At 46.8% G+C, this 71,702-nt stretch overlaps 2 protein-coding genes across 2 annotated transcripts; one reads left to right on the top strand and one right to left on the bottom strand.

Moving 5' to 3' along the window:
• Nucleotides 1-6,231: 6,231 nt before the first annotated feature.
• On the bottom strand, nt 6,232-10,114 carry LOC149327220 (glycerophosphodiester phosphodiesterase 1-like). The gene has a single exon (XM_089563590.1). It carries the CDS (start codon nt 9,918-9,920, stop codon nt 8,880-8,882), a length of 1,041 nt encoding a protein of 346 aa, XP_089419716.1. The 5' UTR covers nt 9,921-10,114; the 3' UTR covers nt 6,232-8,879.
• A 699-nt stretch (nt 10,115-10,813) lies between these two features.
• On the top strand, nt 10,814-55,246 carry LOC149327221 (uncharacterized). Its single transcript, XM_089562345.1, has 11 exons — nt 10,814-11,061; nt 13,844-13,935; nt 15,972-16,068; nt 21,642-21,790; nt 24,977-25,177; nt 30,771-30,886; nt 33,051-33,222; nt 39,077-39,173; nt 39,844-39,922; nt 42,908-43,135; nt 53,216-55,246. Exons 1-11 carry the CDS (start codon nt 10,933-10,935, stop codon nt 54,109-54,111), a joined length of 2,256 nt encoding a protein of 751 aa, XP_089418471.1. The 5' UTR covers nt 10,814-10,932; the 3' UTR covers nt 54,112-55,246.
• The last annotated feature ends 16,456 nt before the right edge of the window (nt 55,247-71,702 follow it).

Below are 71,702 nucleotides of genomic sequence, written 5' to 3' on the forward strand. Positions count from 1 at the left end.
AGGCAGACATTGTTGGTGGGAATAAATCGTCTATAATCCGGCCTCTGACGTCAGTTTGTTCACTTCCCCAAAACGAGGAGTGAGCATTAAAATCCCCAACTAAAAGATATGGCTCCGGTAGTTGTATTAAAAGTGCTTCTAAATCGTGAAGTCTGACGGTTAGATGAGGTTCAGTGTATATGGAACATAATGTTATGGTTTTAAAATCAAGGACGGTGACCGTGACTGCCTCATATGAAGTTTTTAAGCCAATTTTCTGAGTTGCAGCACCAGCCTGGACCACAATAGCAGCGCCTCCAGAGAGCCTGCTTGAATTCTGTCGGCCACAGCGGAAGACTTGATATTTTTTAAGAATATTTTTTTTCTGTGGTCCTAGATTAGTCTCCTGGAGGCACAGTGCTACCGGGGAGAATGAATTTAAAATATCTGTTATGTCAGTGTAGTTCTTTAAAAAAGTCCACCACAGTTCCAGTGAACTAGAAATGCCATCGTTATAGACTAGTTGGGGATAAGTTAGGTTGGTGGGTCTTTTGGACCAGTTATTGGGACTTTATCCCTTTTTTGGCGCTCGAGAGAGCTTTGCCGCCGCCACAGCGGAGGCGAGGGAGGAGTTGTTCGCCTGCTCAGAGGCGCTGGAGGATCGTGCAGAATGCACGGGTAACTGTGGTTCAGACCTCGCCGTATGAGGCAAGGCCTTAGGGCCCGCTGACCTGGAGGTGGTGGTGGTTAAAACTTTTAATTACTCAAATAGAGTTTGGGAGCCACAGAGTGGCCCCGCTACATGATCGGCGTCCCTAGTCCGGGACACCGCATGACAATGCCCCGTCTCTAGCCCGTTTCACCAGAGCCCTTTGGGACTCAAGCGAGGAGCAGTTGAGAAGGGCAGTCTCCTATGCCTCTCTGGAGGTCCGCGCAGCCTATTTCGTGGGTGGTGGCGCGGCGCTAGCTGCTGCCACCTGGGGCACGGGTGGCCCTGCTCCAGGCTCACTGTGTGTGGACTGAGCATAAGCCGGAAGCCGCTGTGATGCCGTGCCCTGTTGCACCACATCGGTGAAAGTAGGGTGTTGAACCATTGAGAAACGCCTTCGCGCTTCTCTGAAAGTGATGGTTCTAACTTTGAGGGTGATTATCTCCTTTTCTTGTTTCCAAGTTGGACAAGCAGACTGCCCTCACAATTTACACAAAGATGCGGTTCAACTTTACAGTTATCTGTGGGATGGTCGTGTGAGGCACACTTTGCACATGTGACTTGGCCCCGGCAGCTCTGGGAGCCGTGGCCGTACCTTTGGCATTTGAAGCAACGTCTTGGGTTTGGGATGTACGGCCGTAGTTTGATTTTTGAGTACCCTACCTCCACAGAGTCACGGAGAGTGTTTGAGGCGAAGGTCAGGAGAAAATGTTTTGTTTCTATTTCTTTGTCATCTCACGTTATTTTTATTCTGTACACATTTGTGACATGTTGGTCTTTGAGTCCATCTAGTAATTCTTCTTCTGTCATATACTTCAGGTCATTATCAGAGAGGACGCCACGAACAGTGTTCAGTGATCGGTGAGGGCTTATTACTGCATGTCACCGAAGGCTGTGACTTCTGCTAGTTTTTCGCACTGATGGTTGTATAGTACTTCTAGATGTAGGTCTCCATTAAGCTTCTTTATTTTATAACCTTGGCCTATGGTGTCGGTTAAAGTCCTTGAAACAATGAAAGGCGAGATATGTAGTGCGGTTTTTTCAGAGTGTTCACTGTGAATCACGTGGAACCTCGGGAAATTGGTCTTGTTCTTTGAAAAGAACTTGGCTGTTACATCGGTGCGCTCCCGTTTCGGGGGCGATCAGTTGATAGGAAACAGCTAGCCATAAAAAAATGTGTTTTTCGGCCATGGTGGCAGCCGCCCACCACGGAGCCCTACGAGGGGACGGGACAGGAACTTGTCCTGCCCACGCTAGCTGTACACCCTGACTACAACCAAATATGACGAAACCCAGGGTAGTTCGCCACACAAGGATAATCCTAGCCGACAGGAGAAAAGGAAGACCAAGAAGGAAGGAGGAGACAGGAGAGTTGTAAGAAAGGAAATAGGAGGGGAGGACAGGAAAAGGCGACTGCCGATTTCCCCCGGTCGGGTCAGGCCGAGGTGCCGTCTACAGGAAGCTGGGGCCAAAGTGGTGTGTTGCCTCCGCCGAGGGGCCTTAAGGGTCCAAACGCTCGTCATCGGCTCAGCCACCAGGAACCCCTTTTCCCCGGACACGGCGATGCCACGCACGGCTAAGCGCGGATGCTCGGGTCCGTGGTGGCGCACTGCTCACCATCATCCCCCTGCGGGGATGTCCCTGCGGATGCTCGGGAAACCCTGTGGTGTCGCCACTCACCAACATCTGCATGATGCAGACGCCCCCCCCCCCCCCCCCCCCCCCCTGCGGGGAATATTATATCCTGTGTCGTGTTATGTTCACAGAGATCGATATGGTTTCCGCTGTTCGCCATCAACAAAATGCCGTTACCCCCGATCTGTTTGCAGAACCTTCAGTTCCATGAATTCGCCTATTTGACGAATAAAACGTTAGTGACACTGGATGCGCAGATCGTTGGCTATAATGTTTCCGGTATTTAACCAGCACTTCGTGTTGGCCGAGTTGGTTTGTTTCCATGCTTGCAGGCCTCGGAGAAAGAAAGAACGGAACACAAGAACAACGACAGAACGGAGCGCTGAACTTATTTAGAAAAGAGCCGAACACATATTTAAGAGGTACGTATCAGGCCACATGACCAAGGCAACCGAAAAATGGGAAATAAAAAACGCAGACAAAAAAAAACCTGCTGCAGAAAAAAACTGGACAAAAAACGTGCGTGACTGAAGCGAATAAAACGTCATGACCACAAGCCAACTAAAATTTTTAACAACGTAAAGCTCTGATAAGGGATAGAACTGCAGTTCAGGCCCAGACCTACCATCGTACCCACACTATAGCAATGAACTTGGAAAGTTTTTGCAGCAGTCATTTTTTACTTCCCTTTTTTAGGTTGCTTTTCAGAATAAAAGTTGATGTATAGTTCCGCAATCAATCCTGTCATCCACCTTGTGGTTGTGTTCCTTTCTTTCTTGTGCTGGGTCCTGCAAGCTGTTTAATGAAACACTATATATAACGACCTAATTTGCAAATACTCATGGCATAAACACCGTCAGAGCTCAGCTTGATGCACTTCAGTTTTGGCACTTTACTCATGTTACGAATGAAATTATATTCATCTGCTTAGCCTGTAACAGGTAGTCAGGCTTAACCTTTTCTAACTTTAACGAAGTTAATAACGACCTAATTTGCAAAAGTGAAAATTTCATGAAGAGGTGGCTGCTATGGACTCATTTTCATGGTATTATTTTTACTACCTTGACATCCTTTATATATTTATTATGGCCATATCAGTAAAGGGCGACAACTTTCCCTTTTCCATGCAAATACCTACTTTTAAGAGAATTAAAGAATTAAATCAAAGTAATAATGTGGTTTAAAAACTATTTGCTAATCAAAACCAAAATTATCATGTGCAGACTACAGTGTCATTATGATTTTATCTGACTGAAAAAAAAATACAGAAATACAGTAAGTGCACTACAAAGGGATATGTACAAAAGCACCTACAGTGCATAGCAAATGTTCATGGGGTATGGGTGAGTAGAAGAAAAAAAAAATTATACGGCATAGTAACACAAAGTGCTTGTCTGAAACGGCAAGTACGAGGGAACACGCCTGCTACGCCCTCAAGCACCTATACCAGGCAACTGGGTCGCGAGGCTGCAACGCAACAATTTTTTTCTCCCGTGACCTGTATTCAGTACTCTTGTTCACGGAATGTTCCGTTTAAGAACCAGTAGTGATGCACACAGCTGTTAAGAGTAGTGTTAAACCATAAAGTGTTGATCATACTGCTAATTATGAAACAAAATCAAACAATGCAGTACAATGCATTGGTTATACTCCGTTTCATACATAGCTGTCAACGCTGCCAAAGGTACGACAGTAGTCCACTGCAAAAAACAAGCAAAATGTATCCGTCCGCTTCGCGTCGTGGCTGAGTGGTACGAAGCGCGCGCCTGTGTGTTCATTTTACAAAGGGCCAAGGTTCGACTCCCGGCTCAGGTGGTTTTATAATTATTTTTTTTTTATTTTTTTCAATCTTTTTGCAAAATAAAACACCATTATCATTATACTGCAATATCAACCAACATTTACTTTAATTTTAAGTTCATTACTCTTTTCACTTTCGACGCACTACATTACGATGCGGACGAGGAGCGCGAACAGGCGCCGTAGCATTGGCTGCGTTGACAGCTATGTATGAAACGGAGTATAGTGATGGTTATTGAAGTCGGCCGAAGCATGATGAATGACTAGTGTGGGCAAGGGGCACAACAGTCCCACATAATATTGTCAAGTTAACATTCACCAATTACATTGCATACTTTCATCTTATTAGCAGCTAGGAACCATATTTTTTTCTCAGAATCATATAGGTATGTAGCTAATGTAGAATGAACAAAGGGAAGGCAGCCCACTCACACACTCGGAGGATAAGACAGCGCTACATGCAAAGCGTGTGCCACCATGCTTGCAGGTGCAAATGCTGATGGGCCTGAAAGGAGTGAGAGTTGGCACATGCACTGCAGGGATAGATACTTGAGACTCTGTGCACACATTGCTTCCACCAAGCAGCTGGCAGCGACAACAGCGACGTACAAGCTATTGCGATGCACAAGTGAACATGTCTATTATCTCGCAGGCAGTCAGCAGTTTGCCTCTAGAAAGTAGTGTCGAGTCCTTAGACCAAATTCACAAAGCTCCATGTACTCGAGATTACCAGTTTTTGAAGGCTACAAAAGAGTCTTATGTGAAGCCGTTCAGATTTCCTGCACCTTGGCATCAGCAGAGCGTGCCCGCACAGCATGTCATCTGAGGGTGTCGATCGACATGAAAATGACCATTCGAAAAAAGAAATAAGCTGGCATTGCGGTTCGAACCCAGGCCCTCTGAGTGCCAGGCGGGCATGAAACGAATAAGTTTGTTCAAGCGTACTAGAGGGGCATGAAGTGAAGGCGTTGTGGTGTGTACAACGGTAAAGTGCTTTTGGGATGCGTAATGATGCTATACGAGGACGACTTGCAAAAAAAGTTGCCATGTAATCCAAGGGTCACGTGATAAGTGTCATGTGACCACAATGACTTGCAAAAAGAAAGTTTCCGACATTCACAGCAAATGCTTTCACATTTCTACAGTGCAGCAGACTGCATTGCTCTACAATTTTTTAGTGGCTCCTGCTGCTAGAGAAGCCATTCCCTAGTGACTACTTGATCACGGTCACTTTGAGTTAGCTAACGATACAGGCCACTGATTAAAGAGCGCGTAAAGTACAAAAATGGCATGTGATCTACTATTACGTCAAGAACGTAGTTCACACATGCATCAATGAAATCGCAAGGGGCTTCTTTCGACATTTTATGTAGAAATAAAAGTTCTGAAACCCATAAAATAGATGACCGCTGTCTTGTGCACCTCATACAAGCCAGACATTGATACTCGAAATTAAGTTCTGGATGGAGGCCCCTTTTTGAGTGACCTCATAATGCTTTGGATCCACTGTCCATGCTTTGAGACCGGCTCTAAAAGCATGGAGGTGTGTCCGAATTTATGTGCAACGTGTTGTGTGCACCTTTACGTTAGGATTCACAAGCAGTCCTCTATCTCGCATTCATACTTAGTGACTTGAGTAGGAAAAGGTGCAAGATTGATTCATGGGCAAAGCCAGGTTTCATAACCAATTGTGAAGCTTTTGTAGCTAAAAAGCACCTCAAAAAATGTTGCTCAAATCTACTGATCACAAATCTTCATGAACAATGTCAAAACACTGGGGCATTGCTTAAGTCAATATATCAGTCTCCCGATGGAAACGTTGAGTCAAATAAATATGTTTCCTTTAACGAAGCGTATACTTCGCTATATACTCTTGTAAGCAGTCAAGTACTTCATGTTCTCTCAACACACACACACACAAAATTTTTTTAATAAAATAAAATTTGATAGTATAGAATTCAATCTTGTCGTACTCCTTGTGGTTGTGTTCCTTTCGTTATGCTGGGACCTGCAAGCTGTTTAATGAAACAGTTTATTTTTAACTTGTTTGGAAAGAAAAGTAAGCCAACCCAGATGTTGCTCAACTTCCAAACACGAAGAGACATATATTCATTTTCGATTTATTACGTGATATACTGCAGCCGAGTGACCCAAGATGAAGGGCCGTACAATACACACAAATGACTTGCACAACCAAACGAATCATGACAATGCTGTAAAGCGGCATACGACAGCAAATGAAAACAAAACAATTTTGAACAGATCTGCATGATTTGGTATCGACAATCAATGAGCAAGAATATTTAAACATGAGAGCCAAGGAACAAAAAAACATTGGTATAAAAGAGCAAGCTGCTTAGCAGAAATGCGAGCTCCCAAACTCCCAACTTGGCTTTCACTGATATGATTAATGCAAGTTGGTCGAGGTTGAAGAGAACTCCATGGTTGACAGGGCAGCTCGGCACTCTTGGAGGCCATGCAAGGCCCCAGTATTCATCCACAAAAGCCTCAGAGATCACCGGTGTAAAAAATACACCAGCCAGGACTAATCTGGCCATAGTGTAAGCACATCAAGCTGCTCGGAAAGCTGCCAGAAAACAAATATGCAGCGTCAAGAGTCACCTAAGCTTCATTCTCAAGCTAGCTTCACGCTAAGTAGAGAGTATTCACTGTAGAGGGCATCTAACAACAAAGACAGGCTTGCTTATTGATAAGTTTCATTAAAAGCACAATTTGTTGATCAACAACTCCTCATAGGGGCCTGGTATTCAAACTCCATAGGTCTGACTAGGTCAAAACTTGGAGGTTAGCAGAGGATTGCAAAGCCTGCAGGCAGTGAGATAAGTTGCGTACAAGTTAAAAACTGCGAGATAATCAAAAACCATGCTTGATCGTTCGAGTGCTTGGTAAGAAAATAAATAGAACAGATGTACTCAGCAAAAAGAATTAATGGAACAATCCATGAAGAATTAAAAGCTGAAACAAGCATTACATTTCAGCACTAGTGAAGTGAATGGCAATGAACAGCATAGCCTCAGTCTACTGTTTACACCTAGCACTTCCATTCGCTAACCTCCACGAACTGACCACAAGGAATAGCCAGGCTTTGAAGCTTTGTTTCGCGAGCAATGCAATTACAGGGCTCAGACCGGAAGATCAGGTTGTTTGCGATCAAGATTCAGCAATGCTGTGATCATATGTACCAAGCTTTAGCTTGGGTCTAACCGTTGTTTCCCCTATTCAAATATGCGGGGGGTGGCAGAAATTCTGTCATCAGATAAGTCCTTGACTGACTGGAATCTGGGCCCAGCATGGGCATGTTGTATTTCAGAGCAGAAGCTAAGATGGCACGACTGTTGGGAGCAGAATCCAGATTCAGGCTTTCAATTCCAATACAAAAATCATGCACAAGTTGCAAACACTAAAATTTGGTATTTATAGAGTTGTGCAGGTCTAATAAATATGCCAAAAGCACACTTGCCGAGTGGTCAAAATAGATGTCTTAAGTTGCAGCATATGTGAAACTGTTACAGTGATTATGGTTTGTAACTTATGACACAAAATGTGTGTTCACGAACAAACGTGTCCTTTGCACCTGTATAAACATCAACGTAGCCAGAAATGGGCACAGAATAAATTTTTAGTGACACCAAAAAAAAATGTGCATCCTCAATGTCCCTTCAATATGCTGAAATCCTGCAATTACAGACAATATTTTACAGAATATCGAGACCTGCATTGAAATGCCCTCCTCAAACTGTCTTCTGCTTCGTCACAAATGCTGCATGGCTTCTTTTGTAAATATATCTGAACGAGCACCTGAACTTCCCTATTCTTGTGTCCTTGAAACAGGCAATGCATTTCAACCTATGCTCACAAATGCAAGAAGTCTCAATCCGTCAGGGGGCAATTCAGAAAAACCACTTCTCCATTTCATGGATCAATATACGGGTTTTCATTTTAAGTGGTGATGCTGGTGATATTGTCTACATGACAGCACAGTGATGACACATAAGTGGCCTGCTTCAAGCTAATACATTAGAAAACAAATTCAGTCACATGCACACGCCTCATTTCGTAACCGTATTGTCTGGCCTAATTATTACCCAAGGTAGTTCTGTCTTTTTATAACACAGCATACAGGGTCAGCAAACACCCGTGTGGCACTATCACTGTTAATATGATTTGGATGCACAAGCAATATGACTGATAGGTAGAACCATCAAAGGCAGATGTTTACAAACCTCAAGAATACTCTGGAATGGAACTCTTGGACATACACATATCTCATGGGTGACAACCACATCCCAGTACACATTGATGCTTATGCTCCATCACTGACATTTTGCAATAATTACTCTGCACATATGGTCCCATTTATACGGAGGGTATGCACAGTAAATGACTCTCAAATTCCTGAAGACAGCAGTCGTCAAGTGCCTGCAGTGACTTGTACCGCCCAGTGAACAGAAAAAACTTACACGCTACAGAATACACAGCACCTACTGAACTTGCTAAGGTGTCATACATAAGGCAACATCGAAACGTTTTCTAACGGTTCTGGCTATCATACTGTCACTGTGACACAGTGGGCCTTGTTCTTGCATATATATCGCTATCACTTGATCATCACACTATGAACCCAAATCTGAGCAACGATTTCTGATCAGCCTAGCTATCCTACTGAGAAATTAAGCGTGTTAAAAATCCTGGCAGCTCGCAATGTGTGCTCGCTTGCAGTAATGCGAGGGCTGTCTCAGGCGTGGCGGAGGGTGTCGGTGATGATGGGCACTCGTAGCACCTTTCGGAGGAACTCCTTTTCGGCCGGGTGGTTGGGAGTCCAGGCAATCAGGTGCAGGCCCTGGTCACGCCACGAGCGCACGTACTCGGCGCTCAGCGCGTTCTTACACACCAGCACGGCCGAGGCGCCCGTCAGATGCGGCAGGACGCCACCGTGCAAGGCGCGCTCCAGTAACCAGTCGCCGACGCGCGCGATCCAGTGCTTCACGAACGACTTGAAGCGGGGCCGCAGATTCTCCACGTCCTCGTACGCGACGAAGCCCGGCCTCCAGGTCAACGCCGTCACAATGCCCGGGTTCTGACGTCTCAGCGCGTAGATGAACTGCGGGTAGAAGGAGGCGACCAGGGCCCGCCGGTAGAGCTCGGGTCGCTTGCGGAACAACTCGTCGACAAGCGCGACGGCACGGTGGTCGTACTCCTTGACGTCCACGATGAGCCTGAGACCGAGGCGCAGGCACTCTTCGACGCCCTCCTCGAGAGTCGGCACGCGCTCGCCCCGAAAGCGCTCCGCGAACGCGTGCTTGCTGGCGGCGTCCAGCCGACGCAGCGCCTCGAATGTAGTGGCCGCCAGCAAGCCTTCGCCGTCCGTGGTGCGCTCGAGCGTCTCGTCGTGGAAGAGCACGGCGACGCTGTCGTGCGTGAAGGAGAGGTCGAACTCGATGCCCGACGCGTTGTTGCGCTTCGCCTCGCGGATGGCGGCCAGCGTGTTCTCGGGCGCGTCGTGCCCACCGCCGCGGTGCGCGAACACGAGTGGCAGCGGCGGCCCGCCGTCGCCCTGATCGCTGCCCAGGATCACCTCGGCGGCTAGCGCGTCGTCGACGCGAGGCAGGGCGGCACGCTGGATGGCGTAGCAGCCCAGCGCTACGACGATCACGGCTAGGTACAGCGAAGCCATGAGCTGCTGTTGGAACACCCAGGCGGAGAAGGCTGCGCCGAAGGCGCACGCTACGCTGCCGACGACGTTGAGCGGCAGACACCTGACGCCGGCCTCCCGCATCGCAGTGTGCCTCGCAGCGACGGCTGTTTCACGTGCACGTCATCGTCGCCGACTCGGAAACAGCTGACTTCGCGACAGGCGCCGCACGACGCGGGTTGACGTCCGCCGATGCGTCCCTTTCTTTTCCGGTGGCCTCGCCAGCCTCGCTCGCTGCTTCGCCAGCGCGGATCGCCGGCGATGACATCATACAGTATCTGTGTTTAAGTTGAGGAACTATTGGCTAACCCCGTTCCTAAAACAACACAACAATTAACCTGAAATTCAACTCACTAGTATGTACGCCATCTAGGATGCAATAACGCAAATGATTCTTAATTTAAAAATTGTTCTCAATATTGATTTTGAGATAAATGTTCTAGAGCTGAACCACTAGATGACAGGAGAATCGTTTAGCTGCGGAGAGTGCCCTGAATTTTTAGGTTGGTCAAGGGCTGATTTGAGGTGTGCCGGAAGGGCAGAGCTAGTGTAGTGGTGGAAGAACATTTTTTCGGAAGTACAAGACGAAAACAAGAATGAATTTCTTCAATTCAGGCATATGATTACAAAACAGCAATATTTCTCAGTTTTATTTTCACTTTACTTTTGTTGCTTGTGGCTCAAAAGCATAAAAACTTGATTTACTGTGCAGACTATTTTGACCCATGCCAGCCGCTATGAAAACTTTGGCGCAATAAACGCTTCCGATGAGGTTTTATAATTGAAAAAATCAGAAATAATAAAAAAAAATTAGAAAAGTAAGAATAAAGTATAGAAAGAGACAAGTTCTGGTGAGTAAAATATTTTACACAGATGCCTCTGCGCGCAGTCTTACTCTGAGAGATTCGTAAAAGCCCAGAAAGCCGTTGGAACTCGTCCGGCTTGGCTCGAGCGTGGCACGAAACTTGAATCGACTTGAAACGCTCGAAGCATGTCCGCTCGCTCGTTAGTTCGGCGGTTGTTGTGAGGCTCGAACGGACTTGGACCCAGTGAAAAAGCCATCGAGCTGCCGTGTCCAGCGCGGGGAGTGGACGAAATGCCCGACTCGACGCCCCGCGGCCAAGAAAGAGGCGACACCGAGAGGCAGTTGGCGGCTAGCGAGCTACGCCGCTTGGGGCTTCGGGTGCCGTGCCTCAAGACAGCGTCGGTGGCTCCGGCCAAACAGGTTGGGCGCATTCGAATTTCTCTTGCCGAGCGGCGTTACCACTGCATCCACCTGAAATTTGGATGTTTTCTGTTCCGTAACAGTTGCCAAAATATGCTTATCGGCTAGGGCCCAGTATCGCCGTTTAACGAATAGGTCCGTCGTTGCTTAAGCTGAGGTCAGTCGCCTTGCCAGCACCGCAGTGATCTCAGCTTAGCCGTTTGCTTCAGAGTTATCTCTAGGTCACTAAGTCTTGAGGTAAAATCGGTGCTTGTTAACGCCTCGACAGCGTAAGCAATGGTTTGCGGGGAACAAAGCACCTGCCCCACCCATTAAATTCTCGCTTTCCCTTGGTAGCTGATCCTACACGGAGCTATTAACGACCGATATGGGATCCCTTGTCACTGTAACTGCAATGCCTATCATTGATTGCTGGAACATTCTACACATTGCACATTCTTGGCTGTAATTAGACCCTTTGGTTGTAATTAGACCCTTTAGGCCAGATGAAATATTTTTGCGGCCTACTCCCACAAGCCAGTGTTTTCGCAATATTTCTGGTACTCCGAAGCTAGTTGCTCTGCCGCTGTGAATACTGTTAGGTAAGCATAAAATAACTGCTCCCACCTTTTTTATGACACAAGCCAACTCTCGTCAGTGCTCCACAAATCTCTCAAAGTACTGCAAATGTAAACACAGTCTCCAAAATATATCCTTTGAAGACGACATTTCACTGCTTTCCTCTTAATTTTCATCGTCATTTCTGTTTTTGAGGAATGTAACGCTGTTGTCGGGAGGCTGGAATTTTGCCTTACAGTATTTGCTCGGATAACGCTATCACGAGATTGTAGCCAAGCTGTGCTTGTCAGCAGCATTTCAAGTGAACTCTGCACCACTCAGTTGTTCTTCTCTAGCTCCAGCTGAAAAGCTGCCTGTGTATATCAAGCTGTAGAGGGGTTTTCCTAAAGGCTCCTACTTTCTTGCAACCATGGGCAAAGTTTTATGATTGCGAGATGGGTCAGCAGTGCCCTGGTGGCGATATTGCACAATAATGGCGTGCGCAGCACAGCTGACCCATGCGTAAGCATTAGTGAAAGTGACAGCAGGCTCTATATTGTTGGTAAATTAAATTTTCCTGAAGCATTCTCTTGCACTTAATTCAGATGGATTGAACGCATGGCAAGTTGATGCATAACTTGAAACAAAGTGCACGAATGCACACAAGGCAGATAGACACGGAGCGTTGTCCCTTTCTGTGTTTATTTGTCTTGTGTGCCATTTGTACACTTTGTTTCGAGAAATCTATTTCATATTGTATTGCTCTAAGTAGCTCTTGTAGGCACACATTATGTGGCATTGGTAAGATGTGTCTCTCTTGAGAAATATGTTTTTCACTTTTTTTTTTATAAATGGTTATGGTTGCTTTGAATTTCCTGTGGGCGTTTTCTTGCACAATGGTATGTGCCTCCTCCACTTTCTGGTATCACTGCTGACACCTGTATCGCTGCTGATGCTGCTACTGAATAAAATGCGTTCCACAGTTTGTGATGCGCATAAGTTAGGATTTATGTTTTGCATGTTTCTGTTAACCAGATTAACATTGATGTGATTATTCTCATAGGCTTCTTTTCGAAAGCTGCCATATTCACACCTTGTAATCTAAGAACTCGTGTCAGCAGTGTTTAGATGTCAAGCTTGACACCAGAACTTGGGCTTGTGAATGTTTTGCTGAGTTAGCTTTACTAACGCTATGACCTGCGTGCAAGACAATCAAGACTGACACATTCAGCCAAAAAACTTTTAAGAAATGTGTTATCGTCCAGTATATATTAAAACGTGACATTGTAACTGAATAATTTGCATGAAGCTAAAAAACGTTTGAAGTTGAAGTTATTGGTCAAATGTTTAGGGGAATCCCCCAAGGTGGAGTATATTTGTAATAAGGGAGTAATTACTCATTGACAGCCACCCAAGCGCAGCCATACGGCTACAAAGGAAAGCTATACAGCTTTCTCAGAAACTTCGCAGTTAAAGAAAAATTCGTCCTGGTCCGGGGTTCGAACCCGGGACCACCGCTACACCGGAGCAGTCACTCTACCAATTGAGCTAACCGGGACGGCAAGCTTTGGTAGGGCAAGAGCGAATTGATCAATAACTCGAAGTGGGAACAGTGTTGGTCAAATGTATAGGGGAATCCCCCTAGGTGGAGTAGATTTGTAATAAGTTATTGTAAACTAAGCACAAAATATGGGGACAAAAAAACAATCTAGTGTTCAGGCTTGTATGCTTAAAGTTTTCAAGGATTTCTCACCACGTTGTCCAATAGTCGCATTTCTTATACTATAAGTACAGCTATGGTCAATATGGCTAGCAGCGCAATAGGATATGTGGTTGAACGGGAAATATTGAGTCATGTAGTGCTCAGAGGCTATGCATGAAGTGAATTGCTGCTGTGTATTATGGTGCGTTCCATTGCTGTAGAATGAATTGTGGTTAATCGCTAGCAGTCCATTGCAAGCCTCATTGCCTTACGCAGTAGGTTTCACACCTTTTATGCTTTGAGAGATATTGGAACAGTAGGCTGAAGTGATGCTGGAAGGGGGCTATCCACCTTCTTCTGGAAGTCAATTTTCTCTATACGTGGGATGTTTCATGTGGCACTGTGCTAAATATTAATGTCCGCAAGCATTTTGAGTCATCACCAACTTTCTTCCGTTGAGGTTGATTGCACAACTTGGGGAGCTTACAGTACTGCCTTTGGTCAGTGCTGTGTCCAGCCGCTCACATGTGGACTCTTGTGCAGGTGTCACTGAGCGGATGGCCCCTGTTTGGCGTGGACATTGCCGAGCAGCCGCAGCAGGTCTCCCACCTTGTGCCAGGACTGATTGTGCCCTGGTTGGTGTCCCTTCTACAACACCTCTTGCACGTCAGGTGCAACATTTGAGCTGAACTTACGAACTTCAACAGAATCGTTGGCTCCTAATACTGCTGAAGCTGTTAAATATAAGTGAGAAGACAGGTAGCAGTACAGTTGATAGGTCACAATCCGGGCCAGTTCTTCTGCAGGACAGAGGTTTATTAAGGCGAAAGCCTTTAATGCCTCTTATTGTCGTGACCAAGACGTGTTAGCAAATATGTCCACGTTTCGCATGCATGCCTTATATGGGCATATGCCGATCAATAGCCAATTGATACTTAATCGGGTGCATTCGAAAGATATCGAAACATGATTAAAGGGATTTCATGACTATATCATTGTACTTAATGACTAAATGACTAATTGGTAAGTAGTGGTAGTTAAGAAGTGGCATGTACCTTAACTAACAGTCACTTCAAGACATTAAAGGCCACAATTCACACTTCATTTTTGACTGTCCACAGTAAAAATTCTCCTACACTTTTAGAAACCTTAGGTAGGTGCTGGTTGCATTTGAAGTGTGCCTTAGCACTTTCCTTTTCCTGCATTCCCTGAGTGTCAAGTGACTCCAGGAGATGCTAAATGCAGTAGTATGGTATGCTGAGTTGAGGCCTACTCAGGCTATCCATAAAGTGTCAAAAGACAATGCACCTCTCATGAGGTGCACACACATGGAATCGGACACCTCAAACTTGCTGGTTGTCCTAGTGTTCAGGTTCTCCGACAGGCCATGTTTGCACTTTCTTCCTTACACCTAGTTCCCGAACTTTCTTTAGAAAGGGCCCTGCATTTCTTTTTTTTTTGTCCGGACAGTGAGCCTTCAGGCGTTTAGGCTTTCTGATTTGAAGGCAGTCATTACATCTTTTAGCTGCTGGTACCAATTCCTGAAGGGGTACTGCGGCTGCCGTGGTGGCTCAGTGGTTACGGCACTTGGCTGCTGACCCGAAAGACGCGGGTTTGATCCCGGCCACGGCAGTCGCATTTCAATGAAGGCGAAATTCTGGAGGCCGGTGTACTGTGCGGTGTCAGTGCATGTTAAAGAACCCCAGGTGGTCGAAATCTCCGGAGCCCTCCACTACAGCGTCTCTCATAGCCTGAGTCGCTTTTGGGACATTAAACCCCATGAAACCAAACTGCACCCCAAACACTATTACATGTGGGCTTTCAGTAGTGCTGCTGATTCCTGTTTTCACAGCAAGTTTGACTGCTAATGCTCATTAAAGAGCTGTGGGCGTGTTTCACACCAGTCTTCAGTAAGGATGTTTAATGTGTGCATACATATTACTTCATTCATTCTTGGTTGATTGTGTGATGCAGTGCCTGCCATAATGTGCTCAAAGAAACAATGCAAAAGCTTTGCCGGTATTGGTATGCTGCATCCTTGCCACTCAACCAATAGCAGTATGTGCTAAACTGTGCACATCTAAGTGTAGAAGAAGCGCAGAAAAAAGTCTACAACAGCTGTATCTTACCAGTGCTCACCTATGGGGCAGTAATGTGGAGGCTAACAATGAGGGTTCAACTCAAGTTAAGAACAACGCAGTGAGCTATGGAAAGGAAAACGATAGGTGTAACATTAAGAGATCGGAATCGGGTGGAGTGGGTGATGGAACAAATGCGGGTTAATGACATCCTAGTGGAAATCAAGAGGAAGAAGTGGGCTTGGGCAGGGCATTTAGTGTGAAGGCAAGATAACCGCTGGTCCTTAAGGGTAACGGAGTGGATTCCAAGCGAAGGCAAGCGTAGCAGGGGGCGGCAGAAAGTTAGGTGGGCGGACGAGATTAAGAATGTTGCGGGGATACGGTGGCCGCAACAGGCGAAGGACAGGGTTAATTGGGGAGACATGGGAGAGGCCTTTGCCCTGCAGTGGGTGTAGTCAGGCTGATGATGATGAAGTGCAGAAACTTGGAGAAGCGAAATGCTTTCACCCAGTGTGGAATTTAGCTAGTATGGTACTTTACTTCCTTCCTGTCTTGTCTAGTTTACATCAGTAGTTGTCCCTTGCCTTGTCTAGGTTTTTGGACGAGAGCCTGCGTGCGCTGCTGTCGCATGCGTCCACTGAGGGCATCCTTCGGAAGTCGGGTTCCCTGTCACGGCAACGCCTTCTCAGGGTGAGTCATCTACCCACTGCGTGGAAATGCACAAGACTTACACGCTAAACAAAAAAAAAAATTAAAAAAAGAGTAAAGTTGTGTACTCCCTTTTCAATTCCATATGTGTGTATTCGTGTTTAGGGTGTAGGGTTGACATGTAGTAGAATTGTCTCGGAAGGGGCTGTTTCTAGACAAGTACAGATTGTGGCTGCAGCTTGCATTGCACAGCTTTTACCGTTCAAAGCCTTGCATTCTGCATTCTTCTGCTCGGGAGATATTCAGGTTCCACACAACCTATATTTTGACTCCTAAATGCTGCTTGGAGCGGTCTCACTTCGTCAGTGAGAGCCCTCGGTTCACACTTCATCCATAGTGCGGATATGTGATCACTGCACATATTAGTTGCTTGCATCTTCGAAAAACGTAGCGCGAAACACAAGACACAGGTAAGGTGAAGACAGGACACGAGCGCTTCTCACGACTAAATTTTTTATTAGGAAGGATAACAGAATATATACCATAGATATGGAGGCGAAGAGAAAGAAGGAAAAAAACAAAATAACAACTCAAAAAACAAGAACAAGACGAGGAGATAAGAGGCCGGCGATGGAAGCAGGTACATAGCATAGCAACATGAAACACGTGCACAGTTACTTGACAACTGATTGGAGGTACACAATCTCACGCGTGTCTTGTTTCGCGCTACGTTTTTCAAAGATGCAATTGCTCCGACTAGCCCAGTTTAGCTTACTTGTTAGTTGCTTGTTTTGTGTTGTTACTGGCAGTGTGAATTTTATTTTTTGTGTGTTGTAAGTGTGCTGTACCGTATTTACTTGCGTAATAGGCGCACTCGCATAATAGGCGCGCCCCTAGTTAGGGCGCGAAAAATCAGATTTTTTTATTTCCGCGCATAATAGGCGCACCCCGAACTTGGCACTGTGATCAATACTGTATTTACACGATTGCAAGACGACGCCTCGCCACACCTCGCTTCCCAATCTTTATTTTAACAAAGTTTTTGCTGAAGTGACTACTAGTCCCTACTAGTGCTGCTGCCGTCGCAGCTGCTGGGGACCCACAGCACGTACAACGACATCGCGTAGAACAGCCGCACACAGTTTTCAGGGATTCTCACTTTAAACGTCTGTTTCGAAAGCTTCATCTCCAGCCGGAAACGTTCCCGACTTAGGCCCACGAAAACCTCAGCGCTTGGAGTCGCGTACGAAAATTTAGGGACGCCACAGTCGCACCTGCCGCACTTCTCGGCCACGTCGTATTTTCCGACCTGCCGCACGCTTGCCGTGTTCGAGAGCAAACTCCCAGCCGTGTAGCTGTTAAGGTGCTTGCTCGTGGAGCTAAAACAGCAACGCTCCGCGGCAAAGCCATAAACCAGGATGAACAATCGCGCTATCGCTAATCCCGGCACTTGACAGCAACAACAACAAAAAAAACGAGCTGGAGATGCTGATGGCGATATAGATAGCGAAAGCTCGCGGCGGAGGAAAACGATGATGATGATGATGATGAGCATGGCCTTGGGCGCCCTCCGTGGGCGGTCTCTGGAAGCTCCTGTGCACATGTGCGGCCACCGCGATCAAGTGCCCGTTGCGCGCAGCCGGAGCCGATCGCGGAGGCCTCGGCGCGTGCATTCCGAAGGCTATTCCCACGTGTGTCGTGGAAAGTTTCGGTGCGGCCCTTACACGGATCATTTTTTTTTACATTTTCTTCGCGAGAACGGGGTGCGGCCCGTACACGAGTGGGTTTACGTGGTGTGTTCAATTTTGCGAGTCGAAAAATTTCCGGAAATTTTACCCCGCGTAATAGGCGCACCCCAAACTTTGAGCCGGATTTTCTGGAAAAAAAGTGCGCCTATTATGCGAGCAAATACGGTAATTTCAGCTTTTAGTGAAGTAGCAAGTTTAGCTTGCAGGAGAGTAATTTATCTCGTTTTTTTGTTTGGGTTCAGAGATGTGGCGACTTCTGATAAATTTGTTCATTGAAACTTGATAACCGTCTGGTATTACAAGCTCTCTAACATGGCTGCCACACGTAATTGGCCCCAGCACTAAAATGTTTTTTTTTTTAAGTAAAAACGCCTCGTCGTACTGGCCCTGTACTACATACACATTAGTTATTCAATATTTTAGCTAACCACAGTGGTGACCATGCTGCTGATATTGCATGTGCCTTTGATGAATTCAAGCTTTCTTTCCATCTGCAGTGGGTGTGTTTGCTTACCATAACCAAAATTGTTTCTGTTCATGGGCACAATGTATATATTAATGAATGTTCTATGTTGTACGGATGCACATACACTATTTTTTACATTCCTTTTTCGGCAATGTTAATTTGGAGCTTCATGCATTTCGTTACTGGCATTCCTGTTTTGAGCCATTCTGAGCTCACTTGACTGACCTGGTCTCTTAAACTAGTCAGATAAGGTGATACGATAAAATTCAGTGCTCTGGAAATTTCCATGTGTCTCTGGAAAGCGGCATTGAGCATTTATTCATAGGAACTAAAGGAAACATGGATTTCAGGTTGAGATGAAATTTATTTACCTGTTGACCCTAGCGCTTATGTTTGCTTCCAGCTCGTGGAACAAAATTTGAGGGTTGCATTAAGCCAGATCGGTCATTTTGTGGACGGAGTGACCATTTCCAGCTGCTATTTCAGCTGCTGAATGGGTATACGATTGGTTTTCGAGCTGCGTTTGGGACGTGAACGCTGCATTAAGCAGGGTGTAGTTCCTGACCATAAACAGTGTTTGTTTTGGTTTGCTATTACTGCTGTTTAAGCTGTTTAAGTTATAGTTCCACTCAGTATTCTAAAAAAGTGTAGGGGTGCAGAGAAGGGACTCTAAAGAACAGTCAATGTTGATTTAGACAAAATGCCAAAAATCCTCCCAGAGTTGCCATTTAAGGGGGGATGTGGGGATCATATTGCAAAAATCGCAAAAAAAAATTCAAATTTTGGCATCTCGAACACTGTTTCTACGTTGTACTGAAATAATTTGCCCAAAAATAATCTTTAAGTGCTCCAAATAAATATATTTGTCGGCACCTACATATAGACGGTGTGTGCTAGCTTAGAACTTTCAGGCTTGTTTTGTCGAAAGCTTTCTTTTTTTAGCTTAATACCTTGTTTGTGGAAAGCGTAGCACAGCAATGGGTGCATGGATTTTTGCCCCGTTTGTTTTGTTGTGATTACTGAAATGTGGTCTGCGTCAAGGCTGTTTCAGGTTTACCACTTAGGCTTGCATGTTTTTATTACACTGTAATCAGAGCATGATACATTCTAGACATGAAGAGAAGGTGCAGATTGTGTCCTTTAAAAAAAGGAGCAGAGAAATATAAAAAAAATTAAGAGAGTTTGGATTTACACCACGCTTAGTAAATATTAAAAGCATTTAGAGGCCTCTAGCCTGTTTCTTTGTCATGCGAGGCTTTCCAAAAGCAAGCAACGTGGGGACAACACATAAAAAGTGATAAAAGGAAACCTACTGCAGCTGTCATTGTGAAACTTTGTATCTGATTGTTTGGTGCTGTTTTATGCCAGTCTGCCAAATTTCATCACTCTAAGTCGAAAAATAGAAAAGTTCCCTTCGATCCCCTCATTCCCCCTTAATGTTGCTAAAACGCAATGACTCCACGCTTTGTTTGGTTTCACACAAGTCATTCCTCATGTCTTCCTACATACCACAGTGGCTCAGTACCGTTGTTGTTCAGCGGCTGTTCGGAAGATTGTGGGTTCGATACTGGCTGCTGCTGCCATATTTGGATCGGAGCGAAATAGGAAAACGAACAAGTGATTTGCATTGTCGGTGCACGTTAAAGAACCCCAGGTGGTCTAAATCAATCCAGAGCCCTCCACTCCAGCATCCCTCATGGCCTGAGTCACTTCAGGTCACTGTACCCCAAAACTTACTAGTATTCACTTAATGTGTTCCTTTCTCTCAAAATGGTCTAGAGCGAGCATGTGATGTGAGCCGTATATTCTTTTACCATTGGTCAAGGAAGTTCAAGCACAGCACTGTTTTGTGAGCAGTGTGGCAGTTTCTGTTGCTGTTCTACGACCTACCCTGCTGGCTTGTCAGTCAGTTGAATGTGCAGTCGTGCATCTCGTATTTGGCCACAGTGGTCACCATTTCTGTGACATTAGTTCAAGTGCATTGGCTGAAGCTGCAAAAGCATCAACATTTCAGGACTTTGAGTGCATGCCAGAGTAAGTAAGCTTTCCCATACTTGACATGATGGCTTAGTGGCTGCGATGTTTGGGTGCTGAGCCGAAGGAGGCAGGATCAAACCCTAGCAAAAGTGGCCATATTTTGATGCAGGTAAAATGCATGAGAAGCCCATGTATTGTGACACTGGTTGCAAGTAACTGGAACCCCTCCACTACGGCATCCTCGATAGTCTATGTCTCACTTCAGGACATTGAAACAAAAATTTGGCTCAGTATGTATCGTATTTACGTGACTGTAAGTCAACTCGCATGTAAGTCGACTCCCCCCCGCCCCCTTATCGCATGTCAGAAAAGAAACAGCAGGCCGTGCCCATGGGCACACTATTTTACAACGAAAAAGCACTGTTAGTCACTGGACTACTTGTCCACACTTGCGTCATCGCCCTCAATTGTGCTGTCGCCATCATTGCTGCTGCGCTCCCACAGCTTGTCGTTCTAACGTTCTTGTCCAGTGAAGTCCTGCACTTCACAAACAATTGCACGGCAAGGTCGCCTGGAACAGGTGAAAATTTTGCCTCGCTGCAGCCGCTACACCTGCCTCACTTATCCAGAAACATCTAACTTGGCAGTTCGTTTCTTCGGCACAAAGAATGACAGCCATCTTGAATGTAGCTGGGATCAAGCGCCGAATGCTTACTGGACCCGGAGCAGCAATGACTATTGACAAAGTGCTACATTCAAAGCTCGTGAAACATGGCCAGCAGTCAAGTCAAATGCATCAAACAGAGCCAAAGCGAAACTATGAATGATTGACGTCAGCTCTTCCACAAGCTACCGACATTCCCTTGAAGCATTGCCATTTCTTGTGGTGGTGCCACTTATATTTGAGCTCAGCGACCAGAACAGCAGCCCTTCCATCAACTGTCCACATTCCCATGAGTGCCGAGTGTGCAGTTAAAAGTAAAAAAAAAAATTAAATTCTTCTGAACAAGTGCTCAGAATAGGTGAATACTCCTGGGTAGAGCCGTAGAGCAAAACATAAAATTGCATCCGTGCCGTAGCATCCCTGGTATCGCGTTTGTCTCTCCTTCATTGATTGTACCATGCTGTGGTTTCAATTGCAAGTCCACCACCCAACTTCAGATTTTCAGATGGGAAAAAAAAATAGCTCTACTTACAACCATTGTAAATACAGTACCACGACACTCTGAGCTTTGGTGTTTTAGAATATCAAAGCGCACTAATTCTTGAAATAAGTGAGACGCTTCATGTTGGATTTGCAGTCAGGGTGTTTGACTCGTGTGCCCTGAACACTGCACAGTGACCAGGGGAGAGACAGAGCTGTGTTGTCACTTTGTGAGTTGGGTGTTCCCTGTTCTGCGCAACGCTGTCACGCACGCCCGCAGACCTCCCTGGAGACGAGTGCCTCCCTGGGGGTGGCCTCGGTGGTGCTGGCCTCTGCCCCCGTCCACGATGTGTCCGGCCTGCTCAAGCAGTGGCTCCAGCTGCTGCCCGAGCCCCTGCTGCCCAAGCCACTCGTCCAGCTGCTGCTCAGGTGATATTGACTGGGACAGTGGAATCGCAACTGTGGCAGCCACGGGAGGAAGCTCCTTCTGGGCTTCTTTTAGGACCTCTGCTCCCGTCCAGTTGCAATGTTCAACGTCCTATCCTTTCCCCCCGTTTTCAGGAGCTCTTAAAAACATGGGAATCGGTGCAAACACATTTTTCGGTGGGTTTTAAAAAAAGGGGGGGGGTGGCTATAATTCACATGCACCATAACAGGCGTTGAAGCACTTTTTAGTGCTCATAACAGTGTGACCAGTATGCATGCATTGGAGTGAGGAAGGGCTGTTGCTTTTTCTCCGTGCTTTGGGCAGTATCATAATTTTCCTCATATAGGCCATTCTCTAGCATGCAGCCAGAAGTTTGAAACTCAAGAAAAAAAGATATTTTAGTCAGGTTTCGGAGCCTAAATTACTATTCCTAAGCATCTGAACAAACTTGGAGGCACAGTTTACTCTCCATGTCTTACAAGGATATCATGACAGAACAAGCTGTTGGCTGAGTTGGTTTTGCATCATGTTAAAAATAGTGTAATGGTGCAGAGAAGAAACGACTGAACACAGCCCTGACTAACAGGAGTAGTTAGCCAGCACTGTGTTGAGTCGTTTCTTCTATGCACCATTACACTATTTTGACCATCATGCAAAACCAACTGATCTTCAGCAACTTGGTTTTCGGCCTGTGCTAAAGCCGTATTTTATTATGTACAAAATTCTCGGATGCCGCGAGTTATCCTGCCTTTGCATTAGGCAGCACTAGTGGAAAATGCAATTTCTCCAAGAACCCTTCAGTCAGCCCTTAGTATAATAAATATATATATATTAGGGCAGATATTGTGCTGTCCGGGCATGTTGTCATCCTGCATAATGAAAATGGAGAAGCAAAATATGCCGGCAGCACGCAAGCATCTATTCTGGTCATCCCATCATGTGGAGGGCATGCCGGAAATGTGCGTGGCGTAAACATTCACCAATGACGCCAGTGTTGACTTCGTCGTCCTTACTCAGCTGAAGAGGGGCAACAGCATGCTACCGCAAACTTCTCATTGGGCATTGATTTTGGTGTTCTCTTCGTTGCCCTATTAAAAAGAGGCGGATAGTCCGTCCTGGAGAATTAGTTTTCATTCGCGTCAAACTGCCTCTCTGCTGTGCAGTTCCCATTCTCCAGCACATATTCAACAGCATGTAACCTAACTTTTCATAGTAGCTTCTTCGCCTCGCAGGAGGTGTCATGTTGAATAGGAATGCACAAAGTGCATGAAGCCATATGGATGCGACGCTCAAATCAAAACTTTCGACGATGACTGCATTGATTGCGGCCTGCAGTTCGTGCTGCTGTCGTATTCAGTGCGGAATAGCGAGTCTAGTTACAGGATAAAATTTAAAGTACGTTTTAGCATAGCTCAACCCACGTTCAACTACCGTGAACCACATCCGCGGTGAGCTATCTGTGCGATATGGAGATGGCTCTGAGGAGTGCACACTTGCCACAGTATGGACACAGCTGAAACATTGGAATAATAGTTCTTTTTGGGGCCGCCGCGGTGGCTCAGTGGTTATGGTGCTCGGCTGCTGAACCGAAAGACACGGGTTCGATCCCGGCCGCGTCGGTTGAATTTCTTTGGAGGAGAAATTCTAGAGGCCCGTGTACTGTGCGATGTCGGTGCACGTTAAAGAACCCCAGGTGGTCGAAGTTTCCCGAGCCCTCCACTACGGCGTCCCTCATAGCCTCAGTTGCTTTGGGACGTTAAACCCCATAAACCAAACCAAACCAAACCAGTTCTTTTTGGAGGACGAAATATGAATGAACAGACAAACCCTAAATATTATGACACACATATCCTGTTTGGAAAGCAAGAATAGCCTTAGAGAAACAAGTAGAGCAAGCTCTTGGAAGGTGCAGAAATAACAGATTCTTCATTGCACTAGACTTGTTCACAGTTGTAGGTAGCATGTGCATAAGCACATGCTGCCAATATTCATGATGGCATGTCATGTAGCATGTGTGGTTTTCTTGTAACTACTAGATAGTTTCAGAGAGGAGACCAAAATTTTGCTGTGTCTGCAACCTGTAGACTTAGTATAGTGTGTTCGTACAACTGATTAACTTAGCAGCGACTATGAAGGGGATAAATGCAGAACATTGGCTATAGACCGCTGTGCACCTTTCTGTAGTATATTGAAAGCTTAAGATTTGTGTGTGTAGTGGTACCCCATACTAGGTTACAATACTTGTTATCTGATTGAAACAGTGCAATAGATTTGAAGCTTATTTCTAACCAGCAGTGTGCATTGCAGTGTATGAAGAACCCATACTATACAAGCTAATTTAGTTTGCAGATATTCTGTGTGGTTGTCTCACAGCATGGTGTTACTAAAGTGGACACCTAGTGTCTTCACTACATTAGTCGTCTCTGTGGAGCAACTGTCGAGGATGAGATTAACATTACTCATATATTTTGCACAACTTTTATAAGGCCTGGATACATATTGTTTAGGTGGAAAAGAATGTATGCTTTGAAGTGAAATAAGAAGCAGCACCTGAAAGGGTAGGGAGCCAAAAGTCATGATGTCATCATAAAAGAAGGCAACATTATCGATTGCCATCTTGTGCACTAGTCAATGAAACAGCTGGTCAAACCCATTCGCTGAAGTTCCTCTTTGAGCTCTGTTTGCCTTCTCCCTTTCGGGCCATGTTTACTGTGTGCATTGTATACAACAGCTGTATCTTACCAGTGCTCACCTATGGGGCAGTAACATGGAGGCTAACAAAGAGGGTTCCGCTTAAGTTAAGGACAACGCAGCAAGCTATGGAAAGAAAAATGACGGGTGTAACGTTAAGAGAGGGGAAGAGGGCGGAGTGGGTGAGAGAACAAACGCGGGTTAATGACATCCTAGTTGAAGTCAGGAGGAAGAAGTGGGCTTGGGCAGGGCATGTAATACGAAGGCAGGATAACCGCTGGTCCTTAAGGGTAACGGAGTGGATCCCAAGAGAAGGCAGGCGTAGCAGGGGGCGGCAGAAAGTTGGGTGGGCGGATGAGGTTAAGAAGTTTGCGGGGATACAGTGGCCGCAACTGGCGAAGGACAGGGTTGAGGGGAGAGACATGGGAGAGAGGCCCTTGCCCTGCAGTGGGTGCAGTCAGGCTGATGATGATGATGTAAGTGCGTGCGTGTGCCAGGTGCCAGGCGAAGCACGGCCTGGAGTCGGTGCTCCTGGGCCTGCGGCTGCTGCCGGACGAGCGGCTGGCATGCTTGCGCCACCTGCTGGCAGGCCTGGCACACCTGGCCTCGGTCCCCTCCAACCTGATGGGGGCCCACAACCTGGCCACCGTGCTGGCACCCACCCTGTGCTGCCCAGCCACCATGCAGTCGGCCACCAGGCGAGTAGTACATCTGGTTCGGATGGGAGCATTGATTTGGTGATTTTTATGATCCAGAGAGGGCGCCTCAATCAAGTCAATATTATTGCTCATGAATAGCATGGACAGGATGTCATGCTTTCACGAATCCGTAGCCAGTCCATAATCCAGTTCATAATCCGACAAGCCAAACCATAATCCAGCAAGGCACGAAGTGTCAATGAAGAAAGAAAACTTGAGTCTAGGGGGGAATCAAACACGGGCGTACAGCGTGCGAGATGGCGACGATTCCACTGTGCCACGACGGTTTGTCCTTTGCAGCTGAGTAAAGGCATGTTTAGTGAATGTGGAGTTGTCTTAGAAGCATACTTGAGTAAGTATGAGCATATAAATTACAGATGCTGCAATTTAATGTACAAAATTATGTTTCGGGTAAATTTACTTCTTGATTGGTGTTTCGTAGCCTCATCATGCAGCACCCATGGAAAACCCCCCTTGCAATGTGCAACGCTGGCCCAGCAGATAGCGTCATAATGCAAGCACAAATGCTTTCTCATTACCACACGTAAGTTGTCTTAAGTGCTGACTTGAATTTTTTTGGCGGTTTTTAAGAGCCAATATGGAGGAGGCTTTAACGAGGACTGCTGCTAAATCACTGTCCAAACTGTTTGGCGGAGTGAGAGTTGTGCATACTTCAAGCCCATATCTTCCCCTGCCTTGCCAAGGAATGTTGTCCCCAAATATAGCAACAGGCAGAAACTGTGTCTTAGCTGCTGTGACTGGAGTAGCTGTCATGCCTTTCAGCTGCAAATTGTTCGAAAACTAAACAATTTGGGGCATGTAAAATATCGGATGGAATTTGCTTGCGCTGTAGCGAAGATGCTTACTGGGACGCTTTCTTTCCTTCATGCCCGTGTGAGTAGTGGTGGCCACATTGTGCGGGCGCTCTTAGCAGTGGCCAAGAAAAGGCATGGTTTCTATCAAGGTGGGATTCAAAGGGGCACCTCTACCCTCAGTTTTAAATGGAGCTGTTCCCTTTCTCTCGGCCTTACTCTTGTTTAGCAAGTACCACCCAGCACACACGCCCTCCCCACCCCCTTCCAGCTGGAGAGAAGAAATTACCATGGACCCCTCGCGAAAAAAAATTCCTGGCCATGTCTCTAGTCACTATAGTGGGGCAGTTGTTGTTCTGCTTTCACAGAAAGTGACATTTGGGCCTCTCCTGTCTTCTCTTCTTTCCTCTCTGCATGGTTCTCTGGCTGGGCAGAATCGAGCTCTGCTGCTCAGCCACCGTCCGGTCAACCCTCAGGCAAGTCCGTCCCGAAAGAGAGCACTGAATAGACGTCTCTGTCGGCCCACTTCATCAGCGCACGCGGGGCTGGTCCGCTGGGCAAAACATTTCTTCTAGCAGTGTGGTACAGGTGTGACAAGTACCAAGGTGGATCAGGAATGCCACCCTTGCACCAAACTGTGCCAAACTGTCCCATACTGTGCCAGACTACACCAAACTGCGCCAAACTGTCCCAAACTATGCCATACTGCGCCAAACTACGCCAAACTATGCCATACTGCATCAAACTGCACCAAAATGTGCCAAACTATGCCAAACTGTGCCATACTGCGCCAAACTGTGCCAAACTGCACGAAAATGTGCCAAACTGCGCTAAACTGTGCCATACTGCACCAAACTGTGCCATACTGCACCAAACCATTTAAGCCTTTGAATTGGGTAGTAGCATGCGCTGGCTGTCTAGGTAGATCTAACCTTAGTTGTCACCGCCACTTAAAAATGTTCAGCTGTGCTTGAAGCCCTCTTGTAACGAACATGACTGTCGCGTGGCATTCGTTCCTCATTGCTATATAGAGCATCATGGAAGACTTGGACAAAAGGAGAGAAATGCAGGATGAGTGCTCACTCACAACTTACTTGTTAACAGGAAGCATTTCTAATACTTATAAGGCAAGCGCAGGCAAGCTAGCAAAACAAAAAAAAAAACAAACTCATGTGTTTCTAGGTCGATTTGAGGTGCACAACTTTGTTATTATGTAGGAAAACGTAAGGCTTGCTGACGCATTTTTTTTCTTTATGTGGCACACTTCACAAATCTCTTGTTAGCCAGTCTGTGTTCTTGAATAAGACACACCATGATCTAACGATGGTAAACATGATCATCACTCTTATGTTGAATTCCAATGGCAGATCGGGATCAAGTTTTTCTGCTTGGTTTGGATCAGTCGTATTCCAATGGTAAAATAGGAGCGCGAGTTGTATGTTCCAATGGCAGATTGGGATCAGGCGTAAATCCCGGATCACTCCATGAAGCAGCGATACTTGATCCGCCGAAATCGGCGGATTTGACCGGAACCTCGCATGACGTTTTCTTTGTCCCCGCGTGACGTTTTCTTTTCCGCCGCGTCTGCTTCCTGTTGCGACCGGCAGCGGCCGCTTCGCTCCTGTCGTCGCTCGTCGCTACGTGGTGAGCCAGGCGAGCCCAATGTTACTAGGGCGAGCCGGGACAGCCGGGCACTTTCCAGTCAACAGTGGACGGCAATGATCTTGCTTCGCGCCGTGCGGCACTAATTTTGCTTCATGGAAGTGACAGTTCCGACTCGGGCACTGAAAGCTCAGAGTCCAGCAGTGAAGATTCATCTGAAACGGACAGCGAGTGTGGAGCTGCCGGCCTGTATGCCTGCCGCCGGCGTCAAAAAAATGCGCTAATATTCTTTGTTCGCGTTCATACCAAGCCCTGGAGTAGAGGAATGTAACAAATGAATCATTTTTGAGGATCGTTGGCCAATACCGAGTTGCTGGTAGAAGTGATAACTGCGATACAAGCAAATTTCTTCCTGATGCCCAGTGCGGCCGGCCAGCTGTCTGCTAGCTCCGCTGTTGAAGGTGTCGCAGAAATTGATCATGTCTTTATTTTATTATGAGATGAGGAACACAGTAAAACGGTGATGCGAGTAGCACCTTTACTACAGCGCTGGCCAATTCCGAAGCGCCCTCAGCTGCGGCATCGATGTGAAACGGTTAGGCTTAGCGACGACTACGGCAGCCAGGGAGCAGCGCAGGTCGTCGCTCGGCGTGTCCGCGGGCGGCGCAGTTGCCGAAAGCTCGACTGCCTCGCTGATTGGTTCAGCGTCTTGCAGTCGCAAGGCTGGAAAATTGAGCAGCGAGCGACTTGCCTGCGCGTCGTCTGCCACTTCTTTCGTGAACGGTAGGGACAGGCTCACTGGCGCTCCGAAGACCGCGGCCGCATACTCGCGTGTTCATGGTAAAAGTGGACCATCCTGTACATACGCTTTGGTTTTGTTTTTACATTACGGCCTTCGTACTACCTCCTTTTTGTTTCGCCGAGACGGCGTCTGTCAACGCGAAGATTGCGCCTCACGAAACTCCTGTCGCACTCGAACACGAAGCTAGCAGTTTCCGCGGCTCGCCGCTGCGGCGCTGGCGTCACGATCCCAAACTTAATGCACCAAGTGCTCCCGAGGGAGCACTCGCATTCCAATCGCAAAATGGGAGGTGGCGAAGCTACGCGATCCGATGGAGTGGTCCCGATCTGCCATTGGAATTCAGCATTAGAAATGGTCATCTAGATTCATGGACACAGTTAATTCCAAGCAACTACGTATCGTATTCTTTGAGGCATGTGTGTCTGGCCTATGTTTGTCTGCAGGGAAGAGGAATTTCGTAAATACCTGTGGAGCGGGATAAAGCTTTTTTTTTTTGCTTGATCCCACAGGTCAGTTCGGCCATTTCCACTTTTTAAGTTATTTTTTCCGCAATCACACAAATCCCATTGAGTTTTTTTGGTGTGGAAAAGACAGCACCCATATCATACCTATTAGCCTCATTTTTAACACAATGTGCAAAGTGCGTGCAGTTTGCAGTAAATGGTCTAATAAAAGCAAACTTTGCAACACTGATTTCCATGGTTCAACTTTCATGCCATATGCATGAGCCACCTTCAATATGGTGAAGTTTTGGAACATGTTTTCGAGCACCAAATTGTTTTCAAGTACCAATTGACTTCCTTGGGATTGAGTCTTTTTGGAATTTTTGGTTAACATAATTCCAAATGGCCAGCCAGTTAGGCCTAGTGCAAGTTTGAACGATCGAAGCTCGTGTTTAATTATGATGCAAATACCATTTGGCAGCATATAATTCACGTGCATAAATATGGCGATTCCTGCGTACGTGATATCGCATCTAGAAGAATAGTTTTTGCAAAGCACTGATGAGCGACAGTTTGTGGGGAGAGCCTGCAGCAATGCTATGTGTGGTATAGTGACGACTTGTCCACAGCATTCCACATTATGCAGTCAGATTTTTGGACCAAATAAATGAGTTGCTCCTGTAAAACTGTTCGCGAAAATCTCGCAGGCAGCACGACCGACGGCAAAAATGGATGCTGAGGTGCGATTCATGTGTCCATCATAGGCTGACAGCCATGCAGTTATGCATATCTAGAGGCAAGCTTTTTCAGCCACATATAATGCTTCATCTCGGTTCGAAGAAATTCATGATCTGTGGATGCTGCTTGGGCGGTAAGTGTGGCGATACTGACAAACTCGCTACAACACAGAATGATGTCTATGTTGCCTCCCTTGGTTCAGCTGAGGCACGATAAGCTCTTTTTTAATATTAGAACGCAATTTCTCTATTTTAAATGTGGGGTCAGGGTTTGGAATTGAAAAAAAAGAAGAAGAAAAGAAGAGAAGTGTTGACAACGCATTAGTCTCTCTCCACTCTGCATCCGTCGCGAGACAGTCACGTGCAACTTGGGTGGCCTCGCAGTGAGCTCGTATCGTCTCCGAGACGGCGCAATGTCTGGCTGGTGTGGAGGACTTTTTCCTGCCTTCTAGCGGACGTGTGTAATGCTCATCATTTTTACACTTTGTGTGCAAAGTTTTTGACACTTATGTACACTCGCGATGAAGACTGCTTCCAGTGCCTGCATCTACATTGTGACCGAGCACCATGTCCGGGGTTGTTCAATCTATCAGAGACTGAGTACTATAGCCGTAATGTGGATTTTAACTGGCTTGTCTACCTCGTTCGTACTAGGCCAGTATTTGTTAAAATCTGCGCAGGGAAAATTGTCGAAAACAGTGCTTCAGCTGGCATAGAGTCTGATCAAAGCAGTTTAAACCAGAGTGCTTTCAAACATCTTCTACACTGAAATACCATAAAGGAAGCAGGACCTTCAGACCCCCCAAGCAATTTGGCGAGTTCGGGATTGGGATCGAAGATACCTAACCCCTCACCACAGCTAAGGCTTACAAGGCTGTTAACCGTCCAGTGAATTCTCTTAACCATGCCTAAAAAGCATGCTCCTTACCTTCAAGGCCGGTGCTTAGAATGTTTGCTTTATCTCACTGACGATCACAAAGTGGTCCGTAAAACGTGCAACCAGATTTTTGTGCAACAGTTATCACTGCATGCAACAGCTTCTATGAATTTCGGGGCTGTTGCCATTCTGGGCGCCTTGCCCTGGAAGTCCTTCATTGTGGTAAACAGTGATACTATCACCATGTGCTGGCTGCACTGATCAAAAGAGCACGCTGAAGGCAGTGGTCACAAAGTGGGGGTGGATGTTGTCTGTTGCAGGGAGGATCTGGACAGCCTGGTGTCCCTGGTGCAGGCCCTCATCGAGGCCTCCCACCTGGTGGGCTCCACCCCGCCACCACTGCCCGGGCCTGCAGGCCGCAAGAAGACCAATTCGGGTGAGTGGCGGGGAATAATCTTTTGCAGGCTGAAAAGTTATAGGGGTAGGAGGGTCTTGGAAATAAATTTTTATCAATGAAGTCACAACTGTGAAATCTGTAGGGAGCATGCGTTTTTGCGTGCTGATTCCAAGTATGTAATTTAAATTTGTATACACCAACTCCTTGTGCACTTATGCAATATGTTAGGTAACTTTTTTGCCGAGAGTTTGAAAGAAATTCTACTGCAGGGAACGTGTTAGACTGCATGCCATTGGTTTCCCTTGGCAGCAAGCTATGGAATAAGGGTGAAATTATCATCCTGCCTGTGATAGAAGGTGAGTGATAGGATTTTGAAATCATCAGTTTCTTCTTCCCGTCTGTGAAGTGGCAAATTCAAAACCCTGTAACTCAACTTCTATGACAGGCAGGATAATAATTTTGCCCTTATTGCATGGTTTGATGTCAAGACAAGCCAATGGCAGGCATCCTAGCCAAGTTTCCTGCAGCAAAATTTATTGAAAGCTCTCGGCAAAAAGTCACACAACATATTGCATAAATGCACAAGGACTTGTTTCACATAAAAGTAAAGTACATATTTGGAATCAGCACACAAAAACACATGCTGCTTGAAGATTCCGCTATTGTGACTTCATTAGCATGTTAGGGTTAGTTCATGATGGATAGTATGGCAGAAAGGACTGTACACATAATGAGGGCACAGTGATCTCTTTGCTGTGCCCTCACTTGTTGAAGGCAGAAGTGCTTGTCGTGTGTTTCCTCCGTATATGCATCTTCCTTTTTATGCTGATTTGGTTAATTTGAAGGGAGGGGAATGGGAGAGCTGTAAATGATAACCAGAGGTCTTTGATTGTACCAGGTGTGGTACAAGTTACTAGCTCTGCACTAGAAATGTGCTACGTTTTTTACGTAACTTTAAGCTGTGGTGGTGGCTCAGTGGTTATGGGGCTCGGCAGCTGACCCGAAGGACGTGGGCTCAATCCCAGTCGCAGTGGTCACATTTCAAAGGAGGCGAAATTCCAGAGGCCCGTGTACTGTGCGATGTCAGTGCACGTTAAAGAACCCCAGGTGGTCGGAATTTCCGGAGCCCTCCACTACGGCGTCCCTCATAGCCTGAGTCGCTTTGGGACGTTAAACGCCCACAAGAACCTTTAGGTAACAGCTGTCCACTAGGTTCATAGTTTCTCTGAAGATGAGATGTGAAATAGTACGGGCTATTGCGTAACTGACTAAAATTTACTATTTGATCATTTTCTGGTGCAATTCTATCTTGTAAGAGCATCAAAAGTGCAGAATTCCAAAAAGTGACAGGAAATTTCTCTTCCAAACGGCTCAGTGCTGCATTGCACTCAGTGTAACCAAATGGGAATGTCTAACCAACATGGTGCTGACGAGAGTAGTGTCCGCACCTTGAAAAGTAGTGCTGGCCCAATGAGGCATCTGAAAGCAGTGTAGCACAGCAGCGCCACCTGTACTCTTGAAGAAGAAATAAAAAGCACAAACAGCCTGTGATGAGGTCCGACAGGGGGAGCCACGGTCATAAACAACCCAACCTTGAATTTAACTACTCCTGTCACTCCCGTGGTGCAATCTGGAGGGTGTAAAACGGGCAGTCGGGAGCGACGGGAGGCAGTGGTCCCCGGAGCTAGAAGGAAGCGTAGGCCCTCTCTTTCCCTAGTTCGCCGTGGTCCGTTGGAGTTGGCGTTGCGGCACTGGTACCCACCAGAAACCCTCACTGATCCGATGGTTCCCGATCGACATAGTGTAGACTCCCCATGCTTGGACCCCAGGACTTAGCATTGTGGCATTACTTCCACGGCCTCCGGTCAGTCCCCCTAAGAGACCGCGGCAGCGTCCCGCTGCATTGGCAGTTTCTTCCCTCTGTCGGACCCTCAGGCAGTATTTTGTCTTTTGAAGAGAGAACCCCCTGGTCTGTTCCCTGGGCTGCACAGCCAACTCGTCGCGCATCAAAGGTGCTCGACCTACTCGCGACAACAGTGTTAGTCCAATGTGTCTGGGTGCACTGAGGTGGCTGTGAATGAGTGTATAATTACTCCCTCATTTCTAATTTGTTCCACCTTGGGGGGAATTCCCCTGTGCCTATTATGTTGAGCACATCGTGTTGCTGTGCATGAGCATTGCCGTATTGCCGTGTGTGGTGCAGCGTGCCTGCTGCTGCACCAGCTGCGGCGCCTGGTGGCTCAGCGCAAGGGGCCAGAGGCCGAGGCCCCGGACGACTGCTCCCCCTCAGTGGTCGCCCCCGACGGCCCCGCCCTTGGCTCCAAGCGCCGCAAGCCACGCGAGCTCCTGCCTCGGGGACTCTCGCCCTGGAAGAGGCAAGCACCACTCTCTCATCTGTATTCCTTGGCATTTAGAAGGGTCTGTGCAAGGAGAAATGGGTAGCACCGTCTGCTGCCACTATCCAGTGGGAAGGCTACAAAGGAACTTGGTGTACCACCTCAGATATAACAAACCTTGGTGTGCCACCTCAGAAATAACGAACTTTTGTGTGTTAACCTCAGATGTAATGAACCTGAGTATGCCGCCCAGTATATATCGAACTTTCGTGTCTGGACCTTGGATGCCATGAACTTAGTGCATTGATCTCGGATATAACACTCCCCTTTATTCATCAAAGTCTCCCTCTCTCTCTCTCTGATATAACAAACTGCAGTGGCTCAACCTGTAATATAATGAATGTTTGGAAGCTAACGCATTATGCATAAAGTGGTTGATGTACTCTAGCAGTGCTCTAAAGTGGAATGGCTTGCTCTGCAAGAAAGGGCATGCACTTCAATAAAGGCGCACAGCTTAGACAAGGTACACTATAGTAGTCTACAACCGAAGAACAGAGCAGCAGATACGCCTCAGATACGCCTGTACCAAATGATGCAAGGAATGCACGAGCATTCAACTGCTTGATAGGCATCAACATGTCCTTAATGGCCAGCGTGTCATCTTGCCAGTGTTTGATGCTTTGGAAGCTCCTTCAGTGTTGCTAGCACTGCTTGCTGGCAAAAGGAAAACTGTGTTCTGACTCGGTGGAATGTTGCAAGTGCTTTGATAAGACACGTGAGGTGAGTCACGTGACACGTCAGTTGCCAGTCAGCGCTGTGTTTGTCTTTACATGTTTCTTCTCATCTTGTCCTGTTTATTGCGCTCTAGATATGGAACTTTAGCAGTGATTGTTACGCCATATGCAGTTGTATACCAGAAAAACCAGAATAGACTTTAAAAATTTGCTGAATAGAAAGGAGCGTTTTATGATCTCGTTTAATTACAAGACATGTACCGTACCTGAGTCATCATCATCCACTCCCGTACTTGTAAACTTTGTCCAGTTGCTGTGCTTTGACGAAGTGGACTGGACCTTGTAGGAAAATGTTATAGGCCACCTAAGATTGCACTGTTTTCCTGATGTCCATAAAGGTGTCTTAGTATCATGTTATAGAATATATATGAACATAATTTTTCTCCCTGCTATGAGACCACCACCGTTGAGGTTATGTTATTTGTTTCATGTGCAAATCTGTTGTTTCTCTCATTTACACAGATTGTAGCTAGTGAACACATGCTTCTTGCATATCATTGAATTTTCACTTCTTGGATGGAGCCTAACTCAGACCTGGTTTCTTTGGTTCTTTTGGTGCTAAAAAAATATGGTTGCAGTTTAGCTCAGCTGAGCATGGTTTAGCGAAGTTGTCCCAACGACGTAGGTGGCTCCGGCTGACTTGCCCCGTCCAAAGCGAGAACTGCAATGCGAATGCCACGAGACTGGTGCTGACTCCTTTTTCCAGCAAAGGCTAGTCATGTGGTCAGTCACATGGCCACAGCTGCCAAGGCGGCGGCCGGCGCAGTGGTCAGCACAGCGGCAAGTGACGTATGTCACGTGGCTGCCACACCTCCACCGCTCCTCCTCTTGAAGGTCAAATTGTGGCACCGATGATCTTGGTTTGACTTAGGCCAGTAAAGCTTGTGCTTTAGAAACTTCAGCATCATGAGTTTTGAACCTGCATACCTAATTTGTAAGATGTGCTTTCTGGAACAAATGTCTCCAGGATGTGCAGAAGGGAAGAAGTTATTGTGGAAGCAGACTTAAGTAATAAACATGCACCCATGAACAAGGAGCCTAGCATTCGGGACGGTTGCTACGGTGGAACCCTGCTGTTAGTTTTTCATGGTACCGCGAGGAAGAATAACTCACTAGCTGGGCAACTTGGCAGCTGGGAAGCGCATGTGAAAAAAATGTACATCGTTCCTAGTGTTCTTTTTTTCACTTCTAGTAAAGGCAGCATGCTTCTCTGGAATTTTTTATGATTTATGGTTCTCGCACTCATTCGGATACTGTGGCTCTGTTGGCCTGAGCAGAAGGAGGCAGCATGAATCGGGAAGGCTTCCATGGCAGCTGCTTTACTCCTACATAGTTCTCGCCTGTCGGAACCAAGAAACCGCATTTTTAAGCTGCAGGCGACGAGGAAAACACAAGGAGCAAAACATGCTTAGGAGCCAACTCATACACCTGCATCTTGCACAGCACTGTCTGTGCAGTGATTTCGTTTTGTGCCATTGATCATTTGCACTTGTGCCGCAGCGATGACGGAATTGGACTAACAGCTGAACACAGTGGTGGCCATAGAGTTTCTTACTATTACCTAGAGGGAAAGCTGGCGGCGCTGCACTTCAGCCACCATGGACGCTCAAAGCATCGTGGGGCGGTGAGCTACTTGTCGCGGCACAGTTGTAGTTTTTCGGGAACACGGAGTGGCACTACTAAGACGTTTCATTCCAAAAACGCTGTTCGTGTGTGCGCAGACGACTTTCGCGCGAACGCAGTGGGCAAAACCCATAGTAGTAAAAACACAACGACACACGACGCCAATAAAAGGTCTCACTTTTCCGAAATGCCATTAGAAAACCTCTTATAGTATTTAAGCAACAACATCTTTTTTTGAAAACATATTTACTTTTAAAAGTGCACCTGTTAATTGCGAAATATTAGTTTTTGTAGTGTTCATTACTAGGCCAATAGGAGAGCGAGTCGTCTCTTATTTTGGGCAAACTTTGCACTTAAATGCTTTTCTGCTCGTTTGTTGCAAACATTAGACAAGATATTGAATGTTAGGACGTTTGTAGTTATCAAACAGCTTTATTTCTTGATTATTTTTTGGCCAAAAGTTGCAGTTCCGCAACAAGTAGCTCACCGCCCCATGATGCTTTGAGCGCCCATGGTGGCTGGAGTGGTCTCGAGGGGTCGCCATGCAAACTCCCATAGACGGGCCGCCAGCTTTCCCTCTAGGTAATAGTAAGAAACTCTATGGTGGTGGCCAAGCGTCGATGGAGTCTATAGTCCCACTTAGGCCAGTCAGCCATTGCCATTCTGTGTGCCAAGCGCGGCTGTAAAAACGTGGGCACGGGGTAAAGCTATACAATGAAGGGACATTCGCGACGTAGCGTGTGCAATGCTGCCACAGCTGCAACGCAACAGCAGAGTCTGTGTTGCGTGAATTTCTGTGGGAGCTTGGATGGGACTGCCTCACAAAGACGCAGCAGCCGGATAAACACAGCACCCGGGAACGTAACAGCAAGGTTTTAATTTATCCTGGTTGGCTGCAAACGGGAAGGATAGGGATGAAGCTTATAGCTGACCCATTCCCTGCATGTGTGTCTACTGAAGCTTGCTTGAAGGTTACAGCAACAAGATGAGGCTGCACTACTCAAAGCACCGGAGCCTTTTAGTAATCTGATATTTGCAAGTGCAATGTATTCTGAAACAAAACATGATGGAGTTAAAAAGCATGACTGTGAGACACTTTGGGAAGTAAGCATTAATAATAGGGGTGTGCGAATAGTGATTTTTTTATTCGAAGCGAATTCGAAGCAAATAGCAATTTTCTTCGAATAATTTCGAAGCGAATAGTTCGAATAGTACTTCTGGCACTAAAGAAAGGCTGAATGACAGTAGGCATTTCCAAAACCATTTATTTTCCTAACACACGGTGCCATTACATACTGCACTGAGGCTTTATTTAAAACCATGCTTCAAAATTGTAAAGACAGCACCGGTTTGGTAATAAAAAGTTATAACACATAAAAATACCGCCTGCTTTCTAATAAGAAATAAGAGATAAAATACAAAAAAATGACAGTAGAACAGAACGGTGCCAGTAGCGCAACCAATAACTGAAACCATAGGAGTAACTGCACTACACTGCAGCAAGAGCACTGAGAACACTAACGAAAAAAAAAGGACATTCTGCACTACCGGTGACCAGTGGTCGAACGGGTCGAATGTCCAACACTGAGCTAGGCAATCACGTTCGGTGCACCGACTTGCCACTTGCGTTGCTTGCGTTTCTATAGTTTAGGATCCTCACTTCTTGGCTTGGATTGCGCCTTCTTTTCGGTTACGCCGATGGGTCTGCTGCGTCCAAAGATGTTAAAATGGAACATAGGCTGACCGGACCTCCTAGCAGCACTGGCAGCATCGCACCATCGCGTATCCACAGCACCGATAGGTTGGCCGTACTGTCGGGGACAGAGCGTTCAGGACGCGCGCCCATGGCTCAAATGCATCACCATCACCTTGCGGTTGGAGATTGGCGCGTCTATTCCGCTATCCGAGGGGTGCTTGTATGGAACGTCGGCTCTGCTCTGTCTCTCTTGGGTTAAGTGCGGCAAACTGGCGCTCTTCCCGGACTATGCCGTCAAGGCGTGTCTCACGATGCATTTTTTTTTTCTGCATTTCACTAGCAGCTCGCGGGTGCTGTTTGCCGTTCGCCGGAGCGTTGCTTCGCTTATCAAGCTGAAGGATCGGAACATCGTGTTTATCTTCGCATCTGTCCTATCAGATAATCTTTCCGCAGCTCTGTTGAAAAAAAAAAGGGGGGGGGGGGATGAACGCGGCCAAGCTATGCCCGTGTTCGAATACTTGCGGCGTCCGAGCTCATCGATAGTGTCACAGCCAGCCAGAGTATATAAACGGTTCGCTGACAATAAACTGAGGTTTCTTGTTTTGAAGCTTAGACGACTGTCAGCCGTGTTCTTCCTTCATTGCGTCTGCCTCGACACGGTGGCAGTGACGCGGCTTATGGCAGGCTTAGTGCGGAGGTTCGAAGACGGCCAGAACACAGGATCTTTCACAAGAGCGCGTCGCCCTCACTTTTCTTTCGTTGTCGCTGGGTTCGGACCCGGGCCTGATCGTGATTTGCATATTGACTGACCCCCGAGCATTGAAAGCGCGATAAAAAAAAAAAGCCATCTATGCGGCAATACTCGTAACCGAAACCACATAAAGCAAGCGGGCAAGCGTCCCAGTAACACTATTCGCGTGAGACGAATACTTCGAAATTTCGAATACTGAGAATTCGGTTCAAAGCAAATATCGAATACCGTACTATTCGATCGAATATTCGAAATTATCGAATATTCGCACACCCCTAATTATTAATTTGTATGTTGCGAGTTTGATAATTAAACTTTTTGTGTACAGTGATGCTGTCCAGAACCACTCACAAGGAGTTAATCTGTTTGCCAAGGTCCAGCAGTTTTTTCAGGCAGGAGAGCCTGTATTGGCTAGTGATTCCATTTTTCACCCTGAGTGAAGGTAATTCTTATTAATAAGAGAGCAGATGCTAACGATTTGATTCTACTTTTTTTTGTGTGTAAAATGCATGTGACTGCAGTGCAGTGGTTTGATAAAAGTGATGACAGGCTATTTTCTAATTAACTGAAGTAGGTTTAATTAATCTAAACAGTGCTTTACTGCTCACGCAAAAGACGTGGGTTCAGTCCTGGCCATGACAGTTGCATTTCGATGGAAATGAAATGCTAGAGGCCCATGTGCTGTGCGATGTTGGTGCGCATTAAAGAACCCCAGGTGGTCAAAACTATCCGAAGCCCTCCATTATAATATCCCTGATAGCCTGAGTTGCTTTGGAACATTAAACCCCATAAAACGAACCTAAACATTGCATGCAATGGTTGGGCTTACAGAATTAGAATTGCATTTCATCACCAGTGGGGTGTTACTATCATTCCAAGAGAGTGTGGATGGCGGGAAGTGTTAGTGGAAAGAGAAACTTTCTACTACTAGAATGTGCAGTTTCAGCAGTGTTGACGAAAATTCCTGCAAAGCGAACACGTATGGCAGTCGTTGACTCTGGTGCCATTCTATGCTGTGACCTTGAACAGGGCGAAGCGCGAGGAAGGGGTGCCCAGCCGGCAGCAGCAGGCTAACATGCCCGAGCTCCTGGATGGCAGGCCACACCACGTGACTCCCCCATCAGTGGTGAGTCCTAAGTTTGTTCTGTGCACATTGTTCACCCATTCGAAGCACACCAAAGAACATTTTTCACTCACACCTAAAAAATTTATAAATTTCTGATGTTTATCAATGCATGATATTCACACATTGAATGTTGCAATTCAGAGTGCTGTAAAAATTAATAATGGGGGTAAAATGGAAAAATAGCCCATATTTTGAAGTCTGTACTCACCATACAGCCATGGATAGAAATTTTTTGTTGAACAGTTTCTTTTTTTAGCATTGAGATACTAATGATTGCCTATAAGTAATTAAAGTTAATTAATATTAGAAAATAGCTAATTTATGGAAAAGCTAAAGGTAATATATAGGATTGGACAAAAAATAAAACCTGTTGCAATGTTGATGTCTTCTTTGAGCTTCTGGTGTCACGTCTGCCGATGACCTTTGCATAACGCATGTTGTCGGAGGTTAACTTGTGGTTTTGTGTTTCTTGTACAGCATGATGTTGAGTTAATGCTACAATGTCTACTTGATGGGAATTCTAGCAACACATGTCTGAAAACAACATTTGTTCTTTCCATCTTTAGTCTGCTCTATTTTTGTGGCAGATGTTGTGGGGAGAAGTGTTGGGGGCATTGTGTATACAGTGGTTTTCTCGCAACCCAGAGCTTCATCTTTCCTTCATTTTCAGACACTGCAAGTACAAGAGCGCAGTGCTGCAAAACCTCGAGACACTGAGGTCGCTGCTGCAACAAGTGTCGCGACCTCAGGTAGGTGTCACTGTGGAGGGAATGGAAGGCGCCGGTCGATTTGGTACCAGTGGCGAGTTGGTGCAAGCAGAAAGTAAAGAACAGCTTACCGTAAAATACGAAGTGTCGCGACCTCAGTTAGTGTCACTGTGGAGGGAATGGAAGACGCCGGTCGATTTGGTACCAGTGGCGAGTTGGTGCAAGCAGAGAGTAAAGAACAGCTTACCGTAAAATACGAAGTGTCGCGACCTCACTTAGTGTCACTGGGGAGGGAATGGAAGGTGCCGGTCAGTTTGGTACCAGTGGCGAGTTCGTGCAAGCACAGAGTAAAGAGCAGCTTACCGTAAAATACGAAGTGTCGTGACCTTAGTTAGTGTCACTGAGAAGGGAATGGAAGGTGCCGGTCGGTTTGGTACCAGTGGCGAGTTGGTGCAAGCACAGAGTAAAGAACAGCTTACCGTAAAATACGAAGTGTCGTGACCTCAGTGTCACTGAGAAGGGAATGGAAGGTGCCGGTCGGTATGGTACCAGTGGCGAGTTGGTGCCAGCACAGAGTAAAGAACAGCTTACCGTAAAATACGAAGTGTCGTGACCTCAGTTAGGTGTCACTGTGGAGGGAATGGAAGGTGCCGGTTGATTTGGTACCAGTGCCGAGTTGGTGCAAGCAGAGAGTAAAGAACAGCTTACCGTAAAATACGAAGTGTCGCGACCTCAGTAAGTGTCACTGGGGAGGGAATGGAAGGTGCCGGTCAGTTTGGTACCAGTGGCGAGTTGGTGCAAGCACAGAGTAAAGAACAGCTTACCGTAAAGTACGAAGTGTCGCGACCTCAGTTAGTGTCACTGTGGAGGGAATGGAAGGAGCCGGTCGATTTGGTACCAATGGTGAGTTTGTGCAAGCACAGAGTAAAGAACAGCTTACCGTAAAATACCAAGTGTCGTGACTTTAGTTAGGTGTCACTGTGTAGGGAATGGAAGGCGCCGGTCAGTTTGGTACCAGTGGCGAGTTGGTGCAAGCACAGAGTAAAGAACAGCTTACCGTAAAATACGAAGTGTCGCGACCTCAGTTAGTGTCACTGGGGAGGGAATGGAAGGTGCCGGTCAGTTTGGTACCAGTGGCGAGTTGGTGCAAGCACAGAGTAAAGAACAGCTTACCGTAAAATACGAAGTGTCGCGACCTCAGTTAGTGTCACTGTGGAGGGAATGGAAAGTGCCGGTCGATTTGGTACCAATGGTGAGTTGGTGCAAGCACAGAGTAAAGAACAGCTTACCGTAAAATATCAAGTGTCGTGACTTTAGTTAGGTGTCACTGTGGAAGGAATGGAAGGAGCCGGTCGATTTGGTACCAGTGGCGAGTTGGTGCAAGCACAGATTAAAGAACAGCTTACCGTAAAATATCAAGTGTCGTGACTTCAGTTAGGTGTCACTGTGGAAGGAATGGAAGGAGCCGGTCAATTTGGTACCAGTGGCGAGTTGGTGCAAGCACAGATTAAAGAACAGCTTACCGTAAAATATCAAGTGTCGTGACTTCAGTTAGGTGTCATTGTGGAGGGAACGGAAGGCGCCAGTTGATTGGGTACCAGTGGCGATTTGGTGCAAGCACAGAGTAAAGAACAGCTTACCGTAAAATACCACGCAAGTGCTTACCCAAAATTTCAAGATTATCGCAAAATAAGGGGGATTGGGTTTTTGCTAGGTCTAGGCATGAAAATCAAGAACAGTCACATGGTGGAGTGGGCCCTTGCTTGGTCTGAATGCACTCTCTAAACATGAGCGACACATTTAAGAGGTGGCAAGAGCCACACTACAGCAATCCATGATGCAACTGTATCCGAATGATCAGCAATCGTGACTCAAAGACAAAGGAACCAAATGAATGTGCACAGGGAGACTTGCTTAACCTTGAGCTTCGGCCAATGATTGCCGCGTTCACCCCATCCCTCCACTTCCACCACAATATGCTTAACGGAAGTATCTATAAATGGGCGCTTAGTGTCATCGTGGAGGTAGCGAACAATCGGTGCTTGACTTGTCTTTGCTCTGTTTTTGAACTTCTCCCGAACATGGTGCGTAATCGCATGGGCGCTTGCTCGGTCTTTTAGGAAAATTCGAAATGTCAAGAAAAAAGGGTGGCACGCGCTTATTCGAGCATGAGTGGATGCTTGGTATTTTGCGGCAGCATATCATGGCAATATGGAAGGCAGCGTAGCAGTGTTTTATCAGGGACAAATGAATGTTAATGACACCTTATTCGAAATTAAGCTAAAGAAATGGGCTTGGGCAGGGCATGTAATGCGAAGGCAAGATAACCGCTGGTCCTTAAGGGTAACGGAGTGGATTCCAAGATAAGGCAAGCGTAGCAGGGGACGGTAGAAAGTTAGGTGGGCGGATGAGATTAAGAAGCTTGCGGGAATGCGGTGGCCGCAGCTGGTGAAGGACTGGGTTAATTGGAGAGAGACATCAGAGAGGCCTTTGCCCCACAGTGGGCGTAGTAAGGCTGATGAAGGTGATGATGATCAGGGACAGTTAGATTTCTTGGAAAAATGTGAGCTAGTACTATATTTGTGCGGAACAAATTTTGAAAATACTGCGGTGTCTGCTCCAACATTTGTTGGACTTAATGAGTTTTTTGGACTTTATCTGCTATTCTTGTGTTTAGAGAAAATGTTGAGCCTGGCAAGTTGGTGTCTTGTTGTTCATTGCGGCAAATAACACAGGGACGGAAGCTGTTAGCTGCAGTGATAACTGTGTGGTTTGAGCAGCTACTGCACTGAGTTTTTACTTTGGATGTCACTGGTTCCAAGAGGGGTTGTCCAAGTGCCAGTCATTACCGAACTTTCAGCTGGTGTTAACCCGTAAAGTTCAGTCATCTTCTCTGAGTAAAACATCATGGCAAATTGACACCTCTTGCTGGAGCGTGTTTCAGAAGCTGCGACGAAGGCCACACGCCTTATGGGTGTTGAGCATGTGCATTTCTTCCAGCTTCAAAGACTGTGCACATGTTTCCAGGTGGCGCGGCGTTCTACGCTGAGAAACCTGCGCAGCACCTCGTCGAGCCACTGGCTGCTCCGACGGACCCCCTGGTGCCCCAGACGGTGCATTTCCTCCGGGGCAGCAGCACCACCTCGTCGACCAAGAGTAGCCTCCGGCGGGGGCGGCCCAACTCTCTGCGCTCGGGGCTGCCCTCCCCACGGCCTCTGCGGCATGGCCCAGGAACCAGGAGGCACTCCAGCACTGGTCAGGGCTTGGCTCTCTTCGGTGTCTCTGTGTCTCTTCTAGAAGTACACAAATAGCTTTGAATAATTTAGAAGCGAATATTAATGCGATAAAGGCTCTCGTCCTTCAAAAAATCCATCGTTGCCGATGCCATCATCAGCATCGATGTCTGTGCCAGTGGCATTGTGATGAGATTCTCGGGATGATTACGATACTCCCTAATGCGAAATGTGAGCGCAGCTCCGTAGGTGTGTTGATTTTTCAGCGGCAGTGATGAGCTTGGGCTTCAGTGCTGAGCCTCTGCTCAGCCAGCTCATTTAGCAGCAGCTGGAGGCGAAGCATTTCCACCAGTTGCATCGCTTGTTGTTTAGAAAGATCTTTCCAAGACTATTTTGTATTGTATAGCATATATACCTTATTTACACGATTGTAAGTCAAGTCAAATGTATGTCAACCCCACCATATCGCATGTCTGGATAGAACAAAGGGCGTGCCCATGGGCAGATTCCAAAATGAGAAACTTGGAGGATGCTTAAGCTTTGCGTTTAAGATTAGACTGTGGTAACGTCATTGTCTGCCATACATGGGGAGGGGGGTTCCTGTTCTGCGCTTTGCCTGAGCAGCTCCTCAAGGCCAGCGCGAAGAGCAATGTGATGGAGCTGTGCAGTGATGACAACAATGCTGGCTTTCCCGTGTGATGGGCTCCTTAACTACTTGTCCACACTTGCACCATTGGCCTCACTAACGCTGCCATCGCCATCACTGCTGCAATCCCTCAGCTGGTCGTTTTGACGTCGTCCCGCAAGATCCTGTACTTCACAAACAACTGCACCACAACATCGTGTGGAAATGCTGAAAATTTTGTCTTGCTGTAGCCGCTACACTGGCATCATCCATGCTGAAACATCTAACTTGCTGTCCAGCGTGCAAGTCGTTCCTTCAGCGTAAAGAATGGCGGCCATCTCGAATGTGGCCGTGGACGAGCACTGGATGCTTATCCGACCCAGAGCACAAATGACGGTTGCTGAAGACCTACATTAAGCATCGGTGAAACGTGGCCAGCAGTCCTCAAATGCATCAAACAGAGCCAAAGAAAAACTATGCTTGCTATGCATGAGCGGTGTTGGCTGTTCCATCACTCCCCGGAAGCGCGGCCATTCTGAGTGGTGGTGCTCCCACGATTGGAACAGCAGCCCTTCTGTCAGCTGTTGATGCTCCTTTGAGTGCCAGGTGTGCAGTTGAAAGCAAAAAAGAAAAACCCCTGAGAAAAAGCACACAGAATAGCCAAATTCTGCTGGGTAGAGCCGTAGAGCAAACAAAATTGCAACCACGCTGTAGCATCCCCAATGCTATTTCATTTCTCTCTTTTATTTATGGTGCTGTGCTTTGGTTTTGATTATAATTCGACCCCCCCCCCCCCCCCCCCCCACTTCAGATTTTCAAATTAAAGAAAGAAAAGGCAGCTTTACAGTCACGCAAGCACAGTAGGCAGGTGTTTATGCCAGGAAGACAACGCTGTGAGTATTGTGACCAACGCGGACAATCTCTTGCTAGCAGCGCATTTCACAGCACCGCCCACCAATGGAGCGGAGCGTGGTGTGACTGCGAGGAAGCAGTGCATGGGAGTGCGTGGCCGCATGCCGCCGCAGAGATACCTCTCCTTCCCTAGCCACTCTACCTCCGCTCATGCAGTGGTGATGGATGACAGCGCGCACCTCTCTGGCGCCATCTGTGAGCAAACAGTATTACTACTCGTGTTCACTTTGCACTGGCGACGGCAACAGTGACACAGCTCAACCCACAAACAGGCACTTAAGGGGGGACACTGGTCTCTGAGACCAAAAAATGACCAAGAAATCGAGTTTCAAAAAATGAAATTCGTGGACTCTACAGCTATTACCTTCCAACTGTAGCAATTTGTTTCCTTCAACAAATCAGCATTTTGACCACAATATTAAATTCAGATCATTCTGTGGGCTAATTTTATGTAGGAGCAGGCAATTCAGTGGCATGAAAATTTTGGACATCTGGCTGTCTTAGTACGTCGATATCTCAACATCTAGGACAGACAGAGACGTCATACTGTTTGCTAAGGGAAGCTGGAGGCACAGTGTGTGCAATAATCGAAGCATATTTGGTCAATCGCACTTCAAAAGTTTATAATTTCGCAAAGTTTATCGATGCATTCCGTTCACACCTTGAGCATTGATATTCCAGGTGCTGTAAAATTACTAATGGGGATAAAACGATAAAATGGTTTCAATCATTGCACTCATTACTCACCATACTATGCAGCCATGGCTTAAAAATGATTTTTTATTGAGCAGTTTTTCTTGCATCGAGCTACTAATGAATGACTAATTGGGAACCGACCAATTTATGAGGAAGGTAGTTTCATTGTTGAAATAAGTATACAAAACTGAGCAAGGTGGTACAGTTTCATTTGGACTGGACAAATAGGTCTAAGACCAGTGTCCCCCCCTTAAGCTCCGCTCTAAAAAGCAGGTGGCTTGCCTACCCTCCGGTCATGTGACCTTGTGGCTAGCTACCCATCGTGAGAGGGGGAATTTAAATGAATTCTTGGTTGCAAGAGTTTGCTTGGGAACAGTGACCAGGGTCTCACGAGCCCCACCAGTAGTGGAAAAATTAGCGGAAAAAGTAGCGGAAAAATTTCGAGGGGGCACTTTTGAATCGTAAAGCTTCACTAGGCTCGTCAACACCGCACTTAGTGTGAGCCACACTACACATCTACCACAGCTGTGCATGCGCGAAACCGAGCGACGTCACGCGGAACGCAGGCGGCCGTCGCTGTCGCCGCGCGCTGACTCTGTCGTCCGAGCGTCACCGCTTCTCCTCCTCGCCACCGTTCAACCCTTCGCTGATGCCGTGCGGTCGTCCGTCCCAAGAGGAGAAGGTTCTTTCGCAAGTCTTTGCAAGAACGCATGAGCGGGGGCGGTAGCCATATAAGAGGCAGCCATCCTCGCCACCGTTTGACCTTTCGCCGCAGCCGTGCGCAGTGCGCATTTGAAAGGAGGGGTACATAAGGCGCGCTTGTCCATAGAACGGGCGCGGACACTCGCCATGGAAGGAGAAGAAGAAGCAACAGTCGGACGGCGCAGAAACACCGAGCCAGAAGTGGTAACTTGGGAGTTGGCTGAAAAGCAGCGAGAGCTTGTCGCTTATCCAGGCTCAACCATAGCTAAGCCACGGCCAATTTTTTGGTGATCAGAAGTGTGATGAGGGGAAAGCCTTTCCCGCAACGCTCTCCAGCGTCCTTAGGGTAGACAAGGATAACTGCATATGTGTTGGCATAAAGGAGGTGTAGCATGTGGATTGTTGGCGCCATCTGTTGTAAATGCCACAAATCACAAGCTTTTTGTGTAACGGACGGACAGACGGGCAGAATCATGGCCATGAGTACGAGCCATTAATGGCTTTCACCTTAAGGGGTGACAGGGGCCTTAGAACTGACCTTTTTATTTATGGTTCGAATCTCATGGAATTTGGCACACATGTGTGTTTTTCTCTTCTGATTCCAAATATGGAACCATAATTGAGCTGGTGGTCATAGATCAAAAGTTATATTGCAAAGTGTAGAGCGTAATTAGGTAATATCTTGTGGAGCTTTAATGAACTTTCTCATTGCATTTTGTTGCTTTTATTTACATGAATTCATAGCCAAATAATTTCCATACCTGCTGCCATTCTTACTCTTTTTTGTTTAGGCCACGTATAAATAGCAATGTACAATTAGCTTAACGAGTTGCAGTGTCAAATACTGCGACCGTTTACTCTCAACGTAGTACAGCCGGCCAAATCTTTAGCTGGTGTGTGCGATGGCCGCGTTTTTTGCGATCCTGCAGCTTATGATGGCGCAAACTTGCTAACATATCAAATTTAAGCCGAGGCTCACTGAATCCCTGCTTAATATTGTGCTTGCCCCAAGTTTGCTTCGTCACAAAGTGCACGAGCTCAGAAAAAGCGGCCATCGCACACACCAGCTAAAGATTTGGCCAGCTGTACATCAGGATGACATGCCTTTAGAGAAAAGCGAAGAGTGTCATCGGGTATGGGAACTCTCTGGCTATCAATTCATGTAATTAAAAGCAACAAAATGCAGTGAGAAAGTTCATTAAAGCTGCGTAAGAAATTACCTAATTAGATTCTAGACTTTGTAAGAGCTAGGACCACCAGCTGAATTATGGCTACATTTTTGGAATCAGAAGAGAGAGAAATGCATCTGTGCAAAATTTCATGAGATTCTAGCCGTAAATAAAAAAGTTAGTTTTAAGACCCTCGTCCCCCCTTAAAGGTGCACTGAAGAGGAATCTGAACTCGCCTTTTTGCCGCGGGAACTCAATCTACACGTTCCGAGCATTCTTAGAAACTTGGACTTATTGCCCTGTGTGGCCAATTTCCCCAATTAAATCGAATTAACGTCCGGCTCCCGCCTTTCTTTTTAATTCTCCCTCGTACGGTGGGCGGAGTCGACCCACGCGTGGAGTGCCTTTCAGCCAGCTCCGTGGAGGCTTTGCTGTCGCTTTGTTGTTTTTTAGGTTTCTGTGAATAAATAGTTTCATTCGCTGATAATGTAGCCGCAAAATAAGCCCGCAGAAATAAAAATATGCGCGGACTATATGGTACTACGGATTACTACGTATTACTCCGCCGATGGCAGAGCGGCAAGCTGCCACGGGACTGGGTGAAAGGCACTCCGCGTATTGGTCGACTCCGCCCAACGCACGAGGGAGAATTAAAAAAAAAAAAGGCGGGAGCCGGACATTAATTCGATTTAATTTGGGAAATCGGCCACACAGGGCAATGAATCGAAGTTTCTAAGAATGCTAGGAACGTGTAGGTAGAGTTCCCGCGGCAAAAAGACGAATTCAGATTCCTCTTCAGTGCACGTTTAATATTTAACGGGTATAGATTGGGCGCCACCCTTGCCTGTTCGCGTCCTGCACCACGAGCACTTTCAGACCAGCTCCGGCATACGCAAGGGTGCTCACACTTTGCAATTGTCAGTAGTCAGAGCTTCAGTGATGGTCGTCATCGGATGCAACGTCTTCTGAGAGGCCCTTGTCAGGTCTTTCCATACAAACACGTCTTTGGTACCTTCAAGCAAGTTCGATATTCCACGTTTCTTGAAATCACAACCAGCGAGCTCCTTGGGAATGCGTGCCCAAGTATTCACGATCCAACTGCACAGCATGGCTGAAAAAGCCAGGCTCTCCATAGCTCATCCAGACCATGCAGTGGCACTTGCCACAATACTGGTGTTTTCGGCAACTACGATTACTTTCCTTTTAAAAGCAGCTGAGTACTGCTTTCACAGTTCCGATATCATGGCATGTATGATTGTCCTAGGCGTTGCAAGGTTAGGTCAGTGCAGTGAATTGGCATTGAAATTGAAACTAGTAGTGACCTACGCCACCACTAGATAGCTCCACCTCTCGCTCCAAGCGTGATGGCAATGGCGCTTGATAATAATGAAACTGGAACTGCCGATTGTGGCTGAAAATTGTTTGAATCCGCATATAATATGAGATGTAAATTTGACATGCTAAAATTGAGGGAAAAAAAACCTTGTAGTATACGCATGTTTTTGCGGTAGTCATATCACACAGTCATTTGCGACATCAGCTCCGCGACAGGCCACTGTACTTGCCACCATCATTGCAATTGCATCCACTCGGAGTAGCTTTACGTCATAGTGTTCTTAATACAGACTAAGCTGAGAACTGAATGGCAGACTAAATGGGAGAATGAAGTAAATAATAAGCTGCACCTGGTAGATCTCATCTTGGGAGGATGGAAGTCATGCACACATCAAGAATGTTCCAAGGAAGTAATTGTGCCATCTTTGCATTGGGCAAACACGCGCTTAATGACAAAAAAAGACAAACCTCTATGTGAGAATGTTGAGATGAGGTCACAGTAGACCACATCTTATTCTCATGCACACTCAGAAGAAAATAGTTGAACCTCATTATATGAACAGGTAAAAAGTCTTAAAATATTTCAATATAGACAAAATTTGCAATTTAAATTTAGCCAAAAACTCGTACTGAGGAGGAGTTTAGTCAGTGAAAGAATGTAAATTTCAAGACTCCCTTTTCAAAGTTTTGGCGCCATTTTGAAGCAGCTCAGTGATTGCAGAGGCCACATAAAACCGCCAAATGCCAGTCAGGTTGGCTTCCCTGCTCAGCACCATCAGCACGCGGCAGCGGCTGGTCATACGCCAGCTAGGGTGGCTTCCCCACATCACAGTGGTGTCGCAAGAAAAGCGGGACACCAGAACGAAAGCTATCGCAGATTTCGCCACCTCCATTAATGTGAACACCACATAACTACTAGTAGGCTACAACCAACTATGCGGCTGTTTCCGGGGTGCCACACCCCAGCCACACCCTGCCGAGCCTTGTTGGATGCCACCAAACAACGTTCTGCGGGCTTTGTCTTTGTTGGCATTGTTTTTTTTTTCCTTCAAAAAAAGGCGTTTTTGCGTTGGAAGTGTACCAACACCTTCGATGATGTCATCATGCTCTCCCCACTTGGCTTTTTGCACTGCGGAGAAGCTTGAAGGCCGTCGTGATTTTTTATCGGGGATGGCGTCACCACTTCAAGTGCTAGCCCAAAAGGATTGTGCATGCTTTACCTGCAAGTTTAACACATTTGACCTTTGTAAGCTCGTCGATTTCTACAACTTATGCACTTGCCCTTTAAGGCAATGGCAACTGATCTCGGATATAATGAACAACTGTGGCTGTGCCATTTGGTTAGAGTGAATGAGGAGGTGCCTTAAACTCGCCCCAGTGATTGAAAAATTCGTGCCTCCAGCCTAGCGTGGAGACCGAAGAGTGTCTCTCAGCCACTGTGACACCGCGCGGAAAAAATATGGCGGCCCAGGAAGGCAAGAAAAAAATTGGAGGGGACACTTTAGTTTCATCTTAAGGGTGAAGCGATAGACGTTAAAGCGGATGGTACGACATTTTCCTGAAGAACAGCACGAACTTGGATGAGGACTGAGGAAAGACACATAGACGGGCACTGACTTGCAACTGAAATTTTTATTGCTTGGACAGTGAAAATAAATGGGTGGCCACCAAACAATAAAGGAAAACAATAGACTCAGTCATACACACTCAATCATGATATTCAAGGAGCCAAACGCTATAATCACTTGCATGTTGTTAAAAGGTGCAATTCGTTAGATGAAAGTGCCAAAGAGGGGCTGCTGCCACAGGATTCTGCTGACCGGGTGATTTGTTCGGCTTCAATGATTTCAGGCGTTAGCTGATTTTTGTGTTTACTTATCACCTTGGTTTTCTTGAAGTCCGGCTGGCAATTTCCGCTCTCACAATTTCTGCAGTGAATGCCTAGATGCCCTTTCATGGTGTTATGCATGTTGTTGTTGTGTTCTTTGAGCCATTCATTTAGGCATCTGCCCGTCTGGCCAACATATTGCTTGTCACAGGAAAGTGGAATAACATAGATGACAGCGATAGGTTAATGGGTGAATGCCTTTATATGTGGAATTTGTAATCGTCTCAATTGTAGTCCCAGTTGCTGGGCAGCCTCTGGGGACTATCGGCCGAGGGTTAGTTGGTGTAGTTGTATAGCAAGTTGTGGCCAAATACCACACCAGGGTGACCAAATCCTGTTCTGGTGAGGGAGTGCGTAGTCAGTTCTGGTCACCAAGATCCGTCCAAACCCCAGGCTTGGTTATGCTGTTCAGTCGACAAAGTTTTTCAGTAAAACAGCGAGTTGAGCGAGTTGGTACATACAGTAGAACCCCATTCATACGTTTTTCACCGGACCGGAAAAAAAACGTAACAGCCGGGAAAACGCAACAGTGAGGAAAGCACCGAAAATTAATGAAAACAGTGCAGCTTTGACTTGAAACAAAATTGACCCTAGGACTTTAAAAAATCGAGAATGATGGATTGCAGTTTCTTTCGCTCGCTGGAAAGAACGCGTTTCTCAATAGCAAAGGCCACATTGCTGTCAGCGTCGCTTTGCGGTGCGGCCACACCGCACGCAGCAGTGCTGTTCAGTTCACGCGCTCACTGCAGTCCACGCTGAAGCGACGTTGTGCACAGCGTCAAGCACTGAAATGTTCATAGGCTGCTCGCCGCGCTGCTCCGCGTAGGCCGCCCTGACTGCCTGTCGACTGCGTTTAGTACGTCCAGCTTTTCCTCAAGGGGAAGCGTCTTGCGCTTACACAACGCTATCACGCCATCAAAGCACGTTAAAGATGTTGTTGCGACTGAGAGAAGGATGAAAAGGAAATTGCACCGGCCTGCCAACTGGCTCCAGCCGAGCCACCACCGTTGTCACTTGCAGATAGAGGAGAGTTAAAAGATAAAAAGAAAGAGTGAAAGAAAAGAAAAGACGCGCGTCGCAACAACTGTGTCGGTGGCCGAACCGGACGCTGGCTGAGAAAAACAGATAAGTGACCGCAGCCGCGCGCCTCCTCGTCACCACCTCCCAAGATAAAGATCGCGGCATTCGGGGTTCGCGAGGCAGATAGCCATCTAGTGGCGGCCTCTCCAACTCGCGTGCGGCTTCTTGCAGCCAGTTCCGTAGCCAAGCCTGGCCAAGACTCGTCAAAAATCAAAATGCCGGTTGGCGCGCATTGCCCGGGCACGTTCGGGGAGCCCGGTTGCGACGTATCATGCGGGATCGTTTCCTCGGCTACGACGTAACAGCGGGGTTCCCAATACATTGGATCCTATGGAAGCTATGCCGGGACCCGAAGAAAACGACGTAACAGCCGGGAAAACGCAGCAGTGAGGAACGTAACAGCGGGGTTCTACTGTACTTGAAGAAAACAGCACAGCAACAGGGACAAGAGAGAAGACGACGACGGGACGGAGTTTTTCTTTCTCTGGTCAAGAATTGCGCGGCATCGGGATTTGAACCCCAATCTCTTTCACGCGAGGCAGATGCTCTACCTCCACGCCATCACTGCTACTTATAGCATGTGTTTTATCATGACCTCTCCTGATCAATCATTGATACCTGCCACTGTGAGCACTTTACGTCACAAGGTCATTGTGCCCTCTCTGGACCAGTCAGGCTGGCCCTTCAAGGTAGGTTGTGATCAACAGCCGCGTTGGCTCAGTGGTTATGGCGCTTGGCTGCTGACCCGAAAGATGCGCGTTCGATCTTGGCTGCGACGGTTGAATTTTGGTGGAGGCAAAATTCTGGAGGCCCATGTGCTGTGCGATGTCAGTGCACGTTAAGGAACTCCAGGTGGGCGAAATTACCGGAGCCCTTCACTACGGCGTCCCTCACAGCCTGAGTCACTTTGGGATATTATACCCCGTAGAAACCAAAATCATGTTGGGTTGGCGGTCAGATGAGAGATCATCTGACCTCTCTCGGTCAATCAGCGAATTTCATCTGACATTGGCGGGGTTTTGGAAGCACTGTAATGCGCTTGTAATGCAAAAGCGTTCTAATGGGCCAACAGAAGTGTCAAAGACATCCTGTGATTGCAAATGCATTCATTTCATTCTTTATTTGATTTCAAGTGCTTGTGGGGAAATGAAAAATTCTGAACTGGAGCAGTTAACTTTGTCTTCCCAGTTTGATTGATTCTCATTTTTCCTCTGGTTCCATAGTTAGTCATTCGGCTTGTGAATGACTTTGCAAGGTAGTTGGCAATAGATGCATTCTGATATTGGTAATACTTGTTGGATCAACTGCCAGCAGTTATGTGATGCCTGACTAGGGTCCTTCAGTGGTAACAGAAACTATGGGAGCACTTAATTGCATTGTGTGTGGGGAATGTTATAGCATTAGAACCAGCAATTTTTATGACTGACCACAACGCCGGGTTTTTTCCGTAGTCTGGGACATCTGTGGGACGTCCATGGGAGTTTCAGTTCCCATTGGGTTGTGACCTGATGGCGTCGTAACTGTCTCAAACTACTATCATTTAATTTTTTGACTGACGTGAACGCTAGTTTTTTTTCAGTCATTAGTCTTCTAATGCTAAAATGTAGTGAGTGCATGTAACCAATGAATAGATTGATTAGCATCAAACCCACTCCTTGTACTGAACCTCTTTGCTCTTCCCTGTCTTGCATGCAGGCAGCAAGCCGAGGCCTCCCGTCGGCAAGGAGAACCTGCACAGCAGCCTGCGTTACGCTTCGCAGGCGGACTGCGTCTTCAACGCGCCCGCCATGGCACACCTGGCGGCCATCAAGGCTCGCAAGGAGGCGTTCATGGCCCAGTGCCTGGAGAAGAATCCGACCCTCCCTTTGGATGTGGCCTCTCCTCAGCTGTTTCGGGGGAGCAATGCCACACGGTGTCCATCTCTGGAGCCAGTGGTCGAAGCACCGCTCTTTCTTCCCGAGGAACCCCAGCTTCCAACACAAGTCTCCTCCACAGGGGAGGACCAAGAGGAGGATGAACCGATGGACGTGGACATTTCATGCACCGCCGCTCCAACAGATGGCACAACAGTAGAAAGTCCACCACTCCAGGATACAACACCCACTGTTGCCAACATCGGCGACCCTCAGGATGCGGCCGCCATGACGAACAAAGGCCTAGAGCAGACTACGACCGTACCAGCAGTGACTCCGACGTCTTCGGCTCCCATCGTTGAAGACACTTCGGTCGCGACTGAACCAGCTGTATGGAGCGACAGCTTCTTCGCGCTGCCAGCCGTGCCTCCGGAGCCGGCGTCTTCCGCCGCGAAGCGAGAGAGCATCATCCAGATCCGGGAGCGCAACGCGGGCATGGTGCGTAGCAGCGTGGAGGTGTTCAACCGTGCCGCAGCTGCCTCTGCGACTGTCGTCCAGAACAGGGGGCCGGCGGTCCGCACCAGGCGAGCGGCGGCTGAGCGCTTGCCGGCGATGCGCAAGGGCTCGGATCCCACCTCCAGCAGACCACCCCTGCGGGAAGCGAACTTCCGGGCTCCCGCCAGCCCCCGAACGAGGACCAGGCGGGAACAGCGGCGCGATTGGGAGATGGAGCTGTAGAGAGTCAGCAGCCGATTGCTCTTCAACGGGCTTTGAAGGCTGCTGTGAGGTTGCTATTGAAGCTCTAGCAGTCAGGAGCCTCTTCTGAGCATTGATATTATGACAGCCTTTGACAGGACTTTATGGCCTGCTAAAGCCATTAAAACATGACCAGCTTCCTCTGCTAGTATTAACAAGTGTTGTGGCTGACCTGATGCTTCTTGGGACATCGTGTGCTCCATGAAATTTCGCATGTTTAATTTTTCTGTCAATTTGACTTAAATTCGGTTCAGTATTTAACAATACTTGATTGTGTAAACTACAGCTTGACTGTGACAAATTTGCTTGCCTTATTGATTTCACCAGACATCACGTTTTTAATGATCGATTGCCCTCTTAAATTGCTGTAAGGTACGCTCGATCATGTATATGCTGATCTCATTTACTTTACACCGCAAGCATGTACTGACAATAGAACATGTCGCGCAAATAAACGCGTGCCCTAGAATGCTTCTTCTAGCTTAGCAGGCGCATTGTTTGAGCTGAAACCTCGCACATAAATGGCATTTGGTCGGCAGAATTTCACTAAATTTCAATTCTTTGGTGGAGTTTTCAAACATCCCGTAAAACACCCCCCCACCTCTGCCGATTCTGCACGGTCAGCAAACGAGATGGCGCCACTGGTGCGATCGCTGACAGAGTGGTGCGATTTCCTTCGTCGTCACCGCAGACGATCCGAATATGCGACTTTTCTTTTATCGATTCAGGCAAGTCCAAACAAATGTAGCATGAAACAATTGTGCCGACCAAATGCCATTCCTGTGCGAAATTTGAGCTCTAGCAATCCACCCGTTTAGCTGAAAGAAGCATTTTACTGCGCGCGTTTATGTCCGCAACAGTCGGTATAAGATGAATTTTAATAGCCGACATCATGGTCATTTTTCTTTTTATTTTATTCACTCTGAAAAAATTGTCTAGTAATGCAAGTTGCTCATTTTACTTTCAGACAAGGCATGACTGCCAGTACCCACTGAATTACGATTGTGCATCATGCATATTGTTTTTGATTTTTGACTGTGTTCATTTGACTTGTAAAGGGAATTAACACTAAGAATGGCCTACCAATAAAATCTACTCTTGTGCACATGCTCTAAAATGTGCGTTTTTTTTTTTTTTCCTCTGTGGTGTGGCAGCCGCGTTTCTGTGGAAGCGAAAATGGACGCCTATGTGCTGTGCGATGTCAGTGAGTTCACGGAAGAGAACATCAAGGTGTTGAAACTCTGGAGCCAACAGATGTTCTGGCACACACTAAAGGAACGTGTGGTAAACGCGACTGAAGGAAGGATGAAAAGAAAAGTGCGCGGGCCTGCCTACTGGCTTGAGCCGAGCCACAATCGCTGCCATGTGCAGACAGAGGAAAGTTTGAAAAAAGCCGCGCGGCGCCGCAACAACCATGTCCGTGGCAAGGACACCGGAGACACCCCTGTAGCCCAGTAGCCACTGCCATAAATTTGATTGAAATTTGCCTAAGAAAGGAAAGACTAATTATCTCACCTGAAAAATTTGCTTAAAGGTGCCGTGCGACGTAGATAAAGCATGGGGTCTCTATTCTTTGTATGCAGAGTAAGGGACATTGTGAGTCCCGAACGCGCAATGAGATCACCGAAATCATAAAATTTGATACTTTAACCTTCGCTAGAAATGCTTGTTTCGAGCCGATGGTGTCGCAACGCGGCGGTCATTTGCTGCAGCGGAAATGAGGTGGCATCCAGATAGGGCGCTGCCTTTCTCATTGGTTGGGCATCCAGTTTGCATATTGTTCCTTTATACTTGCGAAATGAATCCAAAATATTATGTCTCTGAGTAATCAAAGCTTTTCGCATGCCACAAAAACTGGAAAGAAGCAGGGAAAACGAACGAAAACTAACAAGAATACAGCTAGGGGCGACACTTTCCATTCCGCTTCAAACCTTCGTGGCGGCCAGCGCTGTTCAAAAAACGTTGGCTCAAACCAGAAAGCGCGCGCGTCGAGACCGGCCGTGACCATACCACATGCACGGCCGCTTGATGTAAAGCGCAAAGCAAACCTCGCTTTGCGCTTTGTATCTAGCGGCCGTGCCACATGTCATACCAAGACGGCAGCGAAAAAAAAAAAGCCAGTCGACACACCTTGCCCAAAATTATGAAGAGAAAGGCCGGACAGGAGACAGGAGTCGAGTTTGGGGGGTAGGGGGGCTACTGCCGACAGCCTTCCAGTCCGACTAAAAAAGAAACTTCGGGTAGCTTCCTTTGTTGTTAGTCACCCCTGCCCTGACTACAGCGTCGCGTACACGGGGGGAAAACGCCGTCAAAATGCGCGGCTGTCTACAGCCTTGACAAAGCAACAACTGCATGCACGCTTCCGCTGCGTGTGGGCTGGGTGCGGTTCTGATTGGTAGCGCCCAATCTCGGCACTGGGTGAGTGAAATGCGTTTTTGCCTGCGCTTTTCATTTCGAATTTTCAGAGTGGAATACCTTTCGTTTGCGTGCTCCGATTTCAATAATTCTTTTTGCTCTGGTCTCTGGAAAGCATGATGAATCTATTTAATGATATTAACTGGTACTGAGGAAATCATCGTGGTGCCCCTTTAAAGGGAAGGCGCAGTAACTGTCTCGGTTCTCGGTGTGCACCTCAACCATGCCGTAAGGGCTGCAGGGTGGTTAAGGCTCTTGTCTACTGAGCCGGAGTACCCGGGTTCGAACCCAACTGCGGTGGCTGCGCTGTGCGATGTCATTGCATGCTAAAGATCCCCAGGTAGTCTCAATGATTCTGGAGGCCTCCACTACTGCACTTCTTTTTTCACTCCCTCCTTTATACCTTCCCTTACGGCGCGGTTCAGGTTCGGATGACCACAGAAATAGGTACTGCCTGATTTCCTTTCCTCAAAACAAATTTTCAATGAACCCCCAGTGAAGAAGAACCCCGGCGCGGTGGCTCAATGGCTATGGTGCTCGGCTGCTGACCCGAATAACGCGGGTTCGATCCCGGCAGCGGTGGTCGAATTTCTTTAGAGGAGAAATTCTAGAGGCTCGTGTGCTGTGCGATGGCAGTGCACGTTAAAGAACCCCAGGTGGTCGAAATTTCCGGAGCCCTTCACTACGGCGTCCCTCATAGTCTGAGTCACTTTGGGACGTTAAACCCCCATAAAACTAATAAAAAAATAAAGGAAAAGATTTTATCTATTGCCGTCATCTGCCACCGCTACGGGAAGCACCTAAGCTGGGGCAGTGGAAATAAATGGATAGCAGGCTGACGGGAGCAATGAGATGAAAAAGGTGAGGGGACAGGCAAAAAGGATAGGGTGAGAGAGGTACAATATACAAGTAATCTACTTACACTAACACATATACGCGTGCGATATGGTCATAATCAAAGCGGACCGTGTTAGCATACACACGCAGTTTCCAGAAGTTAGGCTTGCAGCCTTTGGTCTTGCCAGGGTTCGGACAAGTTCAGGCGGAACAGGCATCCAATGCAGAGTGGAGACAGAACATCATGGCAGCCATAACCCACCTCCAAAATTGGCCAGAACAACTAAAATGAACAATCATGTCTGGAAGTGGAGCAGCAACTCCTACAAACAACAACCTCCCTTAGCGATTGCTCTTCAGGAAACAGGAGGGCCCGTCAAATTATCAGGATACCAAGCGTTTTATAGTGGCAGAGGAGACAAAGCAGCAGTTACTATACCTTAATAGAACGGAACGTCGCAGTTTTGTGGAGGTGCTTACTGGGAATATATCCGAACCTAGTCTATTTATACCAAACGTCTACAGCTCGCCCAACCAAGAGAAAATTAGATTCAGGGCCCTGCTCAGAATTAGAGATCACTGTGGCGACCCGCATTGGGAGAAGCGAAAGCACTGATGCCTCCTCGGCACTCGTCGCCTCTTTTTATCATTTTCTTTTTATTTGTTATTTAGTTTAACTACTGAGTTAGCATAATTATCTGATGCTTTAATTAAATATCTATTTCTTAACTCTGATTATACCATCTTTTATCTCAATCAATCGTTCTGGCTTTTGAAATTTGGTTGCAACTTTCACGACCTATAGGGGGCGCCACCGCAATTCCAATATGGCTGCGAAACGGTGATCGGGTAGGCAGGGAAGCTGTGGCCCAAGAGAAAACGCGGTGGCTGCGAAGGCAGCAGAGACAGGCAGTCGTCGTATTTGGTGTGAAGTGCGTCATTTACAGATGGCTTTCCCATTTTCGAACTAGTTATCTCTGGGGCTTGCTTAGCACCTTCATTCTGAAGGTCATGACTGCGGACGGGCGGGCGCTTAGAAGGAACTGCCGTCTTCTTGAGGCGCCTTTTGGATGGAGTCCATGTGCCTGTTAAAGGGAAACTGCATAGGTTTTAGAAATCAACCAGCTTAAGAGGGTCGAATGTGTGAAACTTGCAGGTAAAGCATGCGAAGTCTTTTTGGGCTAGCGCTTGAATTAGTGAAGTAGTCGCTGATTAAAATCCGGACGGCCTTCAAGCTTCTCCGCCGCGCACAACGCCAAGTGGGGGGCGCATGATGACGTCATCGAAGGTATCGGTATACATTTCCAACGCGCAAACGCCTGCTTTGAAGGAAAAAAGCAACGCCACCCAAGGCAAACCCTGCCGAGAGTTGTTTGGCAGCGTCTAACGAGTCAGGGCAGGGTGCGGCTGACGACAGCGGTAATTGGAAATCATACCTTCAGTGACGTCACGCTGAACTTTCTTGTACACCTCCAGTGCATTGAGCAGAAGCGCAAAATTCAATCGTCGATTACAACACTATTTCAAATGCTAGTGCAGAAACACTTGGCATGCTTTACCTACAGCCTATATAGATTTGAATCCTTGAATATCGCGAAATTCTCAAAAAAGTGCTGCAGTTGCCCTTTAACAGAAGGTGTATCAATAGCATACTCTTATTCCGAGAAATGGAAATACGCGAATTTATTATTATGTCGGAAGACCACACATTTCTGCTCGCGTAACATGCTAGGATCGCGCTCCATATGACAGCGCCAAACGTCTTTGCCACCGCGCATGTTTTGTTTTTTTTTTTCAGATATGCATAAGAATTATAGAATTAACCGCGACGTCCAAAACAGCACAAAGGCCGCTAAAAAAAAAAACGCTGCTCCGTTTTCAATACTAGAGTTCAGTACACCAACCTGTGTTATGCACAGCGTTCGCTGAGTGTTCGTCGTTGCTGAGGCGCTTTCAGAACGCGCCAAAAATAAACAAAAGAGTACGCTCAAGCAGATCTTAAAACGTATTCTTCAAGCCATACGTTGCAGCTAGCACGCTAGTCACGTTCTTAGTACAGAGTCGATCACACTTTTATTGAGCGCTCGAGATGCGTTTTGCGGAGGAAATAAAGTGAAATTCCGAAGCAGTCGCTGAGTTACTGTGATATTTGAACCCACGGACAGGAGAATGGACTTAATAACTATCTTCACCATGTTTTACAGCTCTTAGCGAAGCATCTTTAATAAAATTTGAGTTTATTTGCCGTCTCTAATGCTTTCACCCCACCTTCCCTCCTGATTGTACCACCTGTGGCGTGCCCAGAATGTCCTTCCTCAAAGGCAGAACCCCCTATCCCCAATCCCACTCATTCTTCCTGGGAGGCTGCTTTACGGACCGCTCAGCCCGCCGGCCAGAAATGGCTGGTGGATCGGGCTTTACGTGAAGCACAAGCCCATGTACTCCTGGACCAGTAGGGGAGCACCCTGGAAGATTTTTTTTTGTGTAATAAGGTTGTTTCCATCCATCCACCCCCTGTGGCGTAGCTAGGTCATCTGGCACACGTGGCACGTAGGTCCACCCCCACCTTGCACGTGGAGTGTATGGGTGTTTCCTTACAAAGTGTAGAAAGGGTATGCTAGGAAACAGCAGGGTTCAGAGCGAGGATGACTAAAATTTCGCGGCGCAGGGTGGAAGTTTGAGCACCAGCTCAGCCGCTTTGGCTACGCTCACTCCCCCCTGGTACCCCTTCTTTGGTTTCAGAGATTGCGAATAGTACGGGTAATAGAGTATTATTTTCTCCACCGAATTTTCCAAGAGGGTGCTGCATAAGTGCAAATACGCATCTGCCGTCTGACTATTATAGGCTCAGCCGCCGCGGCGACTCATTGGTTATGGTGCTGGGCTTCTTACTCGAAACACGCGGGTTCGATCCCGGCTGCGGCAGTTGCGTTTCGATGGAGGCGAAATTCTAGAGGCCCGTGTACTGTGCATGCGATGTCAGCGATGTCAGTGCACGTTAAATAACCCCAGGTGGTTGAAATTATCTGTCTACTACGGCGTCTCTCATAGCCTGAGTTGCTTTGGGACGTTAGACTCCATAAACCAAACCGAACTACTATAGGCTCAGCAGCCACTGCGTTCGTGGCATATAGCGCAAAATATGGCTCACAATTAGCAAAAATGCTAAGTTGTGATCAGCGATTTTAGAGGCTATATCGCATTTGCAGAATTGAAGTTATATGTTGTACCGCAACCGTACAAAAACTGGCCGATCTTTACTACACACCGTATTCATAAATTTGACCGCAGCTCTTTACGTATTCGGATAACAGATTATGCAGCGCCGAACGGCAGCGGCGCTTGCGCTCGGCTGCGGCCAAGCGGACAGCTAGAATCTAGAACTTTATTGGCGCCGCAGCTGCTGAGCCTACGCTAAGGCGGCTCTTCGCAGCAGCCGCCGCAGACTGCAGCGCGATACCGCTGTCGCCTGCTGGGCTCTCTTCCTCTGCATTCCACCTCATGCTGTAGCCCAGCTGTTCCTCCGCTTTCTTCCTCGAGCTCCCTTCGCTATCGCCGAGCTTTGATCCTTCTCCACCAATTTCGTTTTCGTGCTCTGGTTGTTCTGCTCCTGCCCCACCGCCCCTCATCCTCCTTCCAGGGTAACTGCCATCTTGGTGGTTCCCGCGATAACCAATCTCCGGTTGCTCTTTCTATGCTCTCTCCTTGGCCTGATTCTCTGTGAGAATCAGGCTGTGAGAATCAGGCCTTAGAATCAGGCCTGTGAGAACCAGTCCTTAGAGAATCTGTGAGAATCATCCTCCGGCTGACGATCCCTCCTCGTTCGCTACAACCTCCTCCTTCTACTCTAACCCCCTTTCAGATGATTCTCGTGGTGACCACAAACCGGCTGCGACCTCCTCCTTCTACAGTAATCATCCTTCGGTTGGGTATTCCTCCGCTCTCGCTACACCCTCCTCCTTCCTATATAACCACCTTCCAGACAATTCCCATGGGAAGCATCCACCGGCTGCTCTTTATAGTCTTGCCATATTCTCCTTCCTCCGCAGTAATCACACTCCGGTTAAGGATGTCAACTTTCTTCACTCATTAAGGATTCCTGCACGCTCGCCACGCTCTCCTCTTTCAGTCCACGGTAGCTACATTCCGGACGGACTTCGTGATGGTCACCTTGGAGTTACGCCTTGCTATGCTTGGGGCATACCCTCCTCCATCCACGGCAATCCTCATCCTCCTTCCAGGTTAAATAGCCTCCGGATGGTTCCCGCGGTAATCACCCTCTGATTACGCCTTCCTATGCTCTCGTCATTCCGTCCTCATCACACGGTAACCATCCTCCAGTTGGAGCTTCCTCCACTCGCTCGAGAAGTGAGCGTTACTGCGCAAATTCCTTTCCTAAAAAAACCCGCGAGTTTTATCTACCGAGTACAGTGAGAGGTGAGAAATACACTCTCAGAGGTGACAAATACTCCTTAGTTGTCGCCAATTGTCCCGAAGATCATGGTTGAATTAGTTGTCCTAATTACAGCGATAATACTAGCCCAAAAATTTATCATCTACTTAATGTTAATTTACAATATAGTCAATGAACGCAACATCGCATTGCCATTCCAGCCCGGTGCCATAGTGTTTGGAGGTCTGCTCGGCAAAAGTTCGTACAGAGTAAAGAAGCGGTGCTGTGGTGGTTGTGGTCAAAAGCATTTATTCTGTATATATATACAGACGGGTGTTCGGGGGCTTCATCTCGTGGCAAGCCTCCTTACATAGTAGGTGGAGTCCCTAGTCCGGGACCCCATCGGTAGAAGCTGCCGTCTGGGCCCTTTGGGGACCAAGGTCCGGGCAACCGAGCAGGGCCGCCTCCCAGTCCTCTCGAGAAGGGTGGTAGTTTGGGGAATGGGCTGTGTTCTGCTGGCAGGCACACGCCATGTGGTAGGTGTCAGCCACCTCCTAACAATGCGAGCACCAGCCAGTGACCATAGGGTCGAAAGTTTCATTATAGCCGGGCATACAAGAGTATTCGTAAAAAGTCGGAGGAGCACACGTTTGTCGGCTTTTTCAAGCTCTTTTGCCGGGGAAGGGTAGCGTTGATGTTCATGCTGATAGTATTTCAGAATTCACCAAAGCGGAATAAGGGTTGCCCCGCATACGAGGTATCAGCTCGTATGAGGTGCCCGGGAGATGACAGCTCGGGCAGCCCCGTGCGCGGCCTCATTTCCTCGAAGACCCTGATGGCCTAGAGTCCAGATGATGTGTTTAGTGGTGGTTTCCGTATTGCGGATGCGCCAATGCAAGAAATATGCTGCTAGGGGTGCTATGCGACCGGCTTCGTAGCTTCGACACGCTCCGTGGGAGTCGGGATGATGTGCTGAGTAGCAGAATGGGAGTGCTACTCTACCTGAGTGGGGTCAGCTGCCTTGAAGCTCAAACCATCCACCTGCCTGGCTTGGTGCATAATTTTGGCTGTGAACCACCCCCGGGGGTTAGGGCCGGCAGTGTCCACGTAGAAGACGCCATGTTTGGGGCCGTCCTTGTGTTCCAGAGCCTGTGCTCGGGCTGTACGGCGACCGCCGTGAGTACGAGTGTTCATCTTAGAGGAGGGAGGGCATACTGGGGCGTGGTAGCGCCATAGCTCGGGTACCAGGACCCTCTCTTGTTTCTGAGGTGGTGATGGTGGTAAACGTTTATTAGATTGTGTACATAGAGGGTTCTGGACCAGACCTCAGGGTTCTGACCCTTACAAACTCAAGGGGGGTCCCTATTACGGTATCCCCGTGGCTTCCGCGGCGGCGCGGGCTCGAGCCACCAGGGCTTTTTGGGCCTGGAGGTCGGAGTAACCGAGCAGGGCAGCCTCCCAGTCCTCTCGGGTACGGTGGGGATGGGGTGGGAAGGAAGGAGTTGAGGGGCAAGCACACACCACGTGATAGGTGTCCGCAAACACCTGCTCACAATGTGAGCACTCCCCTGAGAATGCCCGGTTGAAACGTTTTACTGCTGCCGGGCACAGTACCATGTTGGTGTATAGACGGAGAAGCCAGCGCTCCTCTGCCTTTTTGAGGCCTTTACAGGGGGTGGGGTAGTGGCCATGCAAATTTTGGTAGTGGAGGGAAATCTCGCGGAAAGTAAGAGCAGTTGTGAGTTCCTCGTCCTGCGCTGGTTGTAGGTGAGGCGATGCCCGGTGAATGAGCGCGCGGGTGGCAGAATCAGCTTCCTCATTCCCCTCAATGCCTACATGCGCTGGGGCCCATAGAATGGTGTGGGGGGTTAGAAAACTCTGGTAGTCGCAAGTTTTTTAGATTTTTAAGGCCCTGCCTGGGATGCGGCCTTGTCCAATGTTCCGCGAACGCTGTATATGTAAACGAGCCAGGGGGGCCCCGCCGGATGGTGTTTGCACGAGGCGCGTGTACTTATTAAGCAGGTGCGCCTCTTTTAGTTCTTGAAAGGAGTTGGTCATACCCAAGGCCTCAAGGCGGCTGTTGGATGTGATCACCGGCAGGTCCAGAGACCGCTGACGAGCGCCGCTGTATAAAGAAGGCGGTATGAAGGGTTGAAACAAATCTTTATTTATTCTACGAATGCGCTTTTGTTTGTAACTCTCTAATGTTATATTTTGTGGCCACATCAGGCCTTTTATATTAACTTGCGAGCTTGGCTGTGCCCTAAAGTCCCGTCACAATTTTGCAGGTATCGTTTCCTTTCATCTTCTGACCTTCTTGGCAGCCAAATGCTGTCCAAAATTCGTCGTAAGTTTTCAGTGCGTAGTTAACTCTAAAAAGAATAAAGAGACGGCACGACAGCAGATACTTTAATTGTTTATGCTTGAGGCGTTGTTTATGAGTACCGTATTCAAAAATTGGATCAAAGCTCTATTAAGCGCCTACATTCTGGCGCTTTTCTAACTTTTTTGGAGGACTAACTGAATGGCAGAGCCTTCTTAACCACATTCTTGAAGAAGAAATTCGAGAGCATTTGGATGTTCGCCCATCACTAAATATCTCACACGGCCTTCGCAATTTTGAAATTTAGGCCCAGCCCAGAAAATGGACTAAGCTGGATTAGTGGAGGATTAAGATGAAGAGTGGATCGAATTATTGAAATCCCGCACGATAATCCAATTGAAGGTATTAGAACATTCTAGTCTTCATTGTTTCAAACTTAGCGGTGCTGATGACGCCACGACCCTCACCAGCAACCAAGGAACTTTGTTATGAAGAAACCCGGTGTTTTTTGCAAGACGACAACCTAAATGCCATCACATTAAAAGAAATAATGCCTGAAAGGGACATCAACTCATATGATTTTTAGTTAACCACCGCTAGAGGAGGCCAAAGACGGCGCGCCCTTATTCAGTGGTTCCGGTATTTCCAGCCACGGTCTCTTGCGTACTGCAGGCTCGGCGAGAAGACAAAGTAGGTGTAAAGTACTTGTCTTTTTTTATTTTCCTGCTTGTGGTTGCTCTCACTGAAGCAGCTCCCGGACGCTATGTAAATTCGAAGTATTTGAAACGCCTTAACGATATATACGAATGAAACAACAAGCTTTCTTTGTGGCGATCTATCAGGTGTTTCAGCGAAGACTTTCAGAAATTAAGAAAAATGTGCTCTTTCAGGTAAAAATATTGCTTTTTCGGCATAGTAGTACCAGTGTTGGCAGACACTGGAAAGCAGATGGATTGTCTTAAGCGGTAATCTTGCTAACTAATCATAATAATTAATTTCTAACTATTAGAGTTAGGCGTCTAGTTGTAATTCGAGATTTGTAGCCGGTCATTAGCAATACCCATATGAGTGTTTAGAATTTCGAAAACGCGGTTACCCTCGGCGTTGTGGCTCGAAAAAATTTTCCTACATCGTGCCAAAATACATGGGCTATCAAAAAGCATGCAGGCAAAGCAACCTTTCCAGTGCGTGTATCTAGTAAAAAAAAGCCAAATTTTTGTCGAGCCACAGCGCCAAGGGTAACCGCGTTTTAGAAATAATGAAAACTGATATGGCTATTGCTGACGACCGGCTACAAATCTCTAATTGCAAGAAGGCGCCTAACTCTACTAGTTAAAAAGTTAATTATTAAAAACGTGTTAACCAGCTTACTACTTCAGACGATCCACCGGTTTGGTGGTCTCCGTGGAGACACGTAATACTATACCGCAAAATACATATTTTTACCCCAAAAAGCCTATTTTGGGAAATTTTTTGAAGTCTTCCCTGCAACACCTTGTATCTGGCTCATGTGATGCAGGACAGGCGACTCGTTGATATATTGTTTCTTAGGGATGTCTTTCCTATACAACAAATTAACTCTGCATTGCTCATTGCAAAGAATTCCGACTTTCTACTCGAATACATCGGGAACTCCCAGAAAAGTAGGTTTCCTTCAGCAGTTCGAGTGGAATAATTACTTCAGTGGTCGACTAAACGAAGAGTGAGCAAAATGGGTTGTGTAAGACATGGGTGATGGGTAGTGTGTAGTGTAGGATAGGGTTAATTGGGATGACATGGGAGAGGCCTTTGCCCTGCAGTGGGCGTATTGAGGCTGGTGATGAGGATGAAGGACCTAACTCAACTTAGAAGGTTTCATGAGCGTTGGCGAAACAAAGACAAAAAACTAGCAAACACACACTGGTTGCTATTACAGACGTGCCCTTACCTGTGTTCGTCATCCTTATCGGTGCCATATTCACAGTGACGCTGAGAAAAACAAGTTACCATCAGTAATAGAAACAGCGCAGTTGGCAAGGTAGTATTTACCGAAAACAGCGTAAACTTTATGAAGTATAACTAAGTGCTCCACTCCTAACTGTCGAATACGCACTCGCATTACGGGCGCCTGCTGGTCTGCCAGCCACAAACAAACACACATGGATAATTCCCGCAGTCTATCGGTTGATCATAACTTGCAGCTACCTTTGATAGTAATGTACGAATTTTAGAGAATGCTTCAGGCATGAGTGCACTTTCGCTGTCATCGTAAGACACGAATCAGCTTGATAAACAGGGTATGGCGGCCATTTTATGAGCTTGCGAGGACTGCGAAAAATGACCTCTGAGGCAGCTAGTGTTTCAAAACCAAACACTATCTCAACATAACAAAAATTGATGGCGGCTTCCTGTGCTATCCACTCGGGGTTAAGAAAAAAATTTAACTGCTCCGTGTTGGTGCAAAAATTTACAAAAGGTCGTCTGCATGTAGAAATGCTCTCAAGACATACATTCGGGAACTTGAGGCTTAGCATGCCGCACTCTATTGAGCGTCATAAAAAAAAATCATGAATCCAGTGTTAGGAACTCGATTTGAAACTGCTCTCGTTCTGGAACAACTATGATTAGACTCGCATATGATAACTGGGTAGAAAGGAAGGTGACATTCTCGCCATTTTATAGCGACACCCGTTAGTGTGCTATTCCTCGGGGCCGCATTTTTGACGTCCTCAGAATGAAAGACTCAGAGGGGGAGGTGTAAGAAGCGTACGGCAGGTGCACCGATGGGTTGAGGGTTTTGGCAGCACCGCACAAGAACGTGCTGGCATCGAGGCGCCCTTCCATGCTCTGCATCTTTCCATCGCCTTCTAGGAAGCTAAAAACCGTAGGAGGGCTTCTGCAGACAACACGAAAATGTGCTACGCACTGTCACACATTGACTGCTAGAAGACGACGAAGTGACGGAGTGCGTGGGATCTACTGCATAAGCAGGTGCCGCAAGGTATTTTGAATGACGCTTTGTGCTTCGTGCACCATGCAGATACTGGACAGGCAAGTTCGATCTGTCGCATGTTTTCAATTTTGGCTTTACAGCGTGCACACCGATCAACACCTGTCGCTGTAAATTGCGTTATAGAAAGAAGCAGAATCCTGCATTGTTTAGTTAAATCCTATGCCGCCTCTGTGGATCAGTGGTTATGGCGCTCCTGCTGACCCGAAAGACGCGGGTTCGATCCCGGCCGCGGTGGTCGAATTTTGATGGAGGCGAAATTCTAGACGTCCTTGTACTGTGCGATGTCAGTGCGCGTTAAAGAACCCCAGGTGGTCGAAATTTCACTACGGCGTCCCTCACAGCCTGAGTCGCTTTGGGACGTTAAAACCCCAATAAACCAAACCGAACCATTGAGCGGCAAAGAAGGGGTCGAATGCTCTTTACAACGCTGACTGCGTTAAAAATCAAATAACCTAGTCATTGGAAAACGCAAATACAAATGTTTTTCAAAGGAAAAAAACGTGAAATGAATGTCCTAAGCTTTATGCCCGTCGGAAGTGTGCAGTGAGGAAAGGGTTCTAGGGAAGGAGACAGAAAGAGACGCAGTATTCACTGCGACCACCTAGGGTTTTTTAACTTGCCCTTGCGCATACGCACACGGCACAACACATTGCCGTTATTTTCATTTCGCCACCATCGAAATGCGATAGCAGCTAGCGACCGGATTTGATCCCGCTGCCTTCTGCTCAGCAGTCGAACACCATGACCACTAAAGAATCACAGGAATGTGTGTTCAACGAAAACCATTTTGCATGTCACCGGGTATGGAGGGCGTTTCCGGACCGCGCTGATGAAACGTGCTGGCATACATTACAGTTTAGCGCGACTGCCATCCTTTTATCGTGCATGGGGTCGACTGTCGTTACTGAGTGTAATTACTTTGTTAACGACAGTGCGGGCAAACAACTTGCGGTAACTGCTATATTGCACACTTTGGTGCTGGCAATGCCTAATCTAAAATGGCCGCGTTTGAAGGATAATAGTGTAAGGCAGTTTGTTCAGTTCACTCTATGCGATTATTAGAACGACAAAGTATAATAGACGGCCTGTTAAATAAACGTAGTTGTAAGCATAGCTCCATTTTCCTTCTCGCGTCTGTTTCACCAATACAGGTAATCTTATGTACAAGCATGCCAGGTGTCCTAGCTAATTTGAGCCAAGGACTAAAAAATGAAATATATAGAGAAGGCGAGTGAAACCTATTGCATATTGTCGGCAGTCAATTTGGGCACAATCAGAAATTTTTTTGTTTTAGTTTTCAGACTAAGTAATGACAAAACTAATATTCTATTGTCAATATATCTTTCCTTCGACTTCGTCAATATGCAACCAATAGCAAAAGATGCGGACGGATTTTCAAGGTTATTGACACACTGAAGCTTCCCTGTTCGTCTGGTGTTGACAGTATATACGCAAGATGCCTCAAAGAAATTAAGATGGATTCTTCTGTATTTTTAAACATATTACAGCAATAATTACATATTGGTGTTCTTCCCGAGCATTAGAAACAGGCGAAGATGGTTCCACTTCATAAATAAATAAATCAACATAAATATTCATAAATAAACAATCGCGTCTTAATTATCGGCCTATATTAATATTATCTCTTACTAGCGTATGAAGTAAAATTCTTGAACATGTCATCTATTCACACCTGGCTAGTTTTCTTGACTCGTAGTTCTTTTAATTCAGCCCAACATGGTATCGGGAAGTCGCATTCTTCCGAGACGCAGTTGCTATGTTTCATTCACTCCATGGTAACCCTTATTCAGTATAGTTCTTTGGCTGGTTGTATATTACATTTCTCTAAAATGTTTGAAAACATTAACCACACCTTTATTGTACCTAAGCTCAAGTGACTAAATATGAACGAAAATCTCCTCTGCTGGATGGAATTGTATCTGAAGATACGATCACAGTTCGTGTTTGTTAAAAACAGTAATTCACTGTTAACTTCTGACGCGTCAAGTGCACTGGGTGTACCATAAAGGTCCGTTTTGGGTCCCCTTGTTTTCATAGTTTCCCAAACCCTAACTGTGTGACTTCCTCAATCCACCAGTTCACGGACGACTGCGCTATTTATCGCGAAAAAGCTGGTCCTACCGATGTGTTTGCATTAAAAACTGACCTGAGCAACATTGCTGAATGGTAACGCATGTTACAGATTTAAATGACTAAAAAAAGTAAAGTTACCTCAGTGTAACGCATTGACATCATCCCTGCTTGCTATATCTATTAAATATTCTTCCTTTGGATCCTGTTAGTTTTTATAAATACTTAGGTGTAAATACTCTCTTAGCTGGAAGCAACATATTGATTACATTATTAATAACAGTTATTGCATGCTTGGATATCTGCGCCGAAACTTTTCTGAGGCACCTGTTTCTGCTAAACTGACTATGTACAAGAATTTAGCACGTTGTTAATTAGATTATGCTTCTGCAATTCGGGACCCTAGCTTCGCAAACTCAGACTCAACATCTTCACTCGAGATTGTTCCGAATAATTCGGCCCGTTTCATTATGCAAATTACAAATGCACTAATAGCATTTACTTCAATGAAACTAACAATTTCACTACCATCTATTAACCGTAGGAAATTTTCGCGCCTGAATCTTTCCACAAAATTTATCATCATAGCCAGTTGAGGCATGCATTCATTTCGCAGCCATATTATCGCTTGTTCCGCATCGACAATCCTTGTAAACTTCCTCAATTGTAAAACCGATGTGTTTTATCATTCGTTTCTTCATCGTACATGGGATGAGTGAAATCGCCTTCCGTCCGGCGTCGCATTAATAAGAGATCACTACTTATTAGTGCAACACTCGGAAAATATCTTTGAAGCTAGTCCCTGACATTTTTACCAAGTTATCTTGTTTTCAGTTCGTCGTGTTCTGCATGCATGCTTGCTCCGCTTATGGCTGTTCCATCAACTGTGAAACTGTTTATTTTCTGCCTTTATTCTCGTTTTCAATTTGTTCTGCTTTTACATGTATATGGGTCTTTATTTTTCGCTTGTAATTGGTATTCTGTATCGGCTTTTGTTTTGGTTTTATTGCGCTTTGTTTATTCTCGCTATATATTACATATGAACCATTCCGATCTGCTAAGCTTCTTCGCTTGGGGCCAATAAAATGAAATGAAATTTGTTCATTAGGGTTATTTCTCTAAATAAGGTATCAATATTCGCTAAAGACAATGAAAGGGTTTCACATGGTTGGAGAGAACCTTCAGAAACCTCAATTCCGCATTTAGCGATAGGGCAAACCTCATCTGTATCTTTTCTTCTGAGCTGTTTAGAAAGCCCGCGAAATACAGATAACGGTGTGACTATAGCGCATTTGAGCGTCATCTTCGTTCTGTTCTCAGTCGTGATCTGTATGAACAGAATGTGCTGCTGGTGGAGCTCGACGCCCCGTTTGCTGCGGTAGGCAGATATATGTCGCCGGTGGTTGCGCCCCCCCCCCCCCCCTCATCAGCCAGTCTGCGCGCGTGCCAGTGGAAGACGCAGCGAGCGCCGCTCTTGTGAGCGCGATAAGAGATCGAAACTCGAAACACACATACGTGGCGGGTTTTATTCGACAATGAGAGGCAAAAGAGAAGTAAAAGGTATGATTGAACCGGCGGGAGATGCTGGAGGTGGCATTATCGCTTCGTTAAGAGGATCGGAAAATTCTGAACTCTGGAGGCAGTGGTGAAGGACGGCTTTTTAAGTGCTCCCTTGGTGCCAGCTACATGTGAGACCGAAGTTTTGGTGAAAGTTTTTCGCATAGCAGATAGGCCGTGTTTGAGAAGAGAAATCACGCATCGCTCTGGCTCTGTGAGCTTCGAATATAATTCAACAGAAGGCAGTCTGCTTACATTGTGTGATTCCAGGCAGGCGAACAAGTTAGATTAAAAAATTGGGAAAACCTACGAGACCCTGGAACAGATGGGCAGCGTTTCTCGAATGATCAAAAGAGCTGCCTTATTGTTTGAGAATACCGAGGAGAATATATTGTCGCTATTCTCTTTGGGCCCCCAGCGAGAACAGAGATTCTGGAGAGTCGATGTAATCTGATCGGATATTGCCGAAATACCGCCTTAATGCTTACCAGGAGCTGAATCAAAATCTTGGGTGACGAGACTTTTAAAACTGGCTTGATTTTGCCACCTGGATTCTTATACAAGTTCATTCTTGTTGATCTTTAAAACTTTTTATTCAGAGACCGTGAGAGATTTCAATGCAGTCTGTGCAGGTGGATTGTGCATCAAACCGGATGTTATGCATGTGATAGAGCTAATTTGTAGGTACGAATTGCGCACAAAAGACACACACAGGAAAACACACGAGAGAGACTGAAAGAGCGCAAAAGCTTTCGCTTTTGCGCTCTTTCAGTCTCTCTCGTGTGTTTTCCTGTGTGTGTCTTTTGTGCGCAATTCGTACCTACAACAGTATGCACCAACTCGCCCAACAAGAAGTTCTTCTTAACTAGAGCTAATTTAATCGGCGATTAGTTAGCCACAAGTATTAAGCCTTTTTAATTTTAATTTTAGAGCACTAGTTAATTCTGCTAAATTTAAGATGGTCA

This window comes from Amblyomma mixtum, chromosome 10, assembly GCF_055824585.1.
Source record: "Amblyomma mixtum isolate Tamu chromosome 10, ASM5582458v1, whole genome shotgun sequence".
NCBI lineage: Eukaryota > Metazoa > Arthropoda > Arachnida > Ixodida > Ixodidae > Amblyomma > Amblyomma mixtum.

What these genes read in the sequence shown, in the direction of transcription:
- LOC149327220 (XM_089563590.1), bottom strand. Translation starts at nt 9,920, where the DNA reads ATGCGGGAGGCCGGCGTCAGGTGTCTGCCGCTCAACGTCGTCGGCAGC.
- LOC149327221 (XM_089562345.1), top strand. Translation starts at nt 10,933, where the DNA reads ATGCCCGACTCGACGCCCCGCGGCCAAGAAAGAGGCGACACCGAGAGG. An exon ending in ACCATGCAGTCGGCCACCAG is followed by an intron (nt 25,178 to 30,770) that starts GCGAGTAGTACA and finishes TGTCTGTTGCAG; the next exon opens with GGAGGATCTGGACAGCCTGG. An exon ending in CAGGAGGCACTCCAGCACTG is followed by an intron (nt 43,136 to 53,215) that starts GTCAGGGCTTGG and finishes TCTTGCATGCAG; the next exon opens with GCAGCAAGCCGAGGCCTCCC.